The sequence below is a fragment of the Medicago sativa genome, chromosome 7 (genome assembly GCF_051527215.1).
Source record: "Medicago sativa cultivar Bolivia chromosome 7, Bolivia_mono, whole genome shotgun sequence".
In the NCBI taxonomy this organism is placed as follows: Eukaryota; Viridiplantae; Streptophyta; class Magnoliopsida; order Fabales; family Fabaceae; genus Medicago; species Medicago sativa.
In genome coordinates, this window is record NC_140755.1 from 31,896,567 (window position 1) to 31,958,120 (window position 61,554).

Genomic DNA, 61,554 nt, shown 5'->3' on the forward strand with positions numbered 1-61,554 from the left:
CATAAAAAACTACCATGACTACCAACGGTGCTCATTCCCAGTTTCGAAGTGAAGTGCACGTCCTTCAGCAGGACGGCATGACGTCTTCACCTTCACCCATGGAAACAAACAGGGAGGAACCAACCCAAGTTATTCCTCTCCAGCAAAGGCCTTTACAAGGTCACCCGCGACCTACAGAGACACTTGAGGACGCCACGCCAACCATCATCTTCGTCGGCAACTTGATCCGCACGGTTCAACGACAGACGTCGTTAATCGAGGAACAGAATTGACGCCTGATGGATCTAGAGCAGGCGCGACACATCGTGGCCACTAGGCGAACTCCTTCCCCAACACGTAGCAGAAGGGGAACGAGCCCTCACAGGCCCCGCTCTAGATCCCCTCGACGCACCGTAAGCATCAGATCTCCGAGCTACACCAGGAGGTCATCAAGTAGATCACCAAGACGATCTCCTCCAAAGCGATCACCACCAAGACGATCTCCCCCGAGGAGATCTCCCCCGCGAAGATCCCCGCCTAGGCGAGGCAGAGGCTCTTGGTCTCCTTCCAATTCTGAGGACACTCGTGATACCCGCAACGACCGTAATGCTTATGGTCCGTTCACGCGACGCATCCGAGAAGCTCCTATTCCTCGCGGACTGGAGAAACCCCCACAAATGGACTCATACGACGGGACTACCAATCCAGATGAGAACATCGAGAACATCGAAGCAGTTCTCACTTACAGGTCGGTGCGAGGCGCCGTCAAATGCAAGCTCTTCGTCACCATGCAGAGACGAGGAGCGGTCACATGGTTCAAGAACTTGAGGAGAAACTCCATCGACTCGTGGAGCAACCTCTGTAACGAGTTCACAACCCACTTCACCGCGTCGCAGACGCAGCCAAAAACGGTGGCTTCCCTCGAAGCCATCGTCCAAGGAAGGAACGAACCCCTCCGAGACTACATCGAGAGGTTCAACAAAGAAGCCGTCTAGGTCAGAGGTGCCAACGAGACAATGAAGTTGTACCTCATCGCCAAAGGCCTACAGGAAGAGACAGACGTGAGGAAAACTGTTCGCTAAGATCGCCCAAGGACTCTCAACGAGTTCCTAGCGATCGCCAAGATCTACATTGCCTACGAGGAGGCCTTGTACGCAGACAGCCTCAACAAGGTCAGGAAGGAGGAACCTGCTGCTGAATCCTCCAAAAAGCCCTTCCACGAGAAAAAGAAGGAAGGCAAAGCTGCTCGAGAAAACAAGAGGCCCAGCGGCCACTTCTCCGAGTACACTCCATTGGCCATGTCAAGTGAGAAAATCCTCGCTGAGATCGCTATAGCCGATCTAGCAGAAGTCGGCATCAAGCCGCCAAAGGCTCCATCTCAAGAGAGGAAGGGGATCGACAAAACAAAATATTGTCAGTTCCACAAATGCCACAGACACACCACCGATGACTGCGTTCATCTGAAGGATGCCATCGAACTCCTCATCCAAAGGGGTCGGCTCAAGCAGTATGTGAAAAATCTGGAAACAGAAAAGAAAGCCGTCGAGCTCATTGGTGATGGCTCTGAGAACGGAAGGACCATCGCAATGTCCGTGGAACACCTCGGTGATTTCCCTGACGACGTGGAAATCACCCCTTATTCATGCACCTGGGAGCGGTCCCCTACTGCCAACATCATCACCGGAGGAACACTGAACATCTCCATGGGCAGCATGAAGAGGAAATTTGAAGAGCTCATGAGCGGCAATGCAATGGCCCCCTCTACTCAAGGAGGAAGGCAACCTTTGGCGTTCTACGACTCTGAACTACCTGGTGGGGCTTCATATTCTGCCATCCCTTTGCTCGTACGAGCATCGATGGCCAACGCAGATGTCTGACGAGTCCTGATAGACACAGGGGCCTCATGCGACATCATGTACACCAGCCTGTTCAAAACTCTCCAACTAACGGAGAAAAACCTTTCTCCCTACGTTGGGGACGAACTCTACGGCTTCAACGGCTCATCTACTCAACCATGGGGGTAGGTAGAGCTACTAGTCACCTTCGGCGAGGGAGAAGCCAAGAAAACAATAAAGATCCCATTCTTGGTGATTGACTGCCCTTCTCTCTACAATTGCATCATAGGGAGAACCAGGCTTGCCCAGCTGGGGGCCGCATGTTCAACCGCTCATCTAAAGTTGAAATACCATGCGAAAGATGGCATCATCGCCGCCCTCAACAGAGACATCGAAGCTGCAAGAAGATGTTTCCTCCAAGCCAACATATCTTAGAGCTCGGTTTCTCAATCCAACTGCTGAGGACAAAGGGAAAGCTGCTGCGAGTACTCTGGACGCCAACTTGGTCGAACTTGACCCCTCATTCACTAAGGAGGACCTGAAGGAACAAAAGCGGGAAAAGAAGGATCCGCTCAATGCGAAACTTCTTAGACATGTTCCCGATGGTGAATTCGAGCTGGTCCCCTTTGGAAGCGACCCCTTGAAGAACTTCAAAATTGGCAAGGATCTCCCTGAACTTGTCAAGAGCCAGCTGATCGGCTGCCTTAGGGAGAACGCCGACCTATTCGCATGGAGCGCGGCTGATATGCCCGGAATCGGCCCTAGCGTCGCCTGTCACCAGCTGACAGTAGATCCCGGAGTTTGCGCTGTAGCCCAGCGACGTAGGAAGCAGTCTCCTGAAAAGTCAGAGGCTGCAGAAAAAGCTGTAAAAGACCTCCTTGAGGCAAATTTTATTTCCGAGGCCAAATATACTACCTGGCTCTCCAACGTTATACTTGTCAAGAAATCTAATGGAAAATGACGTATGTGTGTTGAGTTTACCGATCTTGATAGGGCCTGCCCTAAAGACGCATATCCTCTTCCTAACATCGATAAACTCGTAGATAATTCCTCCGGCTATAAACTTTTATCCTTCATGGACGCCTATTCTGGGTACAATCAAATACCCATGGCTGAGGAAGATAAAATGAAAGCAACCTTCATGACCGAATCAGGGAACTATTACTACAATGTAATGCCCTTCGGTCTACGAAACGCGGGGGCTACTTATCAACGTATGATGAACAGAGTCTATGACAAGACACTTCTGGGCGACATTCTCGAAGTTTACATGGACGACATGATCGTAAAATCCCAACAAGAGGTGGATCATGCCGCCCATCTCAGAGGAGTGTTAGAACAAACTCGGAAGTACAATATGCGACTCAACCCAGAAAAATTCACCTTTGGGGTCCAAGCGGGTAAATTCCTTGGTTTCTATCTAACCGAAAGAGGAATTGAAGTGAACCCAGATAAATGCCACCCATTTACTGAGCTTCCAACACCCCATTCCAAAAAGTGCATCCAAAAGCTCAACGAAATGCTGACTGCTCTCTCTAGGTTCGTGGCTAAATCTGCTCAGCACGCACTCCCTTTCTTCAAGCTCTTGAGGAAAGAAACGAAGTTCGAATGGACAGACGAGTGCGAAACCGCCTTGAAGCATCTCAAAGAAACACTCTCTGCTCCACCAGTGCTGTCGCGACCCGATCAAGGTGAAATACTATACATATACCTCTCCATTTCTTCTGACGCGGTAAGCACCGTCCTCATCAGAGAAACAATGGAAGGGCAGAAACCGGTATACTTCACCAGCAAAGCATTGTTGGGACCTGAAACAAGGTACCAGAGAATTGAAAAGGTGGCTCTCGCACTCCTCACCGCAGCCAGAAGATTAAGGCAGTACTTCCTAGCACATACAGTGATAGTCCAGACGCACCAACCCATCAGACAAATCTTGGGTCGCCCAGATGTAGCCGATCGGATGATGAAATGGTCACTCGAACTATCCTAGTTCGACATTCATTATGAATCCAGAAAGGCATTGAAGGTACAAGTGTTCGCCGACTTTCTCGCCGAAATGACTTTCCTAGCTGAGGAAAGTCTTGAAGAATGGACCGTGTTCGTAGATGGGTCATCCAACTCCAAGGGAAGCGGGGCCGAAATAATCATTGAAGACAACAAAGGTATCATTGTCAAAATCTCCCTCGCTTTGTATTTTCCTGTTACCAATAACACTGCAGAATATGAGGCCTTCTTAGTTGGCTTGCGAATTGCCAAAGACATGGGAGCCTGAAAGGTGAAAATCTTTACCGACTCGCAACTCGTGGCTTCCTAAGTCACGGGAGAGTTCCAGGTAAAAGAGGACCACCTCCAAATGTACGTCCAGTTAGTACTAGAGAAGATGAAAGAATTCGATAACGTCGAAGTAACCCACGTTCCCCGCGAACAAAACATGCGGGCGGACATTCTTTCAAAACTCGCAAGTACACGAACTACGAATGGAAACAAAACAGTCATACAAGAGGTTCTCAGCAAACCAAGCATCCAAGATAGAGGATCCCCCCCTCAGGAGATCAATAAGATCATCGGTATGGAAGACTGGAGGGGACCCATCTCTCGATACATAGAAAACGGGGAACTCCCTTCTGACCCTCAAGAAAGGACAAGGTTGAGGCGAAGGGCCTGCTCATTCACTTTGGTGGAAGGAACCCTATACAAAAGAGGTTTCATCATTCCCCTAATCAAGTGTTTAGGACCCAACGAGACCCAAGAAGTCCTGGCCGACGTCCATGACAGCATATGCGGACAACACCTTGGTGCCAAAGCTCTCGCAAAAAAGGTTCTACGAGTAGGGTACTATTGGCCCACCATGTTGAAAGACGCCCAAGATTACGTAAACCTCTGCGATAAGTGCCAGCGACACGAGGACATGCACCTAGCACCCCCTGCTGAGCTAACATCCTTGGTTTCCCCTTGGCCTTTCGCATGGTGGGCCATCGACCTTTTGGGGCCATTCCCCAAAGCCGCTGGACAACTAAAGTACCTAGTGGTCGCAATCGATTATTCAACTAAATGGATCGAAGTGAACCATTGGCCAAGATCACAGCTAAAAACGTACTCCACTTCTTCAAACGGAACATCCTAGCAAGGTTTGGAGTACCAGCATTAGTGATATCCGACAATGGTACACAGTTCACGGACCAAAGGTTCCAGGACTACCTAAGGAATATCGGCATCAAACAAAGCTTCACCTCCGTGGAACACCCTCAAGCCAATGGTCTCGGCGAAGCTGCAAACAGGGTCATTCTACGGGGGATACGAAGAAGGCTAGACACGGCCAAAGCTCAGTGGGCTGAAGAGTTACACGCGGTCCTCTGGGCCTACAGAACTACTCCCCATTCCACGACTGGCGAGTCACCTTTTCGACTCACGTACAGAACAGAAGCGGTCTTACCCATTGAGCTAACTGAACTCACATGGCGAACTGACGCCAGCTCTGACTTCCCAGCCATCACGGCGAATCTACGTGAAGAGCTCGAATTCGTTGACGAAGTCAGAATCGGAGCGACCTTGCGAGAAGCAGCGCTAAAACAAAAAATAGCCGCTCGTCACAGCAAGAAAGTCATAAAAAGGGAATTCAAAGTAGGCACCCTCGTTCTCCTGCGAAACCAGAAGGATTCCGAAGAAGGGAAACTCGCCGTCAACTGGGATGGCCCCTTCAGGATCCGCATGAAGACCGGGACGGGAGCTTACGGACTTGAAGACCTCCATCAAAATGCTATTCCAAGGACTTGGAATGCAGAAAAACTCAAAAAGTATTACACTTAGATGGCAACCAACGCCAATTCACTCTAGTGTACATACTCAGTTCGATGCAACGAACTCTTTGCTCTCAAAACGAGCAAATAAACGGAGGAGGAAAGTCGTGCCACTCCAAATCCAAAAATAAAAAGGATGAGATAAATTTACACAACAAATCCTTTCACTCCTCAGTATGTACGCTTACCACTGCGACATCACTGCTCGGCATGTTAGGTAGAACCCCAACTCGCGATGGGTGATTCACGCCTCAGTGAGTTGAACTTAGAAAAATTCTCTCGTTCATCCACTGTTACCGTCCATATCTTTGGACACGCATTCAGATAAACAATCTCTTTAATGTGCGATACTTCTAACTAACACTCCGCGTAAACAGTTAGAAACTTCCTGCCGAGCTCTTCCTTACAAAATTGCGCAAAGGTAAAACTTTCCAAACAAAGTAACTGACTACTTAGGAAGACAAGAGCAAAGCTTTGATTTCATCAAGTCAAAATAACAAGAAGTTAGGCGGGCATGCTAAACTCTCCAGTCATTAAGTCACTTCGTCGAAATAATGACTGCGGAGGGTAGTCCATCCCACCACAACAAAACACGCTTCGGCTTAAAAGATTCGCAAAATTCAAAAGCGAACAACATCACAAGTCAAACAGTTAAGGGCATACGAATTATTGCATTCTGTCAAACACACAAGATAGATAATTCGCTCAAAACAAGTACTTCACACAGTATAAAAAAGCCTCACATGACGAGCATTCAAATTTGAAACATTATACTTGAAAGTAAATCATACATTCCAGAACAAGTATATTTGAGAATAATACAATCATATTACAAAAGGTGCTAAAACCACTATGGGCGCACAATGTCAATACAAGTTTGGTTGTTGAAGAAGAGATTAATTACAAGGCCTCATCAGGCCTGGGCTTCACCAAATGCCCATCTTCTTCCTCGGGAACAGGAGGCGGAGTGATCGCCCCATCGCTCACCTCGCTAAGGGGATGAATTCCATTGACGTTCAGCTTGAGACCCGGGTTCACCACCTTCAGCTGAGCCACCGCCCGCTCAAACCCAAGCTTGACGGCGTCCACCAAGCTTCCTTCCAGCTTATCAATCCTGCCCACAAGGCCGGCGTGCCGCAGGACAGCAAGGTCTGTTATACCCTAATTTTGGACCTAAAAATACTAGCTCAATTACTCTTTTCTTGCATTATAAGTCATTTGAACTGTCTCTGATCAATGGCATCTTTCTCTGCATTCTATTTCAATGTTAGTTGCAAAATTCACTTGGAAGGGCATTTTAGTCATTTCCTATGTCAAATTTCTCTCAGTCTTTCAAAATTTTGTTTGAGTCCTTTCAAGTAGTGCGAATAAGTCTCTGTTTCATTCTATGTCAAAATCCATTTTAAAAATTGCATTTGAAGTCATTTTTAGGTCAGTTTTGCCCCTAGGGGCATTTTAGTCTTTTCAAGTGTCAAAGCTCTGTTTAAACTCTTAAAATTGTCTCTGAGTCTTTCAAGTTGGTTTAGATAAATTCTTGCTTCAATTCCTTGTTAAAAATCCATTTTAATTTACATCTGAGTCATTTTTAGTCGTTTTCAGCTCCAGGGGCATTTTGGTCATTTCACACGAAATTTCGGCAGAGAGAGGTTACTTTAAAGTACCTCATTTAGGCCATTGGTTCGTTTTAGTCCGTTTTGTCAATTTTAATCGTTTCACTTTACGTTATTTTCCAATTACCAATTTTAATTCATTTTATTTTATTTTTAGTCCTAAAATCCTAAAAATTGCATTTTAGTCCATTTTTGTCCAAGTCATAGTCCAGTGCCACATGTCAGTCTTTTATTTGTCCAAGAGTTAGTTACGCCACATGGCAGTTTGTCATTGGTCCAGGCAGTACAGTCATCAGCTATATAAGCCACATCACAGTCAAAGGGTCAAAGATACCATTCATTTTCTGCCAACTCAACAAACTCATTTCACTTTCTCTCTCCCAAGAATTTTCGATCAAAATCCCAAGAAACTCAGAAAATCACATGAACACCATGAACATTCATCCACCTCCAAACCCTAACCGAATTGCTTGAACTCAGAATCAACATCAATCCTTCAAATTCATGGCAGTTTCATCATAATTCGATCAAATCCAGCAACAAATTCACAAAAAACTAACTCAAATTCCAGAGATTCTCAGATTCCGTAAGGAATCTTCATCATCGAATCTCCCTCCTTCCTGCAATTCGAACCAGAAGGCGATCACAAGAAAGAGTTTGAGAGAAGAGAAGAAAACGGATTGAATTCGAAATCGAATTAGAGGAGAAGAAGATCGAAGAAATCAGGGCAAGAATCACAGCAAAACTTGAAACCCTAGGGTTTCGAATCAAAATCGAAGCATCAACGAAGCAGATCAAGAATCAAACAGTTCACAGAAGTCAAAAGAAGAAGAACATTCGAAGAAATTCATTATCTCTTCCGTCCAGGTACCAAACTTCTTCTTCCCGTTCTTTCTTCATTGTTCCTCTACAAATCATGTTAGATTATCTCATATCTATGCCGTTTCTTCAACAAATCAACGTAGACAGGGGATTTTAGGAGATCTTTCTCCAAAACGCCGTTTAAAAAGAATTTGAAAACAAGAACGTGGCGTTAAGTCTCTTTCTCTGATCTACGTTGATTCGTAAGTCCTTTGCCAAAACGAGCCTTAGAATCAAAGAGAGGAGGTCAAGAATGTCAAGAAAACATGATTAGGTTTCCGTTTAGGGTTCCGACGCGGCGGCGCCACCACCGGCCACCGCGTCGGAGAAGTGAGGAAGATGACCGGCGTTTGGTCGGAGAAGAGAGAGTCTGCAGACTCTCTCTCTCTAAGATTTTTGTAGAGAGAGAAAGGAGTGAGGATTGTGAGGGTTTTCCCTTTGATTTTGCTTTTATACCTATGCTGATCCTGTGCGTGCTGTTCCACTGTGCTTCCCGTGCTCCCTATGTGTTTCTGGCCGTTAGATTCACTGGATGACGTGATGTGTGGCCAGGATTTGATCAGGATGTGTGTGTGTGTTTACTTGCCACGTGTTGTAGATTAGGAGCCGTCAGATCTAGGTTTGGAGGAACTGGATCAATCCAACGCCTCTGAGGCTCTTGGATGATCCAGATCCATCCATAAGCTTGGGCTTGGACCTTATGTCCCTGCAGATTTCGTTTTTTCCCTTTATTTTGGCTACTTCCTTCACTGTCTTTGATATTTGCACCTCTTGACATGCTTAAAATGTTTTAGAAAGTCCTAGCAAAATTCATAGAATTTTCTTAGTATTTTTGTGATGTTTTTATGCATTTTGTTTACTGAAAATCTTGATGAAAAATATTATTGCATTTTCTTGCTTTATTTCCTTGATTTTTTTGTGAAAATTCATGAAAATTTTGTCTAATTCTATTTCAATTTCTTAATAATTGTTTGTGATACATGTTATATGATTTTGTGAGTTTATTACTTCTGTTTGTGTTTGATTTTACTGCATGTATGTGAATCTTGATTAGTTACTTAGCTTACAAGTCATTGTGTAGTTAAATAATGCAAATATGCTTAAAATTTGTTTTAAATTGCCAAGTAAATCATGTTGCCTTAATTCCCATTCCAAGACTTGATTCTAAACCTTTAAAAAATGTATTGGAATGTGAGAATTATAGGTCATATGGTTCTTGCATTCTAAGAACAAATTTTAGCCATGTTTGCACTTATTTTCTATCCTTTATATTCTAGTATTTCTCTTACTTCATTTCCTTTGATATTGTCATGTGCTACTAACTCCTTTCATTTCACGTTTCATCATTTCATAAGCATCTTCATTTCATCCCATATTCATTTCTATTTTTTTCTTGCAATTTAATTTGTACCCAAAGTTAGAATGTGACACTTAAGAATTTTGTAATATTCCTATGCTTTTAATTTCTTGGCAAAGGGGCCATAGAATGTATCTAGGGTATGATGTAAAGGACAATGGACTCTAATGATGTACACCGACACAAGCACCGACACATGCACACACATCACTTTAGATATAGCTAGAATATGCATGTTTAGATGTATGTTTAGGATTGTATGTTTAGATGTATGTTTAGGCTTTATACTTAGAAAAATCATTTTCCAAAAAACTTGAATAAATTTCACTCAAACATTTTTCATAATAAACCTTGGGGTCAAAACCCCATTGAATTTCCCCTTTTATTTTCTTAATCAAATTTCAATGAAAAATAATCATACTTTGACCATATTTTGCAAATGACTAATTCAACCTCACAATTTCATAATCTCATGCCCTTGAGGCCTCTTTCTATTCTTCAAAATCCAATTTTCAAACTTAAAATCAACCAACAAAAACAAAAACATTTTTTGAGAGAGAACTACGGTGGATTTGATCCCTTAAACGGGTACGTAGGCAAGGAACAAAATTCCTTCAATTCAAATAAAATAAAAATTCAAACACATTCTTCTCCCTCCAATTCTTCACTTAGAATCCCTTTAGGTCTAACAACATCTTTCAAAATAGCATTTAAAAATAGAGCGCGCGCGTAGAAATTAAAGACGGTTCCTATAGGTTACTATAGTCGTTATGGGTGCCTAACACCTTCCCGTAGCGAAAACAACTCCCGGACCTCGATTCTCAAGGGTTTTGCTTACTTTTTTCCCTTCCCAAGAAAAAATAAGATATCACCGGTTTAAAAGGTTCAAACGTAATCAATGTTTGACACCCGAAAACCAAGATAAAACAAGGTCTTCCGCCTCATCCTCTCCAGGAAGGTCTGCCTTCTTCAGAGCCTCCTCCAAAGACACCTTCTCTTCAGCCAGCTTCCGGGAAGAGTCGGTTGCTTGTTCAAGAGCAGTCTGAGCCCCAGACAACTGCTCCTTCAAAGAAGCAAGCTGACGGTCACGCTCCTCCGCAACTGATCTCTTGCTCCTTTGATCCTCCTCAAGAGCAGCCACCTTGGCGGTCAAAGCGTCCCTCTCCCGCACCAGAGCGTCAACCCGAACTTCGCCCTCCAGCGAAGCGTTGTTCAGGGCAGCAGCGACCTCCAAAGCCTTCATAGTGGCAATAACCCCATCAGTTATCGCCTTACTCCGGCCAGCTGGACCCAGATCCTGGATGATCTTCAGCTCAGAATCATCCAAGAAAAGGGTCGACTGAGGGCCACACAGCTCTGGCTCGGACCACACCCTCGGAAGCTGGAAGAAGTCTCCTTTCTCAGAACAGACGGGGATGGCCTTGATCGGCGTGATTGGATCCTCGGAAGACATCCTCACCCTATGTCTCTTAGCAGAATCGTGCACCAGCTCCTCAGAATGCTCTTCTCCTTCCAAGTAGACCACAGGTCCAGAGGACGAACCAGGAGCAGAACCAGCAATGAGATACTCCAAGGATTGAACATCTTTTCACTTCTTCTTGGCCGATAGCTTCTTGCTCGCCGCATTCACGAGGGCCCCCAAATCCTTTTTCATCTTTTCTACAACACAAAGATAAAGAAACGTTGTCAGATAGGGGAAATAAAATAAGAAGGCGACAAGAAGGCAAAGACAAAAAGAAAGTAAACTACCAAGGCAGGCTTCAGAATCATCAGAGGTCAACAAATCATGGGTATTGATGAGGCGGGGCTCTGTTACTGGGGTCCCATTCGCACTCATCAACGGGTTCTCCCGTCTGTCGGTCTTAACCCTCTGGGGAAGAGACTCAATGAAAGCCCCAAGTTGTTGACGCAAGCTTTTCTCCTCATCAGTCAGATTAGCAATGGTTCGACCGAAGTCCTTCGGTTCATAGGCAAAGTGGTCCTGAGACCAGCATAAGTCGAAGAAAGGACGACACTCCTGAACGTCATCCTTCGCAACCTCCAAAAGGTTGTCTAGAGCAGCCACACTCTTTGGACGAACCAGAAAGAAGCGCTCTTTAAAGCTCCAGACCTTCCCAGCAAAAATCTCAAACATCTTCTGGGTCTGACGGAAGGAAACTCAATCCGCGCCCCGTTGCACGGTGAAGAAGGAGAAAAAGACGCTTTTGGAGGCAGGGATGCGAAGATAATCACATAACAACTCAAAGGCCCTCATGAAAGCATAAGAGTTTGGATGAATCTGGGCGGGTGACAGCTTGGTCCAACGAAGCACTTCCCGCTGAAAGTTAGAGAAAGGGAGCCAAAAACCCATGTCTTTGAAAACCACTTCATACATGGGAAAGACATAGGTTTCATACTCCGAACACACGCTGTTTGACGTGCTCGACAAAATCAGCTCCCAATCCCTCGTTTCTCCAACGGTATCAAAGGGGGCTTCACCCACGTCATCGGTAGCAAACACAGATTCGATTTCCAAGGGCTCCTCTCCGGGCCTCAAAACAACGGACGCAGCAGCTCCCTCGTTTGCCATGATAGACCTGGAAAAAGAAAGGGAAAAAGTGAATCCAACATTCAGATCCACCCTTCCTTCACCCATCAGGTCGGTCACGACAAGGAAGAGATCAAGACGCTACCTCTAAAAAATAAAAGGAACTATAGGCTCGACTCACACATCGGGGAGACCAACCCCAGCGAACAGACCTGAAAGCTTATGGATGAAGCCTAAGCCTGTCGCCAATGTTCTTCTAAATACTAATATAAAATAGACAGCATATTCACAGAAACTTTTGATGCACGATGGAAACCGCCTTAACTAACGGCGGAAACCACCGAGTCGAAACTACTTCTACCCTAAGGGCACACACTTTTACGGTTTCTAAGAAAGACAGGAACTAAAGAAATTGCAAACACAAAAGCGGAAAGATGAAGTCATGGGAATGTTACCTGTTGCGATGGATGGTTTGGACTCGAAGTAGATAGTTGAAGGACTGGAAAGATTTGCCTTTGAGAAACTCTGGAGAAAACTTCTAACTCTCTGAGAAAATGAAACGAAATAACCTTCCAAACAACGTTTGGACTATTTATACTCGTTTCATAAAACACTCAAAAGTCGCGACTTTCTATCCAATATAGCCCTTCACATACAACTCTACTTCCCTGTGGCATTCCTACGGTCCAGATCTGATCAAACCATTCATCCAAAGGCTCTGGTTGTTGGCAACGGTTCATGGAATGTCAAGATTGAATCAATGGTTATGATGACACCTAGGAAACACAAACCGAGAATGCTCTACAGACTATAGGTACTCAAGTACTACAATAGCCTTTGCACGTGTCATGCAGAAACCAAAGGTCATCTCCCTTCATTTATTTTCTCGAAACGGGAGCATTAATTACGGAATGACATTCGACCAAACTCTCAAGCGAGGGAATCTTTCCGTTCCGAACATTAGCATGCCGAACATGACTCATCCAAACCGGCAAACTCATTTAAGCACAAGACAAACAGGGCTAGGGGGGTCGAGTCTGTCCGTCTTATCCTACTGACGCTCTGGACCGCCTGCACGAGCTACATTCTGAATCGAAAAAGTCTCCAAGTCTGGCGAGCAAAACTATCTCTACCCTCCAACGGGAAAGATGCTCGACAAGAAAATATCCTCCAAGCGATCGGTCGTCAAGGATCAAATGCCCGCACTTAAGTCATCACTCTTAACCAAGAGCAACGACTTGGGGGGATACTGTTTTGGACCGGCCCAAAAGATCTTTGGCCCATTAACTTAGGCCCAATACCTCCAAAAGCCCAAACTCTACGATTGGCAACATTGCTCGCAACATACCTCCTCACCACGAGGGGGGTGCACGAAGCAAACGAGACCGGTTCAAAAGAACTCCAACGTCTCTTTGCACATTTTGCACGTTCCCGCAATAAACTCCCTGGCGGTTACACTTCCCACGATTTCGTAACCGCCAAGACCAGGTGTGCCACCACAACGGCTCTGTAGCCCTCCACCTCTATAAATAGGGGACTCAATGCAGTCCCGAAGGTAGAACTCTTTCTTCCTCTCAAACCCTCACTCTCTGAATCTCTACTGACTTGAGCGTCGGAGTGCCTGCCGGTACACATCCCCCATCCGCTCCAACAAGCATTCCAACACATTCTACCACCGTAGCAACCACCGCACCCAGAGCACCGGCAGTCATCTTCTGGTCAGGTACGATCAGTTATTATTCGATAATAATTGTTTTTAAAATAAGGGTGTTAAAAAGTTGGTTTTTGAAATGTTAAATCTTCTATATCTTCTATATGAAAGTTAATGTCCAACAAAAAGACATTCTTGCCCCATTCTTAAATAATGACACCAAAGTTATATGTTTTTTGTTATAAAAAAAAATATTATGACTATTACTTTTTCCACCTTGCTGTATTCTACCGCACCCTATTTTTTTCTTCCAAAAACCCCTAGTCCGGATTACATAATCCGAACTGCTTCCGGATTACGAAATCCGGACAAATTCGTGGATTTTGAACTTGAAGCACCCTGATGGATGTTGATACCAAATGTGCAATGGATAAATTCAGATTATACAATCCAGACTGGTTTTGCATTTTCCGGATTATGTAATCTGAAAAGTTTCAATCGCCCCATGGAAAGTCAACATTTGGGGTGAAAAAGGTTGGTTCCGGATTATATAATCCGGAAAGCGTTAAAACAGTCTGGATTATATAATCCGAACCGCATCAATACACAGGCAGAAGCCATCTGTTTTGGCTGAGCCACTGTTTTGGCGCATTTAGCTAACTGTTTTGGCCTTTGACCATATGTTCAAACAGAAGATTGAATTTATAACATAACAATTAACAACACAACATAATTTTCAAACATTAATTAAACATAAAAATTAAAATTATCCAAATGTTACATGCATAAAAATTATCCTAAATATTCAAACATAACATAAAAATAAAATTATCTAGATGTTACAATCATCTAATGACTACACCTCTGCCACCACCCCTGCCACCCCTACCGCCCCTGCCACCCTCAACATTTTGCCTACGGCGGTAAACCTTCCCACCATGCACCTCTCTCAATACTTCCTCCAAATGTTGCTATGCCTCAGACCCGCGTTGCACCTCACCACTAGACATAACAACAATACCCATGGTCTCTGATACAGCCTAACCTTCTGCCCAGCTCCAAGAACCCATGCTCTCCATCCTCATGAATAGCAATCTCATCAATGGCCTCCGGCTCTGGTGGACTCGGCACCGGAACCTCCATGTGTGGAAGAATCATACGTGGATGAGAGACGTCATAAAACCAGTGGATGTATCCCTTTGATGTCTCCACACCATACAGTGCACGGTGACCCAACTGCTGAGGTGTTAGAGCATAATCAAGAGCACACTGAAAGCGGAGGGTGATATGACCTAAGGTTTCCTGGGGAGGTGTACTCTCACGTGGATGTCTCGGGACGGTCTGAACGTACCCAAACTGACGAAGCACCTGCTCCGGCAGATATCTCACCATGCGGTTACCATATCTGAGCCATCCAGAGTAAAGACTAACCCTCTTAAAAGGACATGCCTTGCGATGCTCATCATATGGGGCCATGATAACGCCCGTCAGATCCAGCGCATCCAGATGCCCTATGTACTCGTCAAGTGTAGACACAGCGCATTCAGCGCATCTGTGGAGCAAAGAGCATGGCGCATGGATGCATATCATCCCGATATCCACCCTACGCATCTTGATGCCTATACCCCTGAAGTGCTGATAATTCCAAGCCTGCAACAAAGACAATCACATATAAATATACAAACAATCAAAACTTACAAATGAAAAAACAAACATAATTATTAATTTATACATGCTGTAAAGACAAGTATCCTGACTGCAAGACCAATTGACAACATGGTTCAGTTCCCTATACAAGTGACATAGGCATGCAACTCCCCAAATACCACATCATCATCTCCATCGCATCGTCCCTTGAAATACTCTCGTGGGACAGAAGCATGCCATCAATGGGGAGATGCAGCAAACATGACACATCATCAAGTGTCATTGTCATCTCCCCAAACGGAAGATGGAAGCTCGAAGTTTCCTCGTGCCACCTCTCCGCAAATGCAGATAGCAGGTCATGGTCAATCTGGCTGTAGCTGGTATCGTGTAGCCAAGAAAGACTAGTGGCACTCAGCCCATCACACCACCACCGTGTAGCCATGATCAACCACTCGTCATCATGCATCGTATCAATCTTCTTCCCATTATTGATGAATTTTAAATTGGTCTGCCACTGTCAAAAATTAAAAACAAAACATTAACATTAGTTTCACAAAGGTTAACATCAGTTTCAAAAATATTAATAACAGTTTACAATCATTCGTTAAGGTATCACATTAATACGTACCACTCCCTCAGACACCTTCCTGGCCACGTGCAGGTACCTCGTCAGCAAAGTAGTGTCATGTGGGCCATTGGGATAGTCATCAAGAGGCTCAGGGTCTGGCTCCATCACACGCTTCCCCCTCCTCTGCCGCTGCTGCTGGGCATCATCCTCGACATCCTCCTCCATTGCCTCAGCATCATCCTCCACCTGATGCTCCACGTCCATCTGCTTGTAATCTGGGTCAGCCTAAGGCTCGTCCTCAACAACAACACAACGTGGCCTACTAGCCCTAGCCTGGGAGCCTGAACTACACGCTTCGCCTCCGCCGCCTCTCGACGCGCTCGACGCTCTTGCTTCTCTCTCCTAACGGATGCGTGCATAGCCTCATTATCACCCCTTATCCATACCTGTAATATGCATATTAGGGCACAACACAGCACAACAAAGGAAAAAAAATCACACAGGTTGATTCCAGATTTCATTTTCCGGATTGCAACAATCTTGTTTGGAAAACGAAATCCGGAATGCTTTAGTAAACAAGAAAAAAACAACGAAATTAACTTGCATGCATAAGGAATTGGAACTAACCTTCAATTTGATATTTGGTAAGGTTTGAAATGCAATGATTTTGAGCAAAAAAACTCCAAATTTGGACTGATTTGTACAATTCAAATTTTGGGATAAAGGATAGAGAGAGAGAGAGAGAGAGAGAGAGAGAGAGAGAGAGAGAGAGAGAGAGAGAGTGAAAAGTGAAACTGTAAAATGGGAGGGGTGAACTTCCTTTTATAGTTCGAAATTGTCCGGATTACGTAATCCGGAATGTATTTCGTATATTTCTAGATTATGTAATCTGAATGGCATGTTGGTCATTTTTACTAGGCGCGTGAGTATGACAGAAGGTGGGAGAAGTAATAGTCAAATATTATTGTGGATGTCCATTAGTCATTGGGCCAAACATTTGGTCCATTAACCCATTTCCATACTCTTGTATCTCCCTATAAATAGGGTGCATTTGTAATAGAATCTTCCATATAAGAAATACTATTTCTCTCACTTTTCTCTCTTTCTCTTCATCATCTATATTTTATAACACTTATGTTTTTTATCTTTTATGTGTCAGTTTTTTGCATATTTCTTTTTATTTTTTTTACTTTGGCAAATTTCCCACCACATTTTCTCTATTCAGTTCTCAGTTTTTCACACTTCTTTCCTTCACATTTTTGGATTCCCTCCCAACCAAACATTCATTCTTATTTTAGTTTGCAACATTTTAACTTCATCTTCATTTTACAATATCACATCTCTACAATTCACCATCTATTTAAAAATAAAGCAACATCAATATTGTCCAAAATGGAAAGAAAAAAAACCTATGGGTTTTAAAAAATTCTTCATGCAAACTAAAATATATTTTCCATCTCAACACATTTCACAAACAACTTCATTTTTTTGTCAAACAAAAACTCAATTTTTTAAAAATGGAAAAGAAAAATAAGTTATTCAGTTGAAATGAAGGTGAGAAAAACACAAGAAGGGAGAGGGGAGGAGGGATTTGAATTGTGTTGCTCTCTTTTTGAATCTCTTTTTTGTGATAATAGAGAACAGATAACGTCGAAAAATAAAGAGATAAGAAATGGCATAAAGTATTTATTCTAGTTCACCCCACAACCTGAGATTAAGTTCAACTTCCAATAATTAAATCCTGATTACAATAGTGCTAAGACAGCTTAGTCCTAGATTCTATAGCCTCAACCTAGAGGACTTTTTAATCTAAGTCCAGAGATTTACAACAATAAGTTGTTTTACAAAAGATGACAGTGTTTACACAAACTCTAAAAGCAGTAAACATATACGAAGCACAATACATTTAAAGTGTATCTCTTATAATTTTACTTTTACTGTTTCTTTAGAAAGTATATACTATTAACAATATGTATATAATTACAATAGTATATGAACAAGTTTGACTATGTATGTATGTATGTACGTGGAATTGCTCAAGTGTCGAATCCATCTTGCTTGTGTGTTTGAGCATAGGCAGTCTCTTGGTTGCATCCTTGAGCATTTGTAATCAGTTGTGAATATAGTGAAAATCCCTTGCAAGTGCAAGGGGATTGGAGTACTCCTGAATTGTAGGAGTAACCAATATAATTGTTTTGTGTCTGGTCTCACTCTCTCACTATAGACATATATATATATATATATATATATATATATATATATATATATATATATATATATATATATATATGTCTTTTAGCAAGTTACTCTATGAGCATTTGCGAAAAGACACCAACTTACTTTTATGAAGGTGTCTTTTAGCAAAGTTATAACTAAAAAGTGAAAATCACACCTTGAGGTGTGACTTGCTAAAAGACACCACCAAAGGGTGGCTTCTAGCAAAACCCATATATATATATATATATATATATATATATATATATATATATATATATATATATATATATATATATATATATATGGGATAGGATCAAATGACACCATGGTGTCAAAATTAGTTTGACACCAAATCTCATCCATTCATTACATTTAATCCAAAGGTTAAAAACTATCCCTAATATAATTCTCCTAAACCAATTTCTTCCTCTATCATCTATTTAAGAAAAAATGGAAAACATTTATGGTCATAAATTCATTATCAATCATTCTTTTTTTTTTCTGTCATTTTTTATTACTTATTTTTTTATTGAGCATTGTTATGAGTGACACGAAAAGGAAGAATATAACATGTGCAGTTTTTGTACCAAAAAAAAAAATAACATGTGCAGTTTTTAAAAAATAAAAAACTAATTTGTCCATTATGTGTGGAAATCAACGGACTACATAAACTCAGCATTTCGTCTTTTTACTGTTCGTAGCAACCATCATTTCATCTTTTTACGTTTTAATTTAATTTTTTTACAGAAGACATTGAAGCATACCGTTGTTGAGAGGTAGTTAAGCTTAAACATGGCGAGTGGTAAAACAATCTAATTAGCAGCAATTTTTTAAGAGGTAGTTAGCAACAACGGTGAAAGAAAAATAATCATTTTAGTGTTTTGATTAAATGTGTGACTTTTTAATACAATTTATTTAATTATCGGTGGTGATGGCTGATGACTGACCCAATCAAACCGTAAGTATGATTTTTTTTTAACCCTAAGCAAGAATAATAAGTGGTAAAAATGGGGGGAAAATGGAAATGATTGATAATGAATTTATGATAAAGATTTTTTTAATTAGGTGATAAAGAGAGAAATTGGTGTAGGAGAATTATATTATGGATAGTTTTTAACCTTTGGATTAAATGTAATGAATGGATGAGATTTGGTGTCAAACTAATTTTGACACCATGGTGTCATTTGATCCTATCCCTATATATATATATATATATATATATATATATATATATATATATATATATATATATATATATATATATATATATATGTATGTATGTATATGTGTTTTGCTAGAAGACAACTTTTATGAAGGTGTCTTTTAGCAAGTTATTCTATGAGCATTTGCTAAAAGACACCCTCATGGGTGGCTTCTATATATATATATATATATATATATATATATATATATATATATATATATACACACACACACACATCATTGTGTTTGTTTTACACCGCTGCTACCAGACTCTGAACAACTTCAAACTCTAACCGATGCCAAAACAATTAGAAACAATTGAAAAGGTATTGATCTAGTGATCCCCTTTTTCTTTTCTTTGCTTTGCTTTCTTCTTTTTGGTTAATATATTTTGGATAGTTATAGCACACTACTATGCTATATATATATATATATATATATATATATATATATATATATATATATATATATATATATATATATATATATATAAACAAAAAAAATATCCTTTTTTTAAAGCAAAATATAAATTAAAATAAAATGGAAAGGAAGTACAAAACTGGGGGCAAGAACCTGACCCAATAAACCACAAGCTCGAACCCAAATAGGTGATACAACAAATCAGTACACAAGTGATCATAATCAAAATAAATATAATAAATCATTCCTCGATCAAATTTAACACACGACATATGTGTATATAAGAATATCTTTTGTATTAATGTGTATATTATATTAATAGATATAATTGCGAATGATTGTCAAAAAATTTACAATGATTGATTAATCATTCACAATTATTCCTAGTAATATACTCCTTCTGTTCCAAATTGTAAGCAAAAAAAAAAAAAATCAAATCACATTTATTAAGAAAATTAAAACATAAGAATTTGAAGTATAGTTTTTTGTGTTTTCTTTGAAATATAAGGTTCACGGAAAGATGTAAAAACAAATTTCATTGGTTATTGATTATGGAGAAAATGGAAGAGAGATAAAATTGAATGTAATTTTCATTTAATTTCATGAGAATAAGCAAAACAAAAAAAAAATCTTGAAAGAAATGGCTTTAGAAAAAAACAAGATTAAATAGGATAAAAGTTTTTTTTTTTTTTTTGCTTACATTTTGGGATAATGAAGGTGAGTTTTTTTTTCCCCTTACATTTTAGGACGGAGGAAGTACACATTAACAAGAAGATATTCTAATAGTTCTTCCCCTTCTTCATCATCTCCAAAAAAATCTCATTCCAAGTATCAATAGGTCCTGGCAAGCACCAATGGGTACAATCGTTTTGTACATACTTTGGAACTTTTTTAGCAAATGGAAAAGGAAACCTATAAGCTCCTGCATGACCATCTGGTCTCAACAATGCCAATTTTGTTATATCAAGCACCTTCAAATTTAATCCAATTTGTTTAGATTTTTGCTTAGCATTTTCAGCTTCCTCTATTTCCATACTTCTTATCTTAGCTTCCATTCCTTCAAGTTTCTTCTCCTCATATCGATATGGCTTTTTCTTTGAACAAGTACCGCCCTTATCCCAAGCACCTTCAAAATGAGTAGGTGAAAATGTTCTCACAATCACATCAATTTCATTCCCTTTAACCATTTTCCTCTCAATTATGGTATTAAGGGCAATCCTTAAAGCCTTTCTCATTGGAACATAAAATCCAATATCATTATATTTCGATTTAAAATCATGACATACTGAACAACCTATAACTGAATCATTCTCATAGTAAATTGAAGGAATGTCCAAAAACCAATGACCAAATGACAACATAATCAAGTCCATTTGATCTATATGACTTGCCCACTTCTCATTTACATGATCCAAATGTATTGTATTATGGTGTGGCCCTTCCTTTCTTCTTTGATCACCCTTCACAAGAAATGGTGACCAATAGGATGTCAAGTTTGCATTGTAAGAAGGAAAATACCACCTCCCATCAGAGCCTATATGATTGATATATATAGGTTTTGAAGCAGTGGATAATAAGCAAATAAGGGACTCTAGTTGGTTCCTAGCTAAAGAGTCTCCAACAAAAACTATGTTCATGTTGCTCATGAGTTTAAGAAAAGTGTTTGGTTCAAAAACTGGAAGATCACACTCATTTGGTTTCCATCTCCAATATAGGTAGCTTGAGTCCGGTCTTCCATTGACAATGCAATTCTGACTTTCCCTGATCTCATTACATGTTGTCCCATTATACAAAGGGCCTCTCTTGTCATGAACCCAATTGCCAATTAAAAAGTCACATGATTTCTCAAGAGGTTTTTCCTTTTCTGCCAAAAATTAAAAGAATAATCAGGTCTACTAAATTGATGAATAGAAACAAGATTTTAAAAAATTGTGTAACCATAACATGGCCGAAATTCATTGGATGTTACGTCCCCTAATGTTTACTGGTAGACGTAACATCAAAGTTTTTAAAATGTGTTACCATAGTGTGACTAAAATTAATTTGATAAGAGAAGAAAGTGTTGTAACACGTACTTGGATCCTCTTTCGTGAAGTTTCCACCGGAGGTGGTCTGATGCTCATCTCCACCATTCAATTTTTTATTAGTAATTGAAACTGCATGGGGTACAAAAAAGAAAAAAATTGAAATTACACGAAGAAAATCTCGTCTATTTGTGACACTCCCAAAATATTCTTCTAAAGTATCTATATATTGACAAGGAAAAAAAGAACTTTAAATTGTACATTGAAGATTAGTTCATATTATGTATTTGTCCCCTCAAAAATATCAATCAAATTCTAACATTAACAAACTTTTTATTTCTCTATAATTTCAAATATCATAATAAATCTGCAATTAAAATATTGTACATATGATAAATTGTCATTGATATAAATTTTAAAATAAGTATTATATATGAGACAAGTTGTTAGTAAAAAAATTGAAAATATATTCATAATCGGGATAAATTATCGTTGATACATATTTTGAAATAACTACCATGCATGAGACATGTTTTCACTTATTCTAATATTCATTAAAATAATATTTATTTTTTACAATTTATATATATAATAAGATAAAGAAAACTGAAATAAATCATCCACAACAATGAGTACTTGAGCAAATCATATGTATTACCATCATATGATTGAAATTAATTTGTTAAAAGAAGAAAGTGTTGTAACACATACTTGGTTCCTCTTCCGTGGAGTTTCCACCGGAGGAGGTATGATGCCAATCTCCACCATTCAATTTTTCATTAATAATTGAAACTGCATGTGGTACAAAAAAGACAATTGTTTAGATTACAAAAGAGAAATTTTTTAATTAAGAGGATCTCTTACCGTTGTGACACTCCCAAATTTTGTTCCTATAAAGTATCTATAAATTAAGTGACACACACAATCGAAAATAAAATTTGATTTATACATAGAAGAGGTCCTCTAAAAAATATCGATCAAGATTTTAAAAAATTGTGTAACCATCTATGAAGCACAAACACTTCTAGGTTTGGCGTGTCGCGGTGTTTGACACTCTTATAACACTCGTAAGACACGTGTCGGACAAGTATCATAAACAAGTTATTTTCTAATTTACTTTGACACTCCTAGGTTCAGTGTCTGACACTCCTGGGACAACTCAAACAAATGTCTGAATTTTTTTCTCTGCTTCCACACACAGTAGATTCAAGAGTTAAAGCCTTGTGAGAAACGTTGATCAACGAGGGGTTTATAGACATTAAAGTCGATTAGAACATTTTTAATTTTTTTGGCAGTAGATAAATTAATAAAGGTCAAATACTATTATATCTTGTTATATAAATTTTTTAATGAAATAAATTGCTCAAGTTAGAGGCATATGTATGTATTTTTGATTCTAAACTTAGATAAATAAATTAATATATAGGTAGCAGTGTCGGTGTCCTATGGTTTTTACATTAGCGGCGTCAACATGTCTGTGTAAAGTGTCCATGTCAGAGTTCGTACATCATAGGTAACCATAATATGGCCGCAATTGGTTTGATGTTGTATCCCCTAATGTTTACATGTAGACGTGACATCAAAGTTTCTGACACATGTGTTAGCATATTGTAACTATAATTGATTTGATAAGAGAAGAAACTGTTGTAACACGTACTTGGATCCTCTTTCGTGAAGTTTCCACTAGAGGAGGTCTGATGCCAATCTGCACCATTCAATATTTTTTTTTTTTAATAATTGAAACTACATGTGGTACAAAAAAGACAATAATTGAGATGATTACATGGGAGAAAACTTTTATGGGAGAAAATCTCTTCTACTTGTGACACTCCCAAAATATTCTTCTAAAGTAACTGTAAAGTGACAAAACAAACAAAAAACAACTTTGATTGTTTTTTTTTGAAATATTAAAAGAATTTTGAATTGTATCCAAAGATTAGTTTATATTTTATATTTTTGTCCCCTAAAAAATATCGATCAAATTCTTATACCAACAATTTTTATAATTCTCCACAATTTTAAAGATCATTATAAATCTGAAATTTAAATATGTACATGTGACAAATTGTCATTGATATAAATTTTAATACAAGTGTTAAATATGAGACAAGTTGCTACTAAAAAAAATTCAAAAAAATTATCATACTCGGGATAAGTTATCGTTGATACATATTTTAAAATAACTATTATGCATGATACATGATTTCACTGATAGTGATATTCATTGAATTAATATTTATTTTTTTTACATTTTATACAAATAAGATAAGATATACAAAACTGAAATAAATCAACCACAACAACGGGTACCCATGCATGAAATACGTGTTACCATAATATGATTGAAATTAATTTGATAAGAGAATAAAATGTTATAAGACGTACTTGGATTCTCTTCCGTAAAGTTTCCACCGGTAGAGGTATGATGTTGATCTCCACCAATCAATATTTCATTAATAATTGAAACTGTTTGTGGTACAAAAAAGATATTAGTTTACATTACACTATAGTAATTTTTTACTAGAGAGGATGTCTTGCTGTTGTGACACTCCAAAATTTTCTTCCTATAAAGTATCTATAAGTTAAGTGACACACACAAACAAAAAAGAAATTTGAATTGTACAAAGAAGAGGTCCCCTAAAAAATATCGATCAAGATTTAGAAAAATTGTGTAACCTTCTATGAAGCACATACACTTCTAGGTACGGTATCTGATACTCCTATGACACTTGTACGACACGTGTCAGACAAGTATTTAAATAAGTTATTTTCTTCTTTGCTTCAATATTCCTTGGTTCAGTGTCTGACACTTATATGAGGTGTGTAGGACAACTCAAACAGATGTATGGATTTTTTTCTCTTCTTCCACACAAAGTATATTCAAGAGTTAAAACCGCGTTTTTAATAGAAGAAGAAAGTATTGTAACACGTACTTGGATCTTCTTTCGTGAAGTTTCCTCCAATGGAGGTCTGACGCCCATCTGCACCATTGAATTTAGTAATTTTTATTTTATGGGAGAAAATCTCTTATAATTGTGACACTCCCAAAATTTTCTTCTAAAGTATATATAAAGTGACAAGACAAACAAAAACAACTTTGAATTATTATTTTTGAATAGAAAAAGAACTTTGAATTGTACATAAAAGATAAGTTAATATTTTATATTTTTGTCCCCTCTAAAATATCGGTCAAATTCTTATACCAACAATTTATAATTCTCCATATTTTGAAGATCATTATCAATCTGGAATTTAAATATTGTACATGTGATAAATTTTCATTGATTTAAATTTTAAAACAAGTATTAAATATGAGACAAGTTGTTACTGAAAAAAATTGTAAAAATTATCATACTAGGGATAAGTTATCGTTGATACATATTTTAAATAACTATTATACATGATACATGATTTCACTGATACTGATATTCATTGAATTAATATTTTTGTAATTTATATAAATAAGATAAGATATGCAAAACTGAAATATATCATCCACAACAACGGGTATCCGTGCTTGAAATATGTGTTACCATAATATGATTGAAATTAATTTGATAAAAGAATAAAATGTTGTAACACATACTTGGATTCTCTTCCGTAAAGTTTCCACCGGTAGAGGTATGATGTTGATCTCCACCATTCAATATTTCATTAATAATTGAAACTGCATGTGGTACAAAAAAGATATTAGTTTAGATTTCACTATAGTAATTTTTTACTAGAGAGGATCTCTTGTTGTTGTGACTCCAAAATTTTCTTCCTATAAAGTATATCTATAAGTGACACACACAAACAAAAAAGAAATTTGAATTGTACAAAGAAGAGGTCCCCTAAAAAATATCGATCAAGATTTAAAAAAAAAAGTGTAACTTTGTATGAAGCACATACACTTCTAGGTACGGTATCCGATACTCCTATGACACTTGTACGACATGTGTCGGAAAAGTATCCAAATAAGTTATTTTCTTCTTTACTTCAATATTCCTAGGTTCTGCGTCTGACACTTATATGAGGTGCGTCGGACAACTCAAACAAATGTTTGGATTTTTTTTCTCTGCTTCCACACAAAGTATATTCAAGAGTTAAAGCCTTGTGAGAAATGTTTATCAACGAGGGGTTATAGACATTAAAGTTGATTACAACGTTTTTAAATTTTATGACAGTAGATAAATTAATAATGGTCAAATATTATTATATCTTGTTATATAAATTTATGAATGAAATAAATTGTTCAAGTTAAAGGCATATGTATGTATTTTGCTTCTCAATTAAGATAAATAAATTATTATATAGGTAGAAGTGTTAGTGTGCTATGTTTTATACAATAGCGGTGCAACATGTCTGTGTAATGTGTACATGTCAGAGTTCGTACATCATAGGTAACCATAACATGGCCACAATTGATTTGATGTTGTATCCCCTAATGTTTACATGTAGACTTGACATCAAAGTTTCTGACATATTTGTTACCATATTGTGACTAAAATTGATTTGATAAGAAAAGAAAGTTTTGTAACACGTACTTGGATCCTCTTTCGTGAAGTTTCCTCCAAAGGAGGTTTGATGCCCATCTGCACCATTAACTATTTTATTTTAATAATTGAATCTACATGTGGTACAAAAAGAATAATAATTGAGATTACAAGGGAGAAAACTTTTATGGGAGAAAATCTCTTCTAGTTGTGACACTCCCAAAATTTTCTACTAAAGTAACTATAAAGTGATAAAACAAACAAAAAAAAAACATTGAATTATTATTTTTGGATAGAAAAAGAACTTTCAATTGTACATAAAAGATTAGTTTATATTTTATATTTTTGTCCCCTCAAAAATATCGATCAAATTCTTATACCAACATTTAAATTTATAATTCTCTATAATTTTGAAGATCATTATCAATCTAAAATTTAAATATTGTACATGTGACAAATTTTCTTTGATATAAATTTTAAAACAAGTATTAAATACGAGACAAGTTGTTACTAAAAAAAAATTGTAAAAATTATCATACTCGGGATAAGTTAGTAACTATTATGCATGATACATGATTTCACTGATATTGATAATCATTGAATAATATTAATTTTGTACAATTTATTTAAATAAGATAAGATATACAAAACTGAAATAAATCATCCACAACAACGGATACCCCATGCTTGAAATATGTGTTACCATAATATGATTAAAATTAATTTGATAAGAGAATAAAATGCTGTAACACGTACTTGTATTCTCTTCCGTAAAGTTTCCACTGGTAGAGGTATGATGTTGATCTCCACCATTCAATATTTCATTAATAATTGAAACTGCATGTGGTGTAAAAAACATATTAGTTTAGATTACACTATAGTAATTTTTTACTAGAGAGGATTTCTTGCTGTTGTGACACTCCAAAATTTTCTTGCCATAAAGTATCTATAAGTTAGGTGACGCACACAAACAAAAAGAAATTTGAATTGTACAAGGAAGAGGTCCCCTAAAAAATATCGAACAAGATTTAATTTTTTTTTTTGTAACCTTCTATGAAGCACATACACTTCTAGGTATGATATCTGATACTCCTAAGACACTTGTACGACAATTGTCGGACAAGTATCCAAATAAGTTATTTTCTTATTTACTTCAGTATTCCTAGGTTCGGTGTCTGACGCTTATATGAGGTGTGGCGGACAACTCAAACAAATGTCTGAATTTTTTTCTCTGCTTACACACAAAGTATATTCAAGAGTTAAAGCCTTGTGAGAAATGTTGATCAACGATGGGTTATAGGAGTTAAAGTTGATTACAACGTTTTTAAATTTTATGACAATAGATAAATTAATAATGGTCAAATATTATTATATCTTTTTTATATAAATAGCTCAAGTTAGAGGCATATGTATATATTTTGCTTCTCAATTTAGATAAATAAATTATTATATAGGTAGCAGTGTTGGTGTCCTATGTTTTATACATTAGCGATGTCAACATGTCTGTGTAAAGTGTCCATGTCAGAGTTTGTACATCATAACCATAACATGGCCACAATTGATTTGATGTTGTACCCCCTAATGTTTACATGTAGACGCGACATCAAAGTTTCTGATATATGTGTTACCATATTGAGACTAAAATTGATTTGAAGAGAAGAAAGTGTTGTAACACATACTTGGATCCTCTTTCGTGAAGTTTCCACCAAAGGAGGTCTGACGCTCATCTGCACCATTCAATATTTTTTTTTTTAATAATTGAAACTACATGTTGTACAAAAAAGGCAGTAAGGGAAAAAAACTTTTATGGGAGAAAATGTGACACTCCCAAAATTTTCTTCTAAAGTAACTATAAAGTGACAAAACAAACAAAAAAACAACTTTGAATTATTGTTTTAGAATTGAAAAAAGAACTTTGAATTGTACATAAAAGATTAGTATATATTTTATATTTTTGCCCCCACAAAACTATCGATCAAATTCTTATATCAACAATTTATATTTCTCCATAATTTTGAAGATCATTATCAATCTGGAATTTAAATATTGTACATGTGACAAATTATCATTGATATAAATTTTAAATTAAGTATTAAATACGAGACAAGTTGTTAATGAAAAAAATTGTAAAAATTATCATACTCAGGATAATTTATCGTTGATACATATATTAAAATAAGTATTATGCATGATACAACTTATCACTGATACTGATATTCATTGAATTAATATTTATTTTTTTACAATTTATATAAATAAATAAGATATACAAAACTTAAATAAATCATCCACAACGATGAGTATCCGTGCTTGAAATATACCATAATATGATTGAAATTAATTTGATAAGAGAAGAAAATGTTGTTACACGTACTTGGATTCTCTACCGTAAAGTTTCCATCGGTAGAGGTATGATGTTGATATCCACCATTCAATATTTCATTAATAATTGAAACTGCATGTGATACAAAAAAGATATTAGTTTAGATTACACTATAGAAATTTTTTACTAGAGAGGATCTCTTACCATTGTGACACTCCCAAATTTTCTTCCTATAAAGTATCTATAAATTAGGTGACACTCACAAACAAAAAAGGAATTTGAATTGTACATAGAAGATGTCCCCTAAAAAATTACGATCAAGATTTTAAAAAATTGTGCAACCTTTTATGAAGCACATACACTTCTAGGTTCGGTATCCGACACTCCTATGACACTTTTTACGACACGTGTCAAACAAGTATTCTAAATAAGTTATTTTCTTCTTTACTCCGACAGTCCTAGGTTCGGTGTCTGACACATATATGAAGTTTGTCGGACAAGTCAAACAAATGTCTGAATTTGTTTCTCTGCTTCCACACACAGTAGATTCAAGAGTTAAAGATGTGTGAGAAAATGTTTATCGACGAGGGGTTAGAGACATTAAAGTTGATTACACGATTTTTAATATTTTTGATAGTAGATAAATAAATAAAGTTTAAATATTGTTGTATCTTGTTATAGAATTTTTTAATGAAATAAATTGCTCAAATTAGATGCATATGTATGCATTTTGCTTCTCAATTTAGAAAAATAAACTAATATATTGGTAGCAGTGTCGGTGTCCTATGTTTTTTACATTAGCTATGTCAACGTGTCAGTGTAAAGTGTTGTAACTCGTACTTGGATTCTCTTTCGTGAAGTTTCCATCGGAGGAAGTCTGGCACCCATCCGCACAATTAATTTTTTTTAATAATTGAAACTACATGTGGTACAAAACAGACAATAATTGAAATTATACCGGAGACAACTTTTATGGGAGAAAATCTCTTCTAGTTGTGACACTCCCAAAATTTTCTTCTAAATATCTATAAAGTGATAAAACAAACAAAAAACAACTTTGAATTTGTTTTTAAATGGAAAAAGAACTTTGAATTGTACATATATAAGATTAGTTTGTATTATATAATTTTGTCCCCTCAAAAATATTGATCAAATTCTAATACTAACAATTTTTATAATTCTCTATAATTTTAAAGATTATTATAAATCTGTAATTTAAATATTTTACATGTGACAAATTATCAATGATATAAATTTTAAAACAAGTGTTAGATACGAGACAAGTTGTTACAGAAAAACAAATTGAAAAAATTATAATACTCGGGATAAGTTATTGTTGATACATATTTTAAAATAACTATTATGCATGATACATGTTTTCACCTATACTGATATTCATTGAATTAATATTTATTTTTTACAATTTATATATATAAGATAAGATATAGAAAACTGAAATAAATCATCTACAACAACGGGTACTACCCGTGCATGAAATATGTGTTACCATAATATGATGAAAATTAATTTGATAAGAGAAGAAAGTGTTGTAACACGTACTTGGATCCTCTTCCGTGAAGTTTCTACCTGGGGAGGTATGATGTCCATCTCCACCATTCAATTTTTCATTAATAATTGAAACTACAAGTGGTAAAAAAAAGACAAATATTAAGATTACACGGGAAAAAAATCTTTTATGGGAGAAAATCTCTTCTAGTTGTGAGACACTCAAAATTTTCTTCTAAAGTATCTATAAAATGAGAAAACAAACAAAAACAACTCTGAACTTTTTTTAAAAAAAATAGAAAAAGAACTTTGAATTGTAGAAGATTAGTTTATATTATATATTTTTGTCCCCACTACAATATCGATCAAATTCTTACACTAACAATTTTTATAATTCTCTATAATTTTAAAAATCATTATAAATTTGTAATTTAAATATTGATCATGTGACAAATTGTCCTTGATATAATCTTTAAAACAAGTGTTTAATACGAGACAAGTTGTTACAGAAAAGAAAATTGAAAAAATTATTATACTCGGGATAAGTTATCGTTGACACATATTTTAAAGGCCATTTGATTTTTCATCCCTAAGCATACTAATCCTCCCATTTTGCCCCTGTAAAAGTTAATCATTTGAAAATTCGTCCCTCAGCAGAGATAATCACTCATATGCACACAAAATGACCAAAATGCCCTTAGTTGATGAAGGAGGGTATTTTGGTCCTTTTCTGTTTAACTAGAGCAAATAAGGGCATTTTGGTCATTTCGCGTGACGTGACAATTATTAACTCTGATGAGGGACGAATTTTCAAACGATTAACTTTTACAGGGGCAAAATGGGAGGATTAGTAAGCTCAGGGATGAAAAATCAAATGGCCTATAATTGCAGGGATGAAATGCATATTTTACCCTATTTTAAAATAACTATTATGCATGATACATGTTTTCACTGATACTAGTATTAACTGAATTAATATTTATTTTTTACAATTTATATATAAAAGATATACAAAACTGAAATAAATCATCCACAACAACGAGTACCCGTGCTTAAAATATGTATTATTATAATATCATTGCAATTAATTTGATAAGTGAAGAAAGTGTTGTAACACATACTTGGATCCTCTTCTGTGAAGTTTCCACCAGAGGAGGTATGATGCCCATCTCCACCATTCAATTTTTCATTAATAATTGAAACTGCATGTGGTACAAAAAAGAAAATAGTTTAGACTACACAATAGAAATTTTTTTACCGGAGAGGATTTCTTACCGTTGTGACACTCAGAAATTTGCTTCCTATAAAGTATCTATAAATTAAGTGACACACACAAACAAAATTAAAATTTGAATTGTACATAGAAGATGTCCCCAAAAAAATATCAATCAAGATTTTGAAATATTGTGTAATTATCTATGAAGCGCGGACTTAATAAATAGGTAGAAGTGTCGGTGTCTTATGTCTTTTACATTAATGGTGTCAACGTGTGTATGTTAGTGTCGCGTCAGGTGTCCATGATGGAGTTTGTACTTCATTGGTAACCATAACATGGTCGCAATTTATTTGATTTTGTGTCTCCTAATGTTTACTTATATACACGTGACATCAAAGTTTTTGACATGTGTTACCATAGTATGACTAAAATTGATACCATAGTATGACTAAAATTGATTTGATAAGAGAAGAAAGTGTTGTAACATATACATAGATCCTCTTTGGTGAAGTTTCCATCGGAGGAGGTCCGATGCCCATCTCCACCATTCAATTTTCTTTCAATAATTTAAAGTGCATGTGGTGCAAAAATGACAATAGTTGAGATTACACGGGAGAAAACTTTTACTCAAAATATTCTTCTAAAGTATTAATAAAGTGAGACACACAAACAAAAAACAACTTTGAATTGTACATAGAAGTGGCCTCCTCAAAAATATCGATCAAATTCAAACACTAACAACTTTTATAATTCTCTATAATTTCAAAAATCACAATAAATCAGCAAAATTTAAAACCCATGATATAAACATAGAAGATGGAATTTCCAAGACACTAGCAAAGTAACATTGCTTTAACTTACCTTTTGTTAAATGAGGGGAAGTAGAAAGTGAAGATTGGTGAGTAATGGTAGTGAAAAATGGAGAAAATGAGTGGACGTAAAAGTATAGGCAAACTAGAGTTAAAGGTAGCAGAGAATAGAAAGTGGAAGGCACAAATGTTTTGGTGAGTTTTTCTTTGAATGTATTTGTATTTGTTATCATCTTTCAAAGCATTTTCTTATTGTCGGTTTTGGCTTTGTTCTATAGTTCTATAGTTTGCATAAGGTGGAGCATTGAAACTACTTCAGTCTTCATGCTTAGAGTAGGATGCATTTCTGGTTTGTATTTTTTTATTAGTTTTTAAGAAAGTGAGGCAGTATTATATATGAGGTTCTAAATGGTTATCATCTTCTATCAAACCGTTATCTTTTCAGTTTTTCTGTGGCTACTTTGGCTTATCCTTTCAGATATGGAGCTGTATGTTGTTTATCTTTAGCTTTGTTGGTTTGTTTTGGTGGGTTATATTCTTCCCAACCTTTTGTGAAGCTGGCTGTAATGATTTTACACTCAGTATGTCTTATGCTATGTCTTATGCTCTGTGTTGATAAAAATATCTTTACTTCTCCAAATAATTTTTTTTTAAACTAATATCTATTTTTCAGGCAAAACGTGTTAATTGAAAATCATCTTTTTTAGGAAAAAATAACATTATTGATTCTATTCTTTTTTTAAACAGAAAAAAACAAAAAAAAAATGGCAATTGGCTGTAATGAGGAATTAACAAGACAGTTACCATTTATATTATTTGTCCACATAAGACATAGCAGAGGATTCGTGGCCATTCATATCCTGTATCATCCTCGTGTTTGGTTTCACCCAATCATTTTATTTTATACTTGCTCATTTTTAAATTATAAGTCACCCACATAAGACATAGCATAGGGTTCTTGGCCCTTCATGTCATGTATCCTCGAGTTTGGTTTCATTCAATCATTTTATTTTAAGGTCATGCTAACATGTCTACGGATTTGGTGCAAGTTCCGGCCCCAGATAGTTTGATGATGACAGCACAGGAAGACATTCACAGTAATTCGAGAATTCAGCAAGACATGGAGTTATGGCGCCGTATTCGTGATTATGATAAAAAGTCAGCTGAAATGCCATTCATCCCAGTTTTAACCAATAAACAAAAGCAACACTTGAAGAAGACTAATGTTGGTAAGCCACCGTACAACACCCACTCTAGGGGTGATACCTCTCCAACTAATCAATGATTGTTTTGTATTGGAATGTCTGCGGCTTCGGTAACTCGGACAATGCATAATATATACAAGGTCCGGGGTTCAAACCCCGGCCACCACCAAAAAAACTCGGACATGAAAATTGCCTTAAAAAAAGAATTTATAAGCATGTGCTATGTTTTTTTTTGGCTGAACCTATGATTAATTTTGTGCACGTTCCTTCTTGGTATTGACATGGTATTGGGGTCACGAAATTTTGTTCTAATGATAGAGGAAATTTGTTGTCGAGCCTTTGAGCTCTTTGGGGCTCGTTGGTGCCAGTTTTGCTTCGAAACCATTGAGATATTGCTTGTTCTCTTGGAATTCGGATTATTTCCTCTCATATTTTCTGTCAAGGTAATTGCTGTGCGGATAAGTTTGCTAATTTGGGCCACTCGGTTCATGGGGCGGTGTGGTTGTCGGTTCTACCTCCTGACTTGCAGGAGGAGTTTTATTTGGACTGTTGTGGTATGCCTCGTTATAGGTTTCCTTAGGCAGTTGTTTTCTTTCTGTTTTCGTATTTTCTTATGTTTTTTTTCTAAGGGTTTTGGTCTAGTCCCCCTTGTATCTTTTTCCTTTTTTTTTTTTTAATAATATTTTGAGTTTGGCGGTAGAGGATGAGGGTTCATCGGGGTGCCAACCTAGTTGGGATGTCGTTGATTCCCCTTGATGCCTGTCCTTTCTCCTGGTTTAGCGAAAAAAACTTGTGCTTTTTGGGCACATGTTATGGAATCCAAAAGTGGAAATATTCTCTCAAGTTTTGTGCATTCTATTTATTACAAATTCAAAAAATTAAATTCAGCGTAAACATTCCAACAAAAAAAATACTATATTTGATTCATTAATTTATGCCTTAAGGGCACAAGTTAACTTTTCCCTCTATTTTATACTTTTTCGGTTTTAAATTATACTCCATCCGTCCCTATTTATAGAAGTTAACAAAAAAGTTTTGTCCTTAAATTTAAAATCATATATAAATTCCTAGATGGATTGATTACTCTTTTTCCAAATATACACTCCTTATTAATACTATCAATTTGTTTTGGCATATGAAAAGTTAACATTAAATAGATATTTAATTAAGGGTAATCTAGTAATAGTCATATAAATTTGAGACAAATTTACTACTCCAACAACTTTTTTTAATATCCGTGATTTTTGTTAACTACTTCAATAAAAAGGGACGGAGTGAGTAAATCACTTTAGGAAAAAAAAATTGTCTTAAATTATAAGTTGCTTTACAATATCAATGAAACGTTAAGGTAATTTTTTTTATTATACACCTAACTATTTATTACTTTTTTTTCTCCAATTCTTTAATTTTTCTTCCTCTCATATTGCTTATAAAAGACAATTTTGTAAAACAACTCATAATATCTTTTTCTCATACAAAATCACTTAGATTTTTTGATGCGTGTGAAATGGCCAAAATAACTAATAATTTGGAACATAATGAGTATCATATTTCTGTATTAATTTAGTTTAAAAATTAAAATAAATTCAAAATTAAAAAAATTGTCTATTAGATATCAATATCTAAACAAATACAAGTTAGATTATAATTTACCTCATTTTTCCCTTAAACAAAAAAAGAATTTACCTCATTTTTAAGCTTCTTTATAAAATTAATAGTCTTTTTTTTTATAAAAAAATGATTAATAGACTTTTTACTATTAGCATCATTAACAGTGTGAACTAAATTACTTATTGTGGGACTAAATTATCATGTAGGATTTAATATAGTTGATTCAAGTAGTTTTATTTTAGTGGTTGTTGTTTATAAAGAACCCAAACTTAAACTCCACATGTTTTGTACCCAAAAAAAAAAAAATAATAACTCCACATGTTTGTATTTTTTATTTGTAATTAATTTTTTTGAAGAAATATTTGTAATTAATTTTGATTTAAATTTAATATTAATTTTCACTATTTTAATTGAAGTTCATAAAAATATTAATTATTAAAGTTGTAGAAAAATTATTTTAATAAATTTTACTTTAACAATTTGTAAAAAAAATAATAACTCCTAAAAAAGTTGTAAAAAATAATAAATATATGATATTCCCTTAAAAAAAAAAAAATATAAATATATAATCCTTGGTTCAAAATGAAAAATGATACAGTATTCCAGAATTATAACCGTTTTAATAATGATATTAATTATGATCGTTGGTGAAAAGAAAAAAGAAATTGGACTATTCTAGAGAGAAAAGTTAGAGAGAAGAGAGATCATGGATTTTGGCTTCTCCGCTCATGGCAATCCCCCACTCTAACAGACCAAAAAACCCCGTGATCTTCACAAAGCCTCTACCCCCAAACCGTCCTTTCGAGAAAAACTTTCGGGATCTACCCAACAGATCCCTCCTAGGGAAAAATAAGATTTGTTAGAGAAGAAACTTGTTTGCATTGAACTTGAAGATGGTAATCGTCTTCCTCCTAAAGTCCATTTGGAGTCAATTGTATTTCAGGAATTATGTACCCCTGAAAGATGTTCTTGGGGTGAAACTTTTAGGAAAAACTTTGGGCTATAACACCAATGAGGAACGCCTCCAAAAAATCACTTCTAGTTGTGACACTCCCAAAAGTTTATTCCAAAGTATCTATAAAGTGACAAAAAAAAATACTTTGATTTTTATTTTTGACATAGAAGAAGAATTTGAATTGTAGATAGAAGATTAGTTTATATTATATATTTGTCCCCTTAAAAATATCGATCAAATTTTAAAACTAACAATTTTTATAATTCTCTATAATTTCAAAGATCATAATAAACTTATAATTTAAATATTGTACATGTGACAAAATGTCGTTGATATAAATTTTAAAACAAGTGTTATATACGAGACAAGTTTTTATTGGAAAAACAAGGAAAAAATTATCATACTCGAGATAAGTTACCATTAATACATATTTTAAAATAACTATTATGCATGAGACATGTTTTCACTGATACTAATATTCATTGAATTAATATATATATATATATATATATATATATATATATATATATATATATATATATATATATATAAAAGATATACAAAACTGAAATAAATCATCCACAACAACGGGTACCCGTGCTTGAAATATGTGTTACCATAATATGTCTGAAATTAATTTAATAAGAGAAGAAAGTGTTGTAACACATACTTGGATCCTCTTCCGTGAAGTTTCCACCGGAGGAGGTATGATGCTCATCTCCACCATTCAATTCTTCATTAATAATTGAAACTGCATGTGGTATAAAAATGACAATAGTTTAGACTACACAATAGAATTTTTTTACCGTAGTGGATCTCTTACCGTTGTGACACTCCCAAATTTTCTTCCTATAAAGTATCTATGAATTAAGTGGCACACACAAACAAAAATGTAATTTGAATTGTACATAGAAGAGGTCCCCTAAAAGATATCGATCATGATTTTAAAAAATTGTGTAACCATCTATGAAGCACGAACACTTTTAGGGTTACGCATGTCGCGATGTCCAAAACTCATATGACACTCGTACGACACATGACAGACAAGTGTTCTAAATAAGTTATTTTCTTCTTTACTTTGACACTCTTAGGATCTGTGTTTGACATCTATATAACACTTATCTGAGGTGTGTCAGACAACTCAAAAAAATGTCTTAATTTTTCTCTCTTCTTCCACGCACAGTAGATTCAAGAGTTAAAGATGTGTGAGAAATGTTGATCAATGAAGGGTTATAGACATTAAAGATGATTACAACATTTTGAATTTTTTTGATAGTAGATAAATAAATAAAGCTCAAATGTTATTGTATCTTGTCATAAAACTTTTTGAATGATATAAATTGCTCAAGTTAGATGCTTATGTATGTATTTTGCTTCTCAATTTCGATAAATAAATTAATATATAGGTAGAGGTGTCGGTGTCCTATGTTTTTTACAGTAGCGGTGTCAGCATGTCTGTGTCAATGTCGTGGCAGATGTCCATGTCGGACTTTGTACTTCGTAGGTAACCATAACATGGCCGCAATTGATTTGATGTTGTGTCCCCTAATGTTTAGGTTGTAGACGTGACATCAAAGTTTTTGACATATGTATTACCATAGTATGACTAAAATTGATTTGATAAGAGAAGAAAGTGTTGTAACACGTATTTAAATCCTCTTCCGTGAAGTTTCCACCGAAGGAGGTCCGATGCCCATCTCCACCATTCAATTTTTTTTAATAATTAAAATGCTTGTGGTACAAAAAAAAAGACAATAGTTGAGATTACACGGGAGAAAACTTTTATGGGAGAAGATTCCTTCAGGTTGTGACACTCTTAAAATTTACTTCTAAAGTATCTATAAAGTGAGACACAAACAAAAAACAACTTTGAATTGTACATAGAAGTTCCCCCATCAAAAATATCGATCAAATTCTAACACTAACAATTATTATAATACACTATAATTTCAAAGATCACAATAAATTTTCAATTTAAAACCTATGATATAAACATAGAAGATGGAATTCACTATACACTAGCAAAGTTACAGTGCTAGTTAATTTACCTTTTGTTAAAGGAGGGGAAATAGAAAGTGAAGATTGGTGAGTGATGGGAGTGTAAAATGGAGTAAATGAGGAGAAGTAAAAGTATAGGCAAATTAGAGCTAAAGGTAGCAGAGAATAGAAAGTGGAAGGCACAAATGTTTTGGTGAGTTTTTCTTTGAATGTCTTTGTAATTGTTATCATCTTTCAAAGTATTTTCTTATTCTTGGTTTTGGCTTTGTTGTACGTTACTTGCTGATAATATATATCCTTGGAGCTGGTGGTGTTTTTGTGCTATAGTTCTGAAGTTGGCATAGGGTTGAGCATTGAAACTACTTCAGTCTTCATGCTTAGAGTGGGATGCATTTCTGGTTATCTTATTCAGTGAGGCAGTGTTATATGAGGCAATGTGTATACTTTGTAGGTCTGTGGTTCTAAATGGTTATCATCTTGTATCAAACCGTTATCTCAATTATTAAGTTTTTCTGTGGCTACATTGTAGTTATAGTGTAGTCTTTCTATCATTTGGCTTATCCCTTCAGACATGGAGCAGTATGTTGTTTATCTTTAGCTTTGTTGGTTTGTTCTGGTGGGTTATATTCTTCCCAACCTTTTGTGAAGCTTGCTGTAATGATTACACTCAAAGTATGTCCTATGCTTATGACTTATGCTTTGTTTTGATAAAAATATCTTTACTTCTCCAAATAAAAAAAATGATAATTAAAGGGAAATGTTACCTAGTGTTTCTAGAAGGCACTCTTTTTTTTTTTTTTTTACCGATGCATAGTTAACTATTATCATTAACCAACAATTGTTCAATACAAGAAGGATAAGAATAAAAAATACGGTGACTAGCCCAAGAACAAGCCACCCTAGCTAAACTATGAGCAACCATGTTCGCTTGTCTCCGAACAAACTTCATCTCGAAGTTGAAATATAAAGATAACTGATAAATAATACTAAAAACAATATAATATAACTCTGAATCACCATGGCCCGGAGACGATAGAGCTTGCACTAGAGTAGATGAGTCAGACTCGAACATGTACAATGCATGTAACTTTTAAATTGTAACTTTTATTAAAATATGTGTAATCAATGCATTAAAAATTAAAATATTTAACTTTTTTATAAATTAATTTCTTCTTTTAAAATTTTTAAAGAGTGCTCTATGGACATTGGTTGACAAGACCCAGAATTAATATCTATATTTCAGGCAAAACGTGTTAATTGAAAAACATCTTTTCTAGGAAAGAATGACATTATTGATTCTATTATTTTTTTAAACAGAAAAAACAAAAAAGATGGCAATTGGCTGGCATGAAGAATTAACAACACAGTTTCCCATTTACATTATTTGTCCACATAAGACATAGCAGAGGGTTCTTGTACCCTCGAGTTTGGTTTCATTCAATCACATCGTTTATCTGATCACCAACGGATAGATGAATTTGTAGTATGTTGGAACAACAACTTATGTATTCCTATTTTTGGTACGGTAACATGAGAAGGAGCGCATGAATTTAATTCTTACTTTGTTGTTTGTTTCAGCAGAACTACGTTTGTAAGTTAGTTCTTGAATATACTATCAAAAAAAGTAAATGCTTGAAATAAAATAATTTGTCCAACACTAATTTAGAATACAAACTTTTAAATATAAAGAAGAATATTAATATTCCCTTAATAAACTATTTTCACCTATCATCTTATTAATTTGAACATTTACGATTTAACTATATTACTCCTTTTAAAAAAAGTAACTATATTACATTCGGCAACTTACGAGTTTCATTCTAGTTATCATAAATGTAAAGTATATGATATTGATTTGAGAGTAACATTCATACAAACACATTAACCCGTGCGTCTATATGAACTTATAACATGCCAAATACAAAATAGAGAAAGAGAAAATAGGAACAATGATGGAAGCTGGGGTTTCATAGAATAATAATAGCTCAACATTACAAAAGGATACTAGAGAATATAAAACCTAAAGAATATTGCTCTTCTCCCATCAGAATTCACTCGTTCCCAACTGAAGTGACAATAATGACCCTGCGTGAGTTAACTCATGCAGGACATAACTCTGCGTGACATAAGTCACGCTGCATGACATAAGTGTTATATGACAGCAACAGAAACATAACCCATTCATATTTCCAACTTCCCATATACGATTTTTCTCCCAAATTTTACGAATTTCACCAACTTCAACCAAACCAACATCAAATCAACCAAATCAACAAGTAAGCTATGCTTATCCCACTTCATTACTTTTTTTTTTTGGGTTTAAATTTAAGATTTTTTTGGAGAAATTTGACATTTTTAGGTTTTTAGAAATTTGGCTTGCATGTTAGTTTTTAGGATTGTTAGTGATGAATTAAGTTAGGAATTGTAGTTTAGATGTTGTTTAGAGTGCAATGTGGTAGTTTAGCGTTAAGAAATTGTTTGATTTTAAGTTGATTGAAAGTTTGACTCTACGTGTTTGATAAAATGTCTCAATGATATTTTGTTTGTTTTTTTGGATTTTAATGATGAAATTAGTTCGAAATTGATTTTTTATTTTGATTATAGTTAGCTTGACTGCAATGTGGTAGTTTATGGACTGAAATGACGCTGCCAAAATTTAAGTGTTGTTGAATTGTTAGAAATCACACAATGTCCGTATGAAATGAATCCATGATTTTTTTTCTTTTTGACTTGTTGTGGAGATATGTCTCAGAGAGCTGACAAACTTAGGTTAGGGAGGGAGTCTGCTACCAGTAGTGCACGAGCCAAAAATGTAATATCCCGTTCGTCAGCTAATGGAAATTTTATCTGTTAAATGTATTAGAGGACTAAGATTCATGGAAAGCGAGTATGACGAAAATATTAAGTATGAGAGAAGTTAATATTATGTAATATCAGTCAAGTACGAATGTATGTATTAGTGTCAGGCAAACACGTGTTAAGATGAAGGGCATTCTGGTACTTGCACGCAAAGAGGTATATAAGTAATTTTGGGGCCAAAATCTTCATTTCCCATTGCTCTTTCTCTCTCTAGGTTTGAGAAAACATTTTCTCTCCTCCTTCTCTCTAGGATGGCGCCACCCATCTCTCATCAATCCATCCAAAGCTTTCCAAATCATGCAATTGGTGATCAAGCAAGGATCTTAGAAGCTTTATGAGCAAGAAACAACAAAGAGAAAGGATTGAACTTGGATTTTGGGCTAGGGTTTGAACTTGGGAAAGCTTGGAGCTTGAGAAATCACAAGGATTATGTTAGGTGAGTTCTTAGATAGAACCCTCCCTTGGGATTATGTGTTTATTTTGCAAGAAAACATGAATTATGTTAAGATTAGGAAATATGAGAATTTTATCCCCTTGCCTTGATCTTGCTTTGTACATGTTAATATGGCTATGAAAGATGTTTTATAATGTATGTATATGTTGCTGGATGTTTTGGTGCATTACAGGAACCATTAGGATGAGTTTTGTGGTCAAAAATAGCAAAATTTGTACCACAGACCCGAAGAACCACGCTATTAGCGAAATATACGCTAATAGCGAAATTCTTCAGCATGGGCTACGCCCCAGCTGCGCTAATAGCGTGGCCTTCTGGACTTGGCCAACTTGCTTTGGCCTGTTGGCCCAGTTCAGGGTCCGTGGTGCATTCTGAAGCTTTTCTTTCAACGTTTTATAACTTTGTAACCCCAAAACAACATCTAATCAATGCACATAACATCAAGCAATCATCGAATCAAGAATCGTGGTGATTTTAACATGTACATCAAGAAAGGCACAAGAGAGTTTAAGCCGATTTATTCGGGTAGTAAGCCTTAAGAAAGGGAAGAACTAGAGCCTCGACATAGTAGTCGAGAACTAGCAAGTTTAGCATGAAATCCCTAAGTATGTTAAGTATAGGAATGAACCTAAGTAAGTAAGACGCGAAGTGTAATCTCTTCGCATATGATCATGTATGATTAGTTAGCACATTAAGTCATGGATTGATTAGTTAATCTCTCCACTAAGAATAAGAATGTATAAGTTTGTTGCTAACCGGATCGACTCAAGGGTCCGAGATAATAAGCAAGCAAGTATGAATATGTTTATGTATACGTACGACAAGACTATGACTTAATAAGTAGGTGGCATGTCTCTTGCTATCCACATCAGGGGGATACAAGAGGTTCTCGATCTAAGGGGAACGATTCAAGCCGTAAGGGACCCGCATGTCACTGAAATTAACAAGACGTAGGTGCTCGTGTCTCTTGTTATCCACGCCAGGGGGATACGGGAGGTTCTCGACCTAAGGGGAACGGTTTAAGCCGCAAGGGACCCGCACGACACCGAGGGAGTCCGATGTACGTACATCGGTCATGTATGGGATTGATCTCGGGGTTACTCCACCCGGGACTATCCGTAAAATGAATCAAGATAATGATTGTTTGTTCAACGCTAACCTAATGAATGAACTTAGATACGTTTATGTATGATATGATTATGATTATGTTATGTTCATGATTATGCAAGAGTGAATCCATGCAAGTTTATGTTTAAGAATTAGAGCATTAGATGTTGCAGGATAAGTACAAGGCATGGATTAGAGCAAGTAAAGAACATGATACCGATGACGATCTTAGGTTTCCCCTAATCGTCCGGTTTAAATTAGTGTCATGATATGTTATGTTTAGGCCTCGATACGTAGAGCGTATCTTTGGCAATGCGGTCCTAGATTCCCCCTCGACCGCCATGACACGTATAGGAAGTGAAGCCTATAACAAGTTAAGATAAGACTATGACGGCTCTAGTATGCACTACCGTCTAAGTATGCAAGTCCCCACACACGTATAATCAACCGTCAGGTTGTAAAGTAGACACGTGGTGACCGTAGGTTTCCCTTGAGGTTGCCTATAGCCTAGGATTAGGTGGAACTCACTGAGACATTATGTCTCATCCCAATCCTTATTTGTTTCAGATAAGCAGGACGATATGCAAGCTTGAAGTCGGATGAATGTTTCAGCAAGTGTGCGTTTGTGTCGCTGCAGGATGCTTTGGATATTGAAGGATGAAATTATATATGTATAGTTGTGATGTTTATGTGATTTATGTACGAACGCATTTTTGTTGTAAATTTTTAATGTATCCAGTACTAATATTAACACACGTGCTAGACTTTCTAGATACGTCTGGTATGGGTGTTACAATTGGTATCAGAGCAGGTCGATTCAGACCGTGCCTTGGGTCATTAAATTACAACTAAGGTAGTGGGACCATTGGGTTCCGGGTAAATGTTCTATTTGTCATTGTTAGTTGAGCCTGATCAACTCAATTTAACAATTGACGATTAGAACGGATACCTGAGAGCTGAATAGGACCCAGGAGGAACGAAGTATGTGATGAAGAAGTTGATCGTGCCAAAAGGTGGCCGGTGAACTAATCAAGTAGAAGTGTGAATCCTCCGGGAATATAAGGTATGTTAAGAAGGAACGTTCCGATAATGTCGGATAAGATGATAGCGATACTCCATGTACCCGTAAGTGAAGAAGTTGGATATATGTATCTAATCATGACCGAAAGTTTCGGTAAGAGTGGTTGTTGGAACGGGTTTATGATATTCTAGAATGTCAGAAAAAGGTTACAAAATAGTAAGAAGTCGACATTTGTTGACGGAGTCAGCAGGCTCTCAGGAATAGCATTATATGGATGAAGTTAAGTATATGTATGTTTGGAAGTTGCATAAGTACAAACGTAATAAATTAAGCCGTTCTTAGCAGATGAAGTTAAGGTTTATGTGGAAATTTTATGTTAAGAGACATGATGAACAAGACATTAGTTTCTAATGTGCCTTGAATGGAACCGAATGATGTTAATGCTTGCCATGCAAATGTTATAGAATTATTTTAAGATGTTTGAAAGGAATGAAATGCATTGGGATACTTGAGGAAATGAGATTTTTATATAACATATGATTTTTGAAAAACTGAACTGAAGAAAACACGCCAATAGCGAAAATTTCGCTAATAGCGAAATTACTCCAGAGGATTTCGCTAATAGCGAACCTGGAGCGAAATTTTTCAGTTTTTCTGAAAACTGTCATTTCGTCTCTCGGGTTAGTAGTAGCTACTGGGGGTTGTTTTCACAATCTTTTATGTAACAAATACTCTCTATAACATCAAGTATCGAATGCACATCACATCCAATGATTTCTAAGGAAGAAAATGCATGGACAAGTATTAACGGAATCAATCCAGTTTAAAGGTAGCTTTGGAGGTTAATGTGTCAAGAGTCAAGAACAAGCCAAGAACAAGAGTATAGGAGTTCTGGCATTTAGAAGGAAAGTCACAGATGATTATGCATGAGGTATGAGGTCAGGAGTTAAAGCGGTGCAAAGTTATAAGAAATCACAAGATTCTCGAATTATGTGGAAATATGACGTATCTCTCGAATCTATGTTTTGCTCAATAGACTTGCTAAGGCTCGATATGATGTTGAATCCTAAAGTTTAAATAATTTCAGACAGATTTATGCGTATGGGTGATTGAAGTTGACATTTTGAAAATTCCCGAGTTTTTTTTTAGGAACCGGTTTCTACGACACTCGTAGAGTGAGCTAGACTCACTAGAATCTAGATTTGATGACACGTATGTGTTATCAACTCATTCTATGATTTTAGAGTAACAACCGGGGCCTAGACCCAGTTTTTGTATATGGTAGAAAATCACCAACGTCAATGACCCGTGCGCTAGTTTACGAAGTTTCTTTTAAAAGAAAATGAACGAGCAAGCAATGGTATGATTAAGCAAAATATAGTATGCGAGAGTGCAAAGGTTAAATGTTAAGAAAGATATGTTCAAGTACAAGATGAGGTTGTCAGAGGAATTTGAGTTTACTCGGAAACAAGTTCAAGTATGTTATGTTTAACCCAGCAGGTAAATCCAACCAGCGCGGGAGCGTAAGGTTTACCCCCAAGTCATGTATTATGAGCATAAGAAAAGTTATCATAAGTTTTGTTCTTACCAGGCTGTGGTAAGGACAAGTGTGAGGTGTGACGTTGTTTACAACATGGATGATCCTGAGAATAGTTCAAGAAGTAAGTATTCAAGTGGTAAGCACGAATTGAAGTCTCAATTGCTCTAATGGGTTAGAGTAATAGTTTAAGCCAACCGGTGGGAATCAGAGTAGCGTCATGGAAGTTAATCGTTAAACACGGAACATGGGAGTTTTAGTATGTATAAAGCTTTATGAAGAATAGTCGGTGGATAACACAAGTTTAACAAGAAGCATCGTAAGACAAGAGTTGCCCTATATGAATTGGTCACGAATGCATGAATGATGGTATTGGAAAGTATGTAAGGGTCAGAAGGTTACCTTTTTTGTGACTCAAGTAAAGAATCGAAGCATCAAGAATGATGATCGGTATTCTGAGAAGGTAGTAATGTTCAAGTAATATTTAAAAAGATTATTTGAAGATTCAAGTTTAGTGTTCCGAAGAAAAGGAACAAGCTAATGTCAAGAGGTTCAAGGATTTCCTACGAATATGTAAGTGGTATCGCGAGTATGTATATCAGTTAAGAAAGTAAGAATCCACATTCAAAGTTTAAGCATGTTATCATGAAAGGAGATGCAACTCTCGAGTTTGTGCAATGAGAATCATACTCTCGTATGCAATACTTGTTGAGTGAAAACGATACTTGTTAAGACATGTTAAGTCATGATTTTAAAAACTTTTCAAAGTTGAGATTGGTATTAAGGAACTTGGGAACGATGCTTATTTTAAACTCATGGAATTATACATTTTCGAAACTGATGAGATACGTTGTAAGTGAACTCACTTAAGACGTACCAACTTCAGGACCAACTTGTCGTGGACAAGTTTAGGGCGAGTTGTTAAATCTTTTTTTTTCAAATATAGAAACTCGTCCGATGGTTCTGTGGTGCTATTACAAATTCAGTTTTGGAAATGATAAAATATTTTAGTCATGTATATATATTCGTTCCAAGAACCCGAATACCAGAGCTTAAGGAAATTTCTTCAAGAAAGATTCTAGGACACGTATCGTTATCATTTAGCAAGAGATGACACTTGAAAGTATGTACATATTATGGAAATGACAATGTTCGTATGAAGCCAATATTATGTGGGATACACGGAATTGTGTTAAGAGTATACGATGTAAGTGCAAGTGGAATTACTAGTAAGTTTCACGAGTATGTGAACCATAATATTGGTTAATGGATTGTCAGATGAAGTGGTGAGTTGATTTCACTTTTTCATGTCAAGCTATATGAGTTACCCATTAGTTCGGGTGTGATAAGATGCAATGGAATTGCGATGAAATCAGAAGATTTCCTAAGGCTCTGAAAAGAGATAAGAGATTCATGGAATCGTTTATATGAGTAATACAAGTAAGAAGCATGTGCCTCAAGGTACAGTAAGATTATGTATTCATGATAAGATGTATGTATGAAATATGTTTTAAAGTTACAAATAAGCACTGCAGGGCAAACTTGGTTTCCGTAGGATCCCAGTTAAAAGGCAAATCCTGAGTGTTCATGTTTATGATAAGATATCTTTACAAGAATGTTTATGTTAAGCGGGTAAGATATAATCCGAAACAATGAGTTTATGTTAGCATGGAATGTCCCAAGTCATGGTGTACTAAGATAACAACAAAGTCTAAGTGATATTAAGATCAAGGAAGCTATATGCTTACGTATATGAATCAAGAAACAAGACGGAACACAAGCAATGATGAACTTCTTGGAAATGTTTGAATAGAATATGTATGGCTCAGACCAGAGATGCTAAGTTTTTATCATGATGATTGGTAGGCGATCTCTAAATTTCGAGGACGAAATTTTTTTAAGGGGGGTAGAATGTAATATCCCGTTCGTCAGCTAATGGAAATTTTATCTGTTAAATGTATTAGAGGACTAAGATTCATGGAAAGCGAGTATGACGAAAATATTAAGTATGAGAGAAGTTAATATTATGTAATATCAGTCAAGTACGAATGTATGTATTAGTGTCAGGCAAACACGTGTTAAGATGAAGGGCATTCTGGTACTTGCACGCAAAGAGGTATATAAGTAATTTTGGGGCCAAAATCTTCATTTCCCATTGCTCTTTCTCTCTCTAGGTTTGAGAAAACATTTTCTCTCCTCCTTCTCTCTAGGATGGCGCCACCCATCTCTCATCAATCCATCCAAAGCTTTCCAAATCATGCAATTGGTGATCAAGCAAGGATCTTAGAAGCTTTATGAGCAAGAAACAACAAAGAGAAAGGATTGAACTTGGATTTTGGGCTAGGGTTTGAACTTGGGAAAGCTTGGAGCTTGAGAAATCACAAGGATTATGTTAGGTGAGTTCTTAGATAGAACCCTCCCTTGGGATTATGTGTTTATTTTGCAAGAAAACATGAATTATGTTAAGATTAGGAAATATGAGAATTTTATCCCCTTGCCTTGATCTTGCTTTGTACATGTTAATATGGCTATGAAAGATGTTTTATAATGTATGTATATGTTGCTGGATGTTTTGGTGCATTGCAGGAACCATTAGGATGAGTTTTGGGGTCAAAAATAGCAAAATTTGTACCACAGACCCGAAGAACCACGCTATTAGCGAAATATACGCTAATAGCGAAATTCTTCAGCATGGGCTACGCCCCAGCTGCGCTAATAGCGTGGCCTTCTGGACTTGGCCAACTTGCTTTGGCCTGTTGGCCCAGTTCAGGGTCCGTGGTGCATTCTGAAGCTTTTCTTTCAACGTTTTATAACTTTGTAACCCCAAAACAACATCTAATCAATGCACATAACATCAAGCAATCATCGAATCAAGAATCGTGGTGATTTTAACATGTACATCAAGAAAGGCACAAGAGAGTTTAAGCCGATTTATTCGGGTAGTAAGCCTTAAGAAAGGGAAGAACTAGAGCCTCGACATAGTAGTCGAGAACTAGCAAGTTTAGCATGAAATCCCTAAGTATGTTAAGTATAGGAATGAACCTAAGTAAGTAAGACGCGAAGTGTAATCTCTTCGCATATGATCATGTATGATTAGTTAGCACATTAAGTCATGGATTGATTAGTTAATCTCTCCACTAAGAATAAGAATGTATAAGTTTGTTGCTAACCGGATCGACTCAAGGGTCCGAGATAATAAGCAAGCAAGTATGAATATGTTTATGTATACGTACGACAAGACTATGACTTAATAAGTAGGTGGCATGTCTCTTGCTATCCACATCAGGGGGATACAAGAGGTTCTCGATCTAAGGGGAACGATTCAAGCCGTAAGGGACCCGCATGTCACTGAAATTAACAAGACGTAGGTGCTCGTGTCTCTTGTTATCCACGCCAGGGGGATACGGGAGGTTCTCGACCTAAGGGGAACGGTTTAAGCCGCAAGGGACCCGCACGACACCGAGGGAGTCCGATGTACGTACATCGGTCATGTATGGGATTGATCTCGGGGTTACTCCACCCGGGACTATCCGTAAAATGAATCAAGATAATGATTGTTTGTTCAACGCTAACCTAATGAATGAACTTAGATACGTTTATGTATGATATGATTATGATTATGTTATGTTCATGATTATGCAAGAGTGAATCCATGCAAGTTTATGTTTAAGAATTAGAGCATTAGATGCTGCAGGATAAGTACAAGGCATGGATTAGAGCAAGTAAAGAACATGATACCGATGACGATCTTAGGTTTCCCCTAATCGTCCGGTTTAAATTAGTGTCATGATATGTTATGTTTAGGCCTCGATACGTAGAGCGTATCTTTGGCAATGCGGTCCTAGATTCCCCCTCGACCGCCATGACACGTATAGGAAGTGAAGCCTATAACAAGTTAAGATAAGACTATGACGGCTCTAGTATGCACTACCGTCTAAGTATGCAAGTCCCCACACACGTATAATCAACCGTCAGGTTGTAAAGTAGACACGTGGTGACCGTAGGTTTCCCTTGAGGTTGCCTATAGCCTAGGATTAGGTGGAACTCACTGAGACATTATGTCTCATCCCAATCCTTATTTGTTTCAGATAAGCAGGACGATATGCAAGCTTGAAGTCGGATGAATGTTTCAGCAAGTGTGCGTTTGTGTCGCTGCAGGATGCTTTGGATATTGAAGGATGAAATTATATATGTATAGTTGTGATGTTTATGTGATTTATGTACGAACGCATTTTTGTTGTAAATTTTTAATGTATCCAGTACTAATATTAACACACGTGCTAGACTTTCTAGATACGTCTGGTATGGGTGTTACAAAAAAGGTCGCCGAAAGGGTCGTACAACGCCCTCCTCATGCTCCTAGTAGACGGGGGAAGAGGCTTGTTACATATTATATGCGGAGGGGTCGACGTCACAGGAGGGTGCATCCCAAATCGTGGACCAGACACAATATCAACATCATCATCATCAGCATGAGACTTATCAACCTCAGTATGGGCATGAGGCGTATTAGCCTCAGTATGAGTAGCCTCACCAACAGGAGAGTGAGGCTCAGGAGGAGCCAAGGATGGAGTTTGAGGCCGGACCGCAGGGCATTCCTGGGGGCCTTATGAGTTTTCGCTTTTACCAAACTTCAGTAAGCATGTGACATACAGGCTATGGGTCGATCCCAAAGTAAGTATAATTGATTTATTTTATTTTATTTTAATGATATGTTACTTCATGTTTATGTTAGAATATTAAAATTTACTTAATTTACTTATTTTATAGATTATATTATTGCTTTATTATTTTACGTAAGAATTAAAATTTATGTTAGAATAAGATGATCGGTGTCTCGCACGGGAAGAAGCTTAGGCTTAGTAACTTGACAATGTCGTTGCTTGGAGAAGCAAATGACTGGTTCTGGGGACCGGTGAATGATTCCGGTCTTTCACACCTTCTTAAGACTTGGTATGCCAACATCTCTCACGGGCTCGTTTGTGCCTTGTCAGAGAGATGGCATGAGGACACCAGCAGCTTCCATCTTCCAGTTGGGGAGATGACCGTCACACTAGAAGATGTGGTTTGTCTTCTAGGCATCCTAATAACTGGGAGGCTCATTGAGAAGGGGAGTTATCTCATGAGCGGGGCATACAACTGATGCAGGATGAGCTTTGTTTGACAGAGGCGGAGGTGATGGCTGAGGTGGAAATACAATGTCGTGCTCATGTCAGTTCCACTAAACTGAAGACGCGTTACTACACACTGTGGAATAGGTGTAATCAGCTGGTGGAGCCTGCATCAGAGGCGAAGGAGGAGGATCAGAGTGTTGTTAGGACCACCAACGTTAAGGCGTTTTTGTTGCTTTTGCTTGCCTACACCCTTTTTGCTGGCAATAACAGCAAAATCGTTAATCTGTTATGGCTGCTTGCTGATAGACAATTGGCAAGTGTAGCAAAAATTATCGAAGTAGTAAAAATATCGTTCCCACAAGGACTGTGTTAATCTCAATAATTCAATCGCGATATTAAATAGGATGTATAAAGGTTGTTTTGTTTTGCCATTAGGCGGTTGATTTGGTTTGATTTATGAAATCAAGTAACAAAAAGTAAAGATTGATTAAGATAATATGCAGATAGATGAGATCAGGTCTGTCGAATCCTCTAATGTTTCCCTAATTGGTATACTGCACCTATTCTTATGAATGATTCTCTAGTATCACGATAGTTAACAAAATAGTCCTAATCAATCCCTTGAGTTAGGACCCTCTTCTTAAACTACAACCCCTAATTCCTTATGTGGTCTAATAATCTTCGAAGGTTTAAGCACGTTAACCTAATATCACTAACAAACGATTATACATTCCTAGACTAACCCTGTTTATTAGAACAATTCAATTAGGTATAAGTAGAAAACTATGGTCAGTAGTCATTCATTCTCACTATGTTTATATGTGATAAAGATATAAAAAGCATTAATAACAATTGAATTGAATAAAAACTAGATTGTCATTCATAATAAGTAGAGTTTCACAGCAACATGGATCAATTAGGGTTACATAGATTCATCTCGGACCTAATCTCTGAGAGATTTAGCTACTCATAATCGAGTTTACAAATAGCATAATCAATGAAATAATTAAAACATACATGAACTGAGTAAAGGAGGATGAAATCGCCCTTCTAGCAGTCTTCAGGTCTCAAAATCGCACTTTTGCTCTCCAAAATCGTAAATCTTGTTTCTGGAACTGACTTCTGTTTAAATAGAAAATATTTTTCTGAGTGAACAATCGCGCCACGCCTGTTTCCAGATCCTTCTTCACAATCGTGATACGCCTCCATCAATCGTGTCACGTTAAAATAGGCAGAACCAAACTTGAAATCTGGTACTAAAGTCGCGCCACGGCTGTTTCCAATCGCATCACGATTACGGCAATTCATCAATTCCAGATTTATTCGCTTTTAACACCCTTAGTTGCTTTCAAGTTGCTTCAGAACTCTATCAAATAGTCGAAATAAGTCCTAAAAATTACGTAATGACAACATGTCATCACAACCCCAAACTTGAACCATTCCTTGTCCTCAAGGAATTCATTTGCAACATTGACAATCGACAGTAAAATAACAATTAAATGATCAAGTGATAGTACCCAAAAAGTTCATTTCCCGACTAGCTAAAGATGAGCTAGTTTGACTTGTTTGCATCCACCAATACACAACTCCAAGCAACAATTTGATAAGGGTTCACTCAATCAACGTGCAAGTCTACATATTACCATACGCTTGGAAAGTTCCTAAACGTCAATCAAAATCAATGTCATTTCAGACTTTGAGGTCTTTCAGGGTTATAACGGGACTTAGGTAAAGGTGGGATAATTTTTGGATAAGTAGACTACACAAGATTTGAGTTAGGCATTCCTACGGAAGTTAAAACATGAATTCAATCCCTCATTCACCTTTATGGAATAACAATTCTTGTAAAGGGTACTAGAGATTATAAATTAATGGATAAATTCAAAAAGAAACAAACCCACAAAATTAGATGACACAAACTAATGAAGAAAATATAGGAAATTCAATTGTATTCTCAGTCTTATCACAATCAAGTATAAGCAAAAATTATGGGTAGTGATATCCATCAATAAAAAATAATAATTACTATTATTTTCATCATTATTAGATTTTAAAATTAATTACCACTACACTATTTAAACACTACTAACTTGTGTGTTCTATTTTATGTGGGATCCCACACTCTATTTTTTCAATTCACAGTAGATCAAAGTTTAATTACTCGATATTTAATCTTTTAACCTTTCAATTTCCTTCCAACTTCACAATAACGCTCCAACAGTAATTAATTGTTATCATCTTCTTTCAAAGTATTTTCTTATTCTCGGTTTTGGCTTTGTTGTACGTGCTGACATTAATTGAAAACTACTATTCTTGGAGGTGGTGGTGTTTTTGTTCTATAGTTTGCATAAGGTGGAGCATTGAAACTACTTCGGCTACATTGTAGTTCTATCCCTTCACATATGGAGCTGTATGTTGTTTATCTTTACATTCGTTGGTTTGTTATGGTGGATTGTATTCTTCCCCATCTTTTGTAAAGCTGGCTGTAATGAAAACTGCTGTCTAATATTTTGTAGGCAAAACGTGATAATTGAAAAACATCTTTTTTAGGAAAGAAAAACATTATTGATTATATTCTTTTTTTTAAACACAAAAAACAGAAAAGATGGCTATAATTGGCTGGCATGAGGAATTAACAACACAGTTTCCCATTAACATTATTTGTCCACAATACAGTACTTGGCCCTTCATGTCCTGTATCCTGGTGTCTGGTTTCATTCAATCATTTTATTTTATACTTTTTCATAACTAAATTATAAGCCACGTTTAAAAAAAATGTCTTAAATTATAAAACGTTTTACAATGTCAATCAAACATTAATGTAATTTTTTTATTATATTTTTGACTATTTATTACTTTTATTTTTTCAATTCTTTAATTTTTCTTTCTTATATCATTTTCTCATTCAAAATTAGTTACATTTCTTAATATGTGTGAAATGACCTAAACAACTTATAATTTGGAATGGAATGAGTATCATATTTTTATTACAAGTTTACTAAATTGCATTCCCGGGTATAAGCAATAGAAATTTTTTCCCAATGAAAAGGGTGGGAATAAAGTTCCATAAAGATGGGAATAAATTCATGTGTAATTCCCTATTATAATTCATATTTTTATGGTTCCCGGGAATATTATAATGTCAAGCAAACATCTTTTTTCTAAATACTTTGAATAAAATTCTCATCTTTATGTTTCAATGAATGTTATTCCTAAAAATAAATTTGGTAAACTTGAAACAAACACACCCTTAATAGTGTTTTTACTATTAGCATCTTTAATGGAGTGAACTAAATTATTTTTGTGGGGTCAAATTGTCATGTAGGATTTAAACAATCTATAGTTGATTCAAGTAGTTTTTTACTTAAATGGTGGTTGTTTATAAAGAACTCAAACTTAGGTGACATTTCACATGGGAAAGGGGAATCCTTTCCCACCATGGGAAAGTTTTTTTTAACCACTAGATTGAAAGGGAACACTGATATTACTATAGGCTGTCTATACTATATTTTTCTGCTCACTGTCTTCTACCTCTCACTGTCTTACTGGAATACATTTAGACATCTTAAACTACTTTGGAGAGAGATGAGGATACCAAGTAGTTTATATTGCCATTGAAGATCAATAGGAAAATATTAGCATTTAGCAGATTCAAACGCACTAGAAATTGATGTATCTGTATTCGTCTTTTTTTGTTAGCTTCTGCTGCTTCCAGTTGTTTGTCGCCTCATCATATTATGCATTAGAAATTGATTTTTTACTAAAAAAATGGAATGGATTTTTTGGGAAAAAAAATGTAAGCAGTGTACAACATCTGCTCATGTAGAGTTTTTTTTATGTTAACTCTTGCAAGAACATTGTTGTTTTGAGTGTTTTCTTTGTCATCAAGGTTATATGTTCAATAACATTATGCTTATATTTCTTCTTTTGATCTCTTCGTTTAGTAACCTAACAACGTTAAAAACAAGTAGTATGGACTTAGATATCATAATCAGGTCTGGAAAAAAAACATGCATGGATTCAATTCAAGGTTCCTCTGATGAACTTAACAATGTCCACTGGTTATTATTTTTATATGATGAACTTGAATGTCATAAGCAATGTTTTGACGATAAAAAAAAAAATAAGGAAAAAATAGTGAAATATAAACCCATAAATCATGTTTGAGGTTGATGATGTTGTGGGGGTGGGAGGAGCAACGAGGGAGAGAAGAGAAGAAAGAGAAAGTGTTGTGGTGTGGGAGATGTATGATAAAATTTAATACAACCTTAAAATCTAACCCATAATCACATGTGGTCCATCATGGGAAGATTTTCACCTTTCCCATGTGAAATGCCACCCCCAAACTTAAACTCCACATGTTTGTATTCTTTTATTTGTATTTAGTTTTGATTTAAATTTAATATTAATTTTGACTATTTTAATTTAAATTCGTAAAAATATTAATTATTAAAGTTGTAGAAAATTTATTTTAATAAATTTTACTTTAACAAATTGTAAAAAAAAAATAACTCCTAAAAAAGTTGTAAAAAATAATAAATATATGATAATCCCCTAAACAAATTAACTATATAATATAAAAGTATAACAGTTAGTTCAAAATGAATAAAAAAATAGGGTTAAATATGTTTTTGGTCCCTATATATATACCAACTTTTCGTTTTAGTCCCTCTAAAATTTTCCTTCAACTTTTAGTCCCCATAAAATTTTTCATCTTCGCTTTTGGTCCCTTTTTTAAAGTAAACTCATATGTAGAGTACATATTTTTGAATAAAAGTTTGCAGAAAAATTCATATTATTATAAGAATCTCTCCCAAAAAAAAATTAGAATTTTTTAACAAAACATGAATTTAATATGAATTTTTATTTGTTTGACGGTTAAAAATTCATAATTAATTTATGTTTTGTTAAAAAATTCTAATTTTTTGGGGGATTTTTTTTTACAATATTCTACACATTTCAGCATAATTTCATGAAAAAAAATACAAAATTTAACTTAAAAATAGGGACCAAAAGTAGTGATTGAAAATTTTATAGGGACTAAAAGTTGAAGAAAATTTTTAGAGGGACTAAAACGAAAAATTGGTATATTTATAGGGACCAAACACATATTTAACCCAAAAAAATATAATCTTTGCTTCAAAATGAAAAATGATACAACATTCCACTATTTGAATGATAGCAAATGAGAAACGTAGTTTGTACTCACTCCGGTTTTGAATATAAGAATAAAATAAAACATCTATTAAAAAAGTGGATTGAATACATTTAAATCATAGTTAAAAAAAGGACACTTGTTAAGGATTCAAAAGAGAAAATGATTTGTAAATTTTATGTTGAAATAGTTCTTTTTTTAGTTTTAATATGTTGAATACACAATTTCTTAGAAAAAGTTTATTCATTTGATTTCTAAACAATTGCCCTTGTGACACTTGTTAAAATTTCTCTTAAATAATTACTAGGTATATAACCCGTGCGTTGCACGGGTTTGATTAAAATAGTGACCAAATGATTTATAATATATTTTTTGCGACCAAATTATTTTGTAACATTTTTTAAAATATAGTGATATGATTATGTTTAATATTAATCTATATTAAAATATTAGTGTTGTTTAAAAATATGAGAATTTCTAGATTTATATCGTAGGTTTATGTAAATATCTTTTATGACAATGAATATAATTTTTTATGGATCTTATAATATTTTATAAATTGAAAGACATATGCCATAATTTATCCTATTAGTGTGATCATATATGAGTATTTCTTATTGTCAAAAAAAAAATATGAGTATTTCTTTTTTGGGATTTCAATGGTGTAGTCATGCTTGTTATCAATGTTTGCTCATAAGAAAAATTGAAATAAGCTTCGGTTAGCATATAATTCATTTGTGATGGTTTTGTCTTTTTCATCTTTTGTTCATGTTCTTGAAAATTATGCAAAGTGGCGCAACGACTTACTTTTATTTTCCTATATCTTAGTTAAGGTCTCTCATATTTATTAAAAACACAATACTTGGGTCGATAAATTCGGTTCTTTTTAAGATGTAACATCCACTTTTGAAATTCTACAGACTTTTATAATTGGTCAAAAAAAATTTAGTCAACGATTTAGTTAAACTTCTTATCACTTTGCATGATCCTTTTTTTTTCCTTTCATGGATCATGTTTATGTTCTCCAATATTTTTCTTTTTCTTTTTTCTTTTATTATTGCGTTTTCCTATATAACACTATTATTTTGAGATGGGGTTTCTTTTAGTACTACTCAATCATATATAAATAATAATATAATAAAAAATGTGAGATTTTTATTACTAGAATAAAAAAGGGTGAGATTTTTATGAAAGTGAATCTTAATGTCTTTAACATTAGAGATTGTTAGGTAGGAGTAAGTGAAAAGTTTTTCAGAGAGTTTCACATAATCACAATTCTAATTTAATATTAGAAAGGATAAGAAAATCCAAAAGAAGTCCTTATATCAAGCACATAGTATATATGAGAGAAAAAGAGACAAATTTACCAAATAGTTGAGTTCCATCATTATCCTTCTTTTGTTACAATAGCCATATCACAACATGGTTGACAACGTCAAAATCTTTTACTTCCAACTTAAACATCCAAGTAGATCACAAACACTTTGAATACAACATATATATTTAGAAATAAGACAGATAATTTATATTTCTAAATTTATGGGTTTGTTATTCTTTGATTGAATGTCTGCAACATCAACTTGTTGTCAATTCACTATATTATTACTTCAAAAATAAAATAATTAGTTTAAATTTAATCTTTTAAAAAAATCTATAACATCTACTACATAAAACAATTGCAATACGAATTACATAATTTAATTTAGTATAGGCAATTAATGTTAAAGACATATACTTACACTATGTGATGTCATTTTTCAAAGGCTTTATGAGCAACAAGGATGCAACAAAAACAAAAATAGAAGTGTTATCCTTTACTCCTCGTTCACATGAAAAAATAGTCACATATATATTAACAATAAAAGAAAATAAAAAAGAAAGGTAGAAAAGTAGTCAATGAATAATCCAGATATATGTGAAGAGTAAGAAAGATAAACAAAAACTACAAAACTAAATTATAGAGTATCACCAAGAGTTTGAAGAATATCACGCAAGAGTTGTATGTTAGAGAAAAATGGCAAGAAGTTAAATTAGGAGATTCTTTTTCTTCATGAATCAACAATGGAGGGTGATATTTATGTGGGAATGATTGGTTCATTAAGGGAATTTTTATCATATTTTCAATGATTGGGTCTTTTGAATGACTATGTAACGATATGGGTTAAAATAATTGGTAGGTCTTAAACATATTTAAGCTTATGGGTTAAAATACTTACAGATCACATAAAAGATTTACTTTCACGTAATCTTTTGGCATGTAACGATATTTTGTTTAAAATTACACACAATAGTATTTTATTATTTCAAAAATAATAAAATAATTATTACTTCAATTTGATGTCTGCAACATTAACTTGTTGTCAATTCAATATAACTATTAATTACTTCAAAAATAAAATCATTAGTTTAAATTTAATCTTTTAAAAAAAACCTATTACATCTGCTACATAAAACAATTACAATACGAATTACATAATTTAATTCAGTATAGGCAAATATTAATGTTAAAGACATATACTTATACTATGAGATGTCATTTTTCTAGGGCTTTATGAGCAGCAAGGATGCAACAAAAGCAAAAATAGAAGTGTTATCCTTTACTCCTCATTCACATGAAAAAATAGTCACATATATATTAAGCAATAAAAGAAAATAAAAAAGAAAGGTAGAAAAGTAGTCAATGAATAATCCAGATATATGTGAAAAGTAAGAAAGATAAACAACAAAACTAAATTATAGAGTATCGCCAAGAGTTTGAAGAATATCACTCAAGAGTTGTATGTTCGATAAAAATGGCAAGAAGTTAAATTAGATGATTTTTTTTCATGGATCAACAATGGAGGGTGATATTTTATATGTGGGAATGATTGGTTCATTAAAAGAATTTTTATCATATTTTCAATGATCGAGTCTTTTGAATGACTATGTAACGATATGGGTTAAAATAATTTGTAGGTCTTAAACATATTTAAGCTTATGGGTTAAAATACTTACATATCACATAAAATATTTACTTTCATATAGTCTTTTGGCGATATTTTGTTTAAAATTACACATAATTATATTTTATCCTAGCAATTAAATAACAGTTAAATTCTGAAAGGCTTAAAATTCCTTTTTTAAAAGAAACTCTTAAAATCCACTTGTAAATACCTCCAAGAGTTACATCGGTTATGATTTCATGACTATTTTTGTTAGATTATAAATGATAAATAAGATGATAATTAAGTTTTATATTCCATAAAAAAAAATTATATGAACCGTAGGATTTCAATGGCAACATAAATGTGTGGAGATAAATAAAACCTTTTAAATATTAAATATAAAAAGCAATGTCTTTTTTTTCAATTCAAAGAAGACAATGGGTCTATCAAACCTTTTTGTAGAGTGATAATTAGATAAATAGATATATGAAGAAATGACGGTTACTTATTTGGAGTCTTCCAATGGGCAATTTACTTTTTTTCTTCCTCAAGTTTTTTTACTTAAATATTAGTGAACGTTTTAATTTTGTATCATTAATATTACAAATTAAATTGATATAGTAGAGATAAATGATGAATTTTAGAATAAGAGAATAAGCTCTTTTAGAAGTGTCACATAGACATAATGCTTACATATGATTATCTCAAGTTTCCTTTATAAAGATAGATAGATAGATAGATAGATACCTTTCCAAAAATAGTGGAGTGTTTTTAGGGAACAAACGTAGCCAAAAATAGTGAATAAATTGTCGTACTCTACCAATATTCCAGGAGTATATATGTTGCATGAGAAATGCTAGCAACACTCACATTTCAACACTCTCTCTAGCACTCACTTGTTATTAGATGAAATCAATGTATGTCCCACCACTTTGTGTGAGTTCAATTTTCAAAGTGTAGACCCACAATGATTTAAACCAATAAGAGAGTGAGTATTAGAGAGAGTGTTGGAAAGAGAGTGTTGCTAGCATTACTCTTTGTTGCATTTATAGAATCGATCACCTCTGGGACAGTTCAATTTGTCGTTCCACTTGTTCTTGTTCTTGCAATAAATAGAATTGATCAAGTTTGACCCAAAAAACATAGAATCGACCGCATCTTTTTACTCTAACTAATACTACTTTCACCACTCTCAATTTAATATATTCAACTTTACATTTATGATAAAAAAGACTTTTGTAATACATACTTTTCTAAATTTTCAAAAGTTATCCAAAATAAACTTTCCTTGAAAATTATATCTCCTAAAAGTGATCATGGTTGTGAGTTTGTTAACCATCACTTTGAAGACTTTTTTGATGAGTTTGACATTTCACATAATTTATCATGTCATAGAACTCCCCAACAAAATGGATTTGTTGAAAGAAATAATTGAGTTTTGGAGGAGTTGGCTAGGACTACGATAAATGAAATGAACCTTCCTAAGTACTTTTGGGCGGATGCGATTAATACTGCATGTCATGTCTTAAATAGAATTGTCATTAGACCTATCCTAGATAAGACACCTTATGAACTACTTAAGGGAAGGAAGCTAACCCCGTCATATCTAAGAGATGTTGGTTGCAAATATTTTATCTTAAACAATGGTAAAGATAAGTTAGGCAAACTCGCTACAAAGGCGGATGATGGTATTTTCCTAGGTTATTCATCTAATAGCAAGGCATATAAAGTTTATAATAAACGGACTCTCGTTGTTGAGGAGTCCATTCATGTTGATTTTGATAAGACGCCTCCCTAAGTGGTTAGGAAAGGTTCTTTTGATTTTGATGTTGCAGGGATAGACAGTAAGGTGATTGTCAAAGATGGTGACCAATAAGAAGCTCCTTCGAAAAATGAGGACAGCAAGGTTAAGGAATTTGAGAGAGATGTCCAAGAGGAAGAAAAACAAGAAACCTCACCATTGTCTCCTCATGGTTGGATCACCATGAGAGACCATCCCTTGGAGACCATTCTTGGTGACATCAAAAGTGGAGTAAGTAGAAGGTCTCAAGTAAGTAATTTTTATGGTAATTTTTATGGTTTTACCTCTTTCGTTTCACAAATTGAGCCTAAGACCATAAAGGAAGCAATAATTGACGAATATTGTGCAACAAAGCAGAACACTCTGCAACAGAGACCTATCAATAGGATCAAGGATAACCGTTAATAAGATCAAGGATCCACCTCCACCTATCAATGGTATGTTCCTGAAAAACAATATTATGCAACAAAGCAGAACACTCCGTAACAGACTCCTCCTCCTAAGCAAAAAGATGTCTCCTCTACTCCTAGGCACCACCTCCAACCGCCCACCCTCCACTCTCCATAGACCGGACCACATCCTTCAACTTAGATGACTGAGAGTGATGACGAACCTTTCTTTTCTTGGCTTGAGATTTTAGAATTTTCAGAATTTCCCCTTTATCCTTGACAGGCATCCGTGCTACCCTCTTCAAGTTTCATGCGGAAAGCTTAATAATTCCACCGTCATTCTTCTTGTTCACAAAAATAGGCTGTTGTTGCTTGCTATTATTGTTTAAAGTTGCTGCTATTTCTTAGGGGTGTTCGCGGTTCGGTTTGGATCGGTTTTGAGGTAAAAAAATCAACCGATCCAAAATAAAAATCACATGCGGTTCGGTTCAGTTTGGATGATTATGTAAAAAAAATCCAAACCGATTCAATCCAAATATATGCGGTTTAATTTGGATCGGTTTTTGGATATCCAAAGTGCAACATGTAATTTTTTTTATTAATATTAATATTACTCATACACCGTAAAATAATAGGTTGGATACAAAATGTGACACAAATTTATTAAAAAAGTTAACATTACACAATAAAAATGACTTATTATATTTGAAATAGATGAAGTAGTAATAATATAGATTAAATTTAAACAATATATAAGATTAAATACCAATAAGAAATATATTAATGCAATATATAATACTAATAAAATAATAAATAAGTATAAAAATATACTTTTGCGGTTCGGTTTGGTTCGGTTCGGTTTGAAAAGGCAATCCGCAATTCGATCCGATCATAGCGGTTTTTTCGAAACAACATCCAAAAACATCCAAAAATATTCGGTTTTTTGCGGTTTTCGGTTTTTTTGGATCGGTTTGCGGTTTTATTTTGGATCAGTTTGGATTTGAACACCCCTACTATTTCTACTGAATTGTGTCGTAACCATTTGAGACTCCAAGGTCCGAAATTGTTGGATTTTCTTCTCTTTGCAGGGCCAGCTGAAGCTGCTGCCTGTGTACTCTCGCACGGAACAGGCTGCTGTTCAACCGGCGTGGGATCAGACATATGCCTTGACAGATCGGTGTGATCTGCTGTAAGGTGCTGATCGAGTATGAAATGGATTGTTGATTGCATACTGAATTTGTGTGTGCTGCAGCATCCATACCCTCTTCGCTGCCTACCAAATTCTTAGCAAAGGTATCTGTCACTCCCCAATCATTCTGAATATCTTTGAGAAGAATCTCCACATCGCCTTGAACCCTTCCACCCCAAGATCAGACATATGTTCAGAAACGTCATCCTT

The 61,554-nt window shown here is 35.3% G+C and overlaps 2 protein-coding genes and 1 long non-coding RNA gene across 52 annotated transcripts; 1 reads left to right on the plus strand and 2 right to left on the minus strand.

Annotated features, from left to right (window-relative positions):
- Positions 1-14,619: 14,619 nt before the first annotated feature.
- On the minus strand, positions 14,620-16,096 carry LOC146905648 (uncharacterized). The gene is made up of 3 exons (XM_085728596.1): positions 15,893-16,096; positions 15,413-15,778; positions 14,620-15,267 (listed from the first exon to the last, which is right to left on the minus strand). The coding sequence occupies exons 1-3, from the start codon at positions 16,094-16,096 to the stop codon at positions 14,620-14,622; spliced, it is 1,218 nt and encodes a 405-aa protein (XP_085584722.1).
- A 3,708-nt stretch (positions 16,097-19,804) lies between these two features.
- LOC146905649 (xyloglucan O-acetyltransferase 1-like) lies at positions 19,805-38,195 on the minus strand. Of its 50 annotated transcripts, none has more exons than XM_085730086.1 (15): positions 37,845-38,195; positions 36,467-36,547; positions 31,122-31,202; positions 30,082-30,135; positions 28,546-28,626; positions 27,851-27,898; positions 26,928-27,008; positions 26,223-26,282; positions 25,283-25,363; positions 24,630-24,677; positions 24,082-24,162; positions 23,354-23,401; positions 22,408-22,488; positions 21,748-21,828; positions 19,805-21,536 (listed from the first exon to the last, which is right to left on the minus strand). In XM_085730086.1, exons 1-15 carry the CDS (start codon positions 38,023-38,025, stop codon positions 20,452-20,454), a joined length of 2,172 nt encoding a protein of 723 aa, XP_085586212.1. In that variant the 5' UTR covers positions 38,026-38,195; the 3' UTR covers positions 19,805-20,451. The 50 variants fall into 50 exon arrangements, with proteins under 50 accessions (XP_085586212.1, XP_085586211.1, XP_085586210.1 ...); XM_085730085.1 differs by having other exon boundaries at positions 26,223-26,270; positions 30,055-30,135; XM_085730084.1 differs by having other exon boundaries at positions 30,055-30,135.
- LOC146905650 (uncharacterized) lies at positions 30,976-34,181 on the plus strand. The gene is made up of 2 exons (XR_015020472.1): positions 30,976-33,254; positions 33,674-34,181. It is a non-coding gene; the product is annotated as an uncharacterized LOC146905650 (long non-coding RNA).
- Positions 38,196-61,554: the final 23,359 nt, after the last annotated feature.

Bases quoted from the DNA above. Each gene is read 5' to 3' on its own strand.
- LOC146905648 (XM_085728596.1), bottom strand. From the start codon at position 16,096: ATGGACGTGGAGCATCAGGTGGAGGATGATGCTGAGGCAATGGAGGAG. The intron at 15,779-15,892 runs GTACGTATTAAT...AATTTTTGACAG, and splicing joins GGAAGGTGTCTGAGGGAGTG to TGGCAGACCAATTTAAAATT. The intron at 15,268-15,412 runs GTATAGGGAACT...TCTTTGTTGCAG, and splicing joins GTTGCATGCCTATGTCACTT to GCTTGGAATTATCAGCACTT.
- LOC146905649 (XM_085730084.1), bottom strand. From the start codon at position 38,025: ATGATAACAATTACAAAGACATTCAAAGAAAAACTCACCAAAACATTT. The intron at 27,899-28,545 runs GTACGTGTAACA...TGAATGGTGCAG, and splicing joins CTTTACGGTAGAGAATCCAA to ATGAGCGTCAGACCTCCTTT. The intron at 26,283-26,927 runs GTACGTGTTACA...AAAATAAAATAG, and splicing joins CTTTACGGAAGAGAATACAA to TTAATGGTGCAGATGGGCAT.